The sequence below is a fragment of the Lycium barbarum genome, chromosome 6 (assembly GCF_019175385.1).
Source record: "Lycium barbarum isolate Lr01 chromosome 6, ASM1917538v2, whole genome shotgun sequence".
In the NCBI taxonomy this organism is placed as follows: Eukaryota; Viridiplantae; Streptophyta; class Magnoliopsida; order Solanales; family Solanaceae; genus Lycium; species Lycium barbarum.
This window is the reverse complement of record NC_083342.1, coordinates 1,019,101-1,085,036: the sequence shown is the minus strand read 5'-3', so window position 1 is coordinate 1,085,036 and position 65,936 is coordinate 1,019,101. Positions and strand designations below refer to the sequence as shown.

At 33.7% G+C, this 65,936-nt stretch overlaps 4 protein-coding genes across 5 annotated transcripts in view; all 4 read left to right on the top strand.

The window, feature by feature from the left end:
• The window catches only part of LOC132600382 (allene oxide synthase 2, chloroplastic-like), a 3,734-nt gene extending 3,347 nt beyond the window's left edge, over positions 1-387 (top strand). Inside the window, exon 3 of the mRNA XM_060313494.1 lies at positions 1-387. This exon is cut by the window's left edge and continues 245 nt beyond it. Within this exon, the coding sequence (XP_060169477.1) occupies positions 1-269 (269 nt within the window). The 3' untranslated portion in view covers positions 270-387.
• A 4,878-nt stretch (positions 388-5,265) lies between these two features.
• On the top strand, positions 5,266-12,089 carry LOC132600381 (ruBisCO large subunit-binding protein subunit alpha). Its single transcript, XM_060313492.1, has 8 exons — positions 5,266-5,450; positions 7,235-7,421; positions 8,041-8,162; positions 8,301-8,508; positions 8,603-8,748; positions 9,326-9,632; positions 10,318-10,769; positions 11,540-12,089. The coding sequence occupies exons 1-8, from the start codon at positions 5,394-5,396 to the stop codon at positions 11,825-11,827; spliced, it is 1,767 nt and encodes a 588-aa protein (XP_060169475.1). The 5' UTR covers positions 5,266-5,393; the 3' UTR covers positions 11,828-12,089.
• A 24,673-nt stretch (positions 12,090-36,762) lies between these two features.
• On the top strand, positions 36,763-43,939 carry LOC132600380 (P-loop NTPase domain-containing protein LPA1 homolog 2-like). 2 transcript variants are annotated; one of them, XM_060313490.1, is made up of 8 exons: positions 36,763-36,968; positions 38,362-38,548; positions 39,587-39,891; positions 40,791-40,872; positions 41,460-41,858; positions 41,957-42,697; positions 42,879-42,992; positions 43,268-43,939. In XM_060313490.1, the coding sequence occupies exons 2-8, from the start codon at positions 38,396-38,398 to the stop codon at positions 43,661-43,663; spliced, it is 2,190 nt and encodes a 729-aa protein (XP_060169473.1). In that variant the 5' UTR covers positions 36,763-36,968; positions 38,362-38,395; the 3' UTR covers positions 43,664-43,939. The 2 variants fall into 2 exon arrangements, with proteins under 2 accessions (XP_060169473.1, XP_060169474.1); XM_060313491.1 differs by having other exon boundaries at positions 36,763-36,979.
• A 2,690-nt stretch (positions 43,940-46,629) lies between these two features.
• Positions 46,630-47,178, top strand: LOC132600193 (agamous-like MADS-box protein AGL62). Its single transcript, XM_060313286.1, has one exon. It carries the CDS (start codon positions 46,630-46,632, stop codon positions 47,176-47,178), a length of 549 nt encoding a protein of 182 aa, XP_060169269.1.
• The last annotated feature ends 18,758 nt before the right edge of the window (positions 47,179-65,936 follow it).

The window sequence follows — 65,936 nt, the reverse complement described above, 5'->3', positions numbered from 1 at the left end:
AGATTTTTACCCGACCCGAAGAATTTGTACCCGATAGATTTGTTGGTGAAGAAGGGGAAAAATTATTGGAACATGTATTATGGTCTAACGGACCTGAAACGGAGAGTCCAACGGTGGAGAATAAACAGTGTGTTGGAAAGGATTTTGTTGTGTTAGTTTCAAGATTATTCGTAACGGAGTTTTTTCTCCGTTACGACACGTTGGATGTCGACGTTGGAACGTCCCCGTTGGGAGCTAAAATTACTGTAACTTCTCTAAAGAGAGTTTAAATTTCACTAATTGTTTCTAGTTTCTATTAAAGGGGTGAATTTTTATTTTTGTTTAGGTTGGTTTAAATGTAAATGTTTTTTCCCTTCCAAAATGAGTGTTCCTACTTGCATTTTTCGAGTTAACTTGTAGTAATCGACCAAAATGGAGACAAGTTTCTATCTTGCAAGAGATTTTTTTTTTTTTTTTTGGGTCATGTCCTCGAATTACATGCTTGTGACGAATACAATAGACAAAAGTATTTTGGTTGGGCAATGCTTTATTTAAGAGATATTACTTTACTTATTAAGAAGCACCGGTTGGTGCTCCTTTTTCGTTGTACTCCCCATAAAAAATAAAAAAAAATTAGGCCTCATATTAAACAGGCTCATAAAAAAATATTAAAAAAATGTGGGCTCCATATATATTAAATAATAATTAATATTAAAAAAAATTGTGGGCTCCATATATATTAAATAACAATTAATATTAAAAAAAATTGTGGACTCCATATTAAACACCATTGAGTATTAAAAAAAAGTGAAATCCACCACATCCAAACTCACGGGAAAAAAAAAGTGGATCCCATATTAAGCAATATTGAAAAAAAAAGGACCCTCACCCATAAAAAAAAAAAAAAAATTTGGGCCCCATATTAAATAGGCCCATAAAAAAAATGTGGGCCCCATATATATTAAACAACAACTAATATTAAAAAAAAAAATTGTGTGCTTCATATTAAACACCATCCAGTATTGAAAAAAAGAAGTGGAACCCATCACATCCAAACTCACGGGGAAAAAAAAGTGGACCTTATATTAACAAAATCAAGCTGAAAAAAAAAAGTGAATCCAAAAAAAAACAAAATTGTAAAAAAAAAAAAAATGTGGGCCCCATATATATTAAACAACAACTAATATTACAAAAAAAGTAGGTCTCATATTAAACACCATCCAGTATTAAAAAAAAAAAAAGTGGAACCCACCACATCCAAACTCACGAGAAAAAAAATGAACCACATATTAACAAAATCAAGTAATATTAAAAAAAAAAAAAGTGAATCCGATATTAAAAAAATAAACAATGTTAAAAAAAAATTGTGGGCCCCATATTAAACACCGTGCGTATTCGTATCAAACACTAATATAATAAAGTTTTAAATATGGAGCACAAACTGCAATGTTATATTAATCGTGTTTTGAACATAGTATCCCATATTGACAAAATCAAGCAATATATATATATAAAAAAATGAATCCCAAATTGTGAGCCCCATATTAAACACCATCCAGTATTAAAAAAAAAAAGTGGAACCCACCACATCCAAACTCACGAGAAAAAAAAAGTGAACCCTATATTAACAAAATCAAGCAATATTGAGAAAAAAAGTGAATCCCATATTTAAAAAACAAACAATGTTAAAAAAAAATGTGGGCCCCATATTAAACACCATGCGTATTCGTAGCAAACACTAATATAATAAAATTTTAAATACGGAGTATAAACTACAATGTTATATTAATCGTGTTTTGAACATAGTATCCCATATTAACAAAATCAAGTTGTTATGTTCACTAAAATAAATATACTTAAAATATTTATATTTTAAAATAAGATAGAATTTAATGCAAAAGACAACATGACAAGTAAAATGAGCTAAACCGAGAATATTTACCAAAAATTAAAAAATAGTATTTCTTAGTTTAAATAGAAAATCATTTTCTAGTTTGTTTCGTTTTAAACATGTAAAATTAATTTAATAATTTGAATTAGAATTATCCAAATCAAAATTTGATAAAATATAATAAGTATTTTACACCTTTAAATTAATCGAATTAAAATTGAAAGTATGCTTAAATATTGCTATTGTTTTATCTGAAAGAGAGGAAAATAGTTTCCTTTTAAACAAGTCTTCTCTTTTAAAAAATATTAATAAATTTGCCGATTTTGTATTCGTAGCAAACATTAATATAATAAAATTTTAGATACGGAGCACAAACTACAATGTTATATTAATCATGTTTTAAACATAATATATACTCTTTCTCTCTATATATATATATATAATGACTATTCAAATATAACTACATACACATAGATGCACTATAATCTAAAGTGTTGGCCCGTGCGCAGCACGGCATAGGTCATCTAGTTGAAATAATATGTCATGACCAAACATCAACTTATTAGTCAATTCAACTTAGCTTTGGAGATTTTTCGTTTTGTGCCTCATCCCATTGGGACGATAAATCGTTTTGATAGTGAGTAGCGGGAGAATTGAGCTCACAACTCTTTGACTACTCCAGTACCATACGCCGTTGTATAATCTACTCTGCTAAAAGATTAATCGGTTAGAGAGAACACATTTGGAAACAACCTCTCTATCCCCATAAAGATAAAGGATCCCCATTTTGATAGAGGTAAGGTCTGATTACATCTTATCCTCCTTAAATTCACTTGTGAGATTATATTGGTATGTTATTGTTGTTTGTTGTAGAGAACGCACTGTATATATTTTGTTTTCAACAAAAGTTGTGGTATAGGTTGTTCAACCTGGGATTCCTCCACAAAATTGCTGCTCAATATGGGTTATAGCCCAATGGGCTCTAGGATATCACTATCCAATATGGACCAATATATATGAACATAAAAGCAATTATTTAACTTTTTTTTACGCGGATTGTCCTTCATTTGGGGTGATCTTTAATTTTTTGGCCTTCAAATTGGTGGTCTTTAATTTTTGTTCTTCGCCTAATACCCTGAAGTTCTGAGTCTGATCCCCAACTCATTAAAAAAAAAAAAGGAATTTTCGCCAGGCAGATGTTTGGATTCGCACTCAAAACTCTGTCTTGCTAATTTTTTTAAAAGTTTCTAACTGAGCAAGGTTTGAATCCGAAATTAAGAAATTTTTATCGAAGGACAAAATTAAAGACCACACCAATAGAGGGACAAAAATTAAGACCAGCCCAGTGAAGCCAATCCTGCAAATTGCCCATTATTTAAACTTTAGCCCAAAACAGATGTGGTCCAAGGGAGTAGTAAATTGTGTGGAATCCAAATTGCTTTTAACTATCTAAAGTTCCAAATTCATCGCCCAAAGAGCACGAACCAATTCAATATGGGGCAAGTCCACACGATTGATAACTGTTATTTAAGCCGTAGTCTAAATATATAAATTTTAGTAAATTTAACTATCTTAGAATCAGCTTTAGATTAATAAAATTGAAGTTGATAAGTTTTGCATTTGGTGTTACAAAATTTCCGATGTTGAAGAATGAAAAAAAGTATTACATCGGTGGTTAATAAGATAGGTTGTCTCCTTATATGAACTTGAATAATTCTCTCCTCATAAGCTAGCTTTTAGGGTTGAGTTAGGTCCATGATCCATTTATTTACATCAAATATATACAGAACTTTCTACTTTTACTTTAGCCATAATATCAGATTCATGAGAGTAGCAATATCAAAATGAATAAAAACTAAGTACTTCTCAATGGAAAGATCTATAAGCTAATCTCCACTATTCCTTTAACTAAAGCAAGTTGACAAGTTTGTCTTTATATGCTTCTGGTTGAACTGATATCAATTTTTCATCCAAAATTCAATATCGCTTTTTTCTTTTTTTGAATCATTAAAATACAGGGACTTGTTAACAAACTAGAGAAAAAGATGAAAAAGAGGGGGGGGGGGGGGGGGGGGGGGACAAGGAGGAGGAGGAATGTTTTTATCTGAAATTTACCTATATTGGCTACAACAACAACAATATATTCACTGTGGTTCACAAGTGGGGTCTGAAAAGAATAAAGACGTATGCGCACCTTATATGTACTTTTATGGGGTAGAGACGATGTTTCCGGTAGACCTTCGGCTTGAAAGGAAAGGCAGTGATGTGACAACAAATATCAAAGTAAAAAACAAGGTACAAAGAGAAATACGGCAACAAAAATAGCACGATAAAACACATATGAGGTAATAGGTGGTAATACACAATGCAGAAACGAAACTACACGACTACTACCTAATACTACTGCTACGGAGACCACTAGGCTACCTTCTAACCCTCTACCCTAATTCTCAACCTCCACACCTTTCTATCCAGGGCGATCTCCACACCTTTCTATCTAGGGCGACCTCCACACCTTTCTATCTAGGATCATGTCAGTAAGCTGAAGTTGTGCCATGTCCTGTCTAATCACCTCCCCCAGCTCCTTTTCAACCTACTCTACATCTACTAACTCCTATTATAGCCAACCTCTCACACCTTCTCGCTGATGCATCCACACACTTCTTTTTCACATGCCCGAACCATCTTAGTCTTGCTTCTCTCATCTTCTCTGCCACAAGGGCCACTCCCACCTTATCCCGTATAACATTGTTCCTAATCATATCCCTTCTAGTATGCTCCACACATCCATTCGAGCATTCTCATCTCGACTACACTCATCTTCTGAACGTAAGTGTTCTTGACGGCCAACACTTTGCCCCATACAACAATGTTGGTCTAACCATCATTCTTTTAGCAAGTGTACAAAGACTAATCACAGTAGCACAAATATATTTACCGATATTGGCTACAAGTTAAAAACAACAATATACTCAATGTAATCCCACAAGTGGGAGCTAGCGAGTTAGTTCGTATGCAAATCTCACTCGACCTAGTGAAGATAGGAATACTGTTTCCAATAGACCCTCGACTCGAAGAAAGAATTGACTACGATTAAATAATACAATAACATACTAGTGTAACTTCACAAGCGGGGTCTCAAAAAGACAGTTTGTACACAACCCTTACCTCTACTAGTACCTAGTGAAAATAGAGAGACTGTTTTCAATCAATCCTCGACTCAAAGAAAGAATTGGCTACAAGTTAAAATAATAGGATGCAAATTGGCTAACAACTTGCAAACTTGTACCAAATAAGTCATCAACCCTTTGCTTTTCTCTCAACGGTTCTGGAAAGGAAAAGGATAGAATCTTCTGGAAACTCCTCAATAATAATACATCCAAAAAGAAATGCAAAATATTAAGCCCTAGTCCTCTCTTTGTATACTTCGCCTAAACTCTTCACACTATCTTCATTCCAAAACCCAATCCTCTTATCCACAAAAGAAAGAACAGACTCTTTCCATAGCATCTCTATTTTAGCAATGGCTTCTGCTAATGCTATCTCTACTGCTTCTATTATTCCTTCTCCTTCTAAACAGGTATACCTTTCTTTTGTATACCATTTCTTGATATGGGTATTTTTTTTAATTGAGTTCTAGTGTACTATTTATGTTGTTTGTGCCATTTCTCTTACAAATTACAATTCTTTGTACCATTTCTTGATATGGGTATTCTTTTATTTGAGTTCTTGTTTGCTATTATGTGTTGTTTGTGCCATTTCTTGATATGGGGTGTCTTGCTTTGAGCATTTCTCTTACAAATTACAATTCTTGATATGGGTGTTTTTTTTGTTTGAGTTCTAGTTTGCTATTATGTGTGCTTGTGATATTTCTTGATATGGGGTGTCTTGCTTTGAGCTTTTATGCTATTAATTATAATTCTTTATACCATTTCTTGATATGGGCCATTGTGTTTTGAGAATTTCTCTTACAAATTACAATTCTTTTTACCATCTGTTTATATGGGGTTTTTTTTTTTTTTTTGTTTTCTAGTTTGCTATTTTGTGTGTTGTTTGTGCTATTTCTTGATATGGGGTGTCTTGCTTTGAGCATTTCTCTTACAAATTACAATTCTTGATATGGGTGTTTTTTTTGTTTGAGTTCTAGTTTGCTATTATGTGTGCTTGTGATATTTCTTGATATGGGGTGTCTTGCTTTGAGCTTTTATGCTATTAATTATAATTCTTTATACCATTTCTTGATATGGGCCATTGTGTTTTGAGAATTTCTCTTACAAATTACAATTCTTTTTACCATCTGTTTATATGGGGTTTTTTTTTTTTTTGTTTTCTAGTTTGCTATTTTGTGTGTTGTTTGTGCTATTTCTTGATATGGGGTGTCTTGCTTTGAGCTTTTATGCTATTAATTATAACTCTTTATACCATTTCTTGATATGGGCCATTGTGTTTTGAGAATTTCTCTTACAAATTACAATTCTTTTTACCATCTGTTTATATGGGTTTTTTTTTGTTTTCTAGTTTGCTATTTTGTGTGTTGTTTGTGCTATTTCTTGATATGGAGTGTCTTGCTTTGAGCTTTTATGCTACAAATTACAATCTTTTGTTACATTTCTTGATATGGGTCATCCTGCTTTTAGTATTTATCTTACAAATTACAGTTCTTTTTACCATTTCTTGATATGGGTCTTTCTTATTTGAGTTTTAGTTCACTATGTGTTATTTGTGCCATTTCTTGATATAGGGTGTCTTGCTTTGAGCATTTCTCTTACAAATTGTAATTCTTTATATGGGTCTTTTTTGTTTGAGTTCTCGTTCAAAATTATGTGTGTTGTTTGTGCAATTGTGCTACTTCTTTATATGGGTCATGGTGCTTTTTGTATTTCATTACAATTAAGGTGTGTTTGGTATGAAGGATAATGTTTTTCATAGAAAATGTTTGTTGGAAAACAAGTGATTTCTTAGTTAATTTTTGGTGTTGGGTAAGTAAGCAAAAAGGTACTGACCCAAACATGGAATGTCACTTATGGAGCTTGTTTTCCTTGAGAAAATATTTTCCAAAAAATTTTTAACCAACCAAACATGGGATAATTGGAAAATATTTTCTGGAAAATGTTTCTGTCATACTAAACACACTCTTAGTGTGCTTTTTATGCCAATTCTTGATAAGGTTCATCTTATTTTGAGTCGCTTTTGCTACCATGTGTGTACACCACTCTTGAAAAGGGTCATCTTGTTTAAAGTTGCTAATATAGGAGGTTTTTGCACCATTGCTCGATGTGGGCCATTTTGATTTCAGTCTTTTATAGCTACTGTTTGCTGAATTTGGGATGCTTATTTGTTTATTTATTTGGCTGTTTGATGCAGGGGTCTTTGAAGAACAGGAGGGTCAACCAATTGCAGGGACAGAAATTTGGAAACAAAGGTGGCAAGAGCCGGTTTGTAGTAAAGGCCTGTGCTAAAGAAATTGCCTTTGACCAGAAGTCTAGGAGTGCCCTTCAGGCTGGTATTGACAAGCTTGCTGATGCTGTCGGTCTTACACTTGGTCCTAGGGGTATGTTTCTGCTGCCTCCTCATTGTCTTTTCAATATTTTGCAGCACATTTGGATGAAATTTTTGGGTTTTATTGCATATTTGAATCATTAAATGACCAATTATGAAATGAAGCAAATTGGTGGGTTGTAGCTTCCTTTGTATGTTTCGTTTATCTAATTCCCAGTTCTTAATTCTTAGAGCTAATGTAGATAAGATTGAGGCAGTTGCCAGCTGTGACAGAGTTAATGTAAAGGTGGTTGTTTTTTATATAAAGAAAACTTGTAGTGTAGCCCGTCAATTATCAAGTGTACTTGAAAGGAGTGGATGGAAAATAACATATTTTAATTAATATGAACATTTACTGATTAATTCTGGAGTATCTGTATGTGGAGTGTGATTGAACGCCCGATTAATGCTTAGCATTACTGTGATGTGTCTGAATTTCCTTGTCCCGAGTGGTACAATAGTTTCCTAGGTACAGGACATTAGCAAAACGTTTTGTAATGCTATACTTCTACGCTTCTGTTTCCGTTACGATGATTTCATGCTATGCCACGTTGATCTTCAATAACCAATCCACTTGTTTGAGTGAGGTTCTGAATGAATTGAATTCCTAAAAAGCTTTTACTTCCTTACAGGAAGGAATGTAGTGTTGGATGAATATGGCACCCCTAAGGTGGTTAACGATGGAGTGACAATTGCTAGAGCTATAGAGCTACCTGATGCTATGGAAAATGCTGGGGCCTCCCTCATCAGGGAGGTTAGTACTTCTCCGTCAATTTTGTTAGTTGAAGTCATAGTTATTTTGTCCGCTATATGATTCCTTTATGTACATTATGTGTTACATATTGTCGAACTTATCTTGTTTTATTTTCTTGATTTCAAATGCATACTTAAGGTTGCAAGCAAAACCAATGATTCAGCTGGTGATGGAACCACAACTGCATCTGTTCTTGCTCGGGAAATCATTAAACTCGGTTTGTTGAGTGTTACATCTGGTGCAAATCCAGTGTCTTTGAAGAGGGGCATTGACAAAACTGTACTGGGTTTGATTGAAGAGCTAGAAAAGAAGGCTAGACCTGTTAAAGGTCGTGATGACATCAAAGGTAATATTTTGATGCTTTTCTTTGAGAACTCTTATCCATGATTCACCTATGTGCCGTGCTGATTATTAGTCTTCTGAATTGTTTCTTCAACCAGCTATTGCTTCAATCTCTGCTGGAAACGATGAAAGTATTGGCACCATGATTGCTGATGCTATTGACAAAGTCGGTCCAGATGGGGTCTTATCCATCGAGTCATCCTCTTCCTTTGAGACTACTGTACATGTTGAAGAAGGAATGGAGGTTTGTATCTATATAGCGAATATCTTATACTCCCTCCGTTTTAATTTGTTTGCCTTACTTTCCTTTTTATTCTGTTCTAAATGCTTCTTTCATTCCAACATCCCACATGACATGTTTAAGACCACAAGATTAAAGGGTATTTTGGTACATTATAGATATCTTTAGTTTAAAACCATGAGATTCAAAAGTCTTCTTTACTTTCTTAAACTCCGTGCCAAGTCAAACTAAAGGGACCCGTTTGTCCATGATTTCAAATCATGATTTGTAATTCATTTCACTTTGCTTGTCTTAGTTTGATTTGGTAAGGAGTTTAGGAAAATAAAGATGACTTTTGATTGTTGTGATCTTAAATCAAAGATGTGTGTAATGTACCAAAATGCCTTTTGAATGTTGTGGACTTAAATTATACCATGCTTGGTGTAAGGAGTTACTAAATATATAAAATGGCATTCTTTTTTAAATAGACTGGAAAAGAAAGTAAGACAAAGAAGGTGAGGGGAGGGAGTATTCTCTGTGGTGTCTGTCTCTGCAGTTGGGCTCAATCTTTTGTTGACAATTTTTACTTTATTTATTGCAGATTGATAGAGGATATATTTCCCCACAATTTGTCACCAACCCTGAGAAGTTAATTGCTGAGTTTGAGAATGCTCGAGTCTTGGTTACGGATCAGAAGATCTCAGCTATCAAGGATATTATTCCCCTATTAGAAAAGACAACTCAATTACGTGCTCCTCTGCTGATTATTGCGGAGGATATCACCGGGGAAGCTCTGGCCACTCTTGTTGTGAACAAGTTGCGGGGTATACTGAATGTTGCTGCCATCAAAGCTCCTGGATTTGGTGAAAGGAGAAAGGCTCTTCTGCAAGATATTGCCATTGTGACAGGTTCTCAAACTCGCTTAAATTCAGCTCTCTCGTCAAACAAATTTGATGATAATATCTTCATAAAAAAAAATTGATGATAATACATAATAACAGAACTTTTATAAGCTTATTTAAGGAGTTTGACAATGTCTAAAAGTTTGACATAATAACAGTTTCCTTACAAAAGCTTCTTTAGCCAAAAGAAAAGTTGAAAGATAATTGGATTTTGGATTATTTTAAAACAACTATAATTGGTTTTGCCGTACAATTAAAAAATTGTTATGATTTTCCTGAATATCGTCATCTTTAGAAAGAAAAAATGGATGCTTGAAATGCAATTATGGTTGATATATGGCTTCGCTCGTTTCTAATTGGCGTCAATGTATTGTCGTCATATAAAACTGGGAAATTGTAGACTTGCTTGGTAATAATATTGTAAAAGTTGCTAATATCATGCTTGAGCTTGGTCTGGAAATAGGAATTCACTCTAAAAATGGGATGTTAGGGGAAACATTGTTATCCTGAGATACCGAGTCCAAAGTTTGTCATCCTGGCACTAGTTTAGCTGTTCTTTTTAAGCAGATACAATCATGGATACTGTGCACTGCACTTTCCTTTAGACAAATCATAATTTCAAGGATTATTTTCTGTCTCATCTATATAAGTCAGAAACATTTCCTTACCATAAGCTGTTGTATTAATTCAGGAGCCGAGTACCAGGCAGCTGATTTGGGCCTGCTCGTTGAGAATACCCCAGTTGAAGCACTTGGAATTGCCAGAAAGGTAACCATTACCAAGGACTCAACTACCATTATTGCTGATGCTGCATCAAAGGACGAGATACAGTCTAGGATTTCTCAGCTTAAAAAGGAGCTGTCCGAGACCGACTCGGTGTACGACACTGAGAAACTTGCTGAGAGAATTGCCAAGCTCTCTGGAGGTGTTGCCGTCATAAATGTTGGAGCTGCAACAGAGGCTGAGCTTGAGGACCGCAAGCTTCGTATTGAAGATGCAAAGAATGCAACCTTTGCTGCAATTGAAGAGGGAATTGTACCCGGTGGTGGCGCTGCTTTTGTTCATTTGTCAACTTGTGTCCCTGCCATTAAGGACAAGCTTGAGGATGCAGATGAAAAGTTGGGCGCTGACATCGTTCAGAAGGTAAAGAATGCTCAAATATTTATAAGTACTTCGTCTTATTTCTTTTTATTTTTTATGACAGTGTTTGACTCAACATAGAGTTCAACACACAACAACAACATACCCAGTGAGTCCCACAATGTGGGGTCTGGGGAGGATAGAGAGTACGCAGACCTTACCCCTACCTTAGGTAGGGAGGCTGTTTCCGGAAGACCCTCGGCTCAAGAAAAAGCATAGAATGATTCAACATAGAGTTCGAGAGACGGAAAATATTTTTGACACATACCAAGAGTACCCTTACAACTCTTTTGGTTTTAAAGATGCTATGACATTTTCATTGCTATTATGCCCCTCATTTGAGAGTAAATAGATAAGTGTCGGGCTTACGATAGTCTGACTTTTTAACGACTAAGCGACTACTAAACTCCCGTCCTTAAAGTTAAATGGGAAGCACAAATAGTTTTGGAAATATGGAAAGATGTATTTTCTGGGAATACACTTGAAACCAAGAATGCCGTGTGAAATGGGCTAGGGAAGTTTTTTTTTTTTTTTTTTAAATAACCGTGGTATTCGGTCAGCTTGCGCGTATCTTGATGAATTCTATGGGGTACTTGTTTCCGCCCTCCAACATAGAAACCAGGTAACTCTGTCCATCGAGGCGAGTAATTACATAGTGTTTTTACTGTATTTGAACCTGAAGACGGTCTTCAAATTCAAGAGTTTGTGCTGAAAAATATGTACTAAACATGACAATATTAATCCTTTGTTAATTTTCAATTTTTGTTTTGCAGGCATTAGTAGCCCCTGCAGCTTTGATAGCACAAAATGCTGGAATTGAAGGGGAAGTAGTTGTGGAGAAGGTTAAGGAAGCTGAATGGGAGATGGGATACAACGCGATGACAGACAAATATGAGAATCTTGTGGAAAATGGAGTCATTGATCCCGCCAAGGTGACAAGATGTGCATTGCAGAATTCAGCATCAGTTGCAGGAATGGTACTGACTACACAAGCCATAGTGGTTGACAAGCCAAAGCCTAAAACCGCCGCACCTGCTGCTCCACAAGGGCTTACAGTGTGATCACAATATAACAAACTTCGCTAGTAAATTTTGTTGGTGTTGAGATGAACATTGACGTGTAGGGCTGGCTTGTTCGGGAGAAAGGTTAGCGTAGAAGTAGATGAGTGCATTATTATTTTTAGCTGGCTTTTTCTGAAAGAGAACTTGTATTAAATGAATAATATTGCTGCTCTTTACATGAAGGCGAACGTTTATCCTCTGGAAAGGGATAAAAGCTTTAGTTATTGAAGTTCATTTTCTTTACACAAGTTCATTTTCTTGACACTGGGTGTGATGTTGTTCATTTTCTTTATGTACTTCATTATGTTTTGCTACTCTTTTTGTCTCTCAATAAAACCTACGAATAGTCAAGAACCTCAGTCTAGATAATGTGCTAGGAGCCTCATTTTAGGAGGATTGAGTCGAGCTGCTTCCTTGTTGGTAGTCCGACTTTCCGGTCCAACAATGGAGGAAAATAGCATTGATGAGCGAGGGCCTAACTTCTGTAACGCGTTGGTGAAAATTTAACTTTTGGTCCATGAAAGAAAGTTTGCTTCATTCACTTGAATTTTTAATATTTTTTTTTGTTTCTCATCAAGTGAATGACATCTTCTTTTGGAAATTTTAGTTATTGTTAGCATGATATTGGGAAATTTTATTGCTATTACTCAAACAAGCATGAAACGTATGCTTGCATATTTGTCCTTGGGCCGAGTCGGATATCGGATATGTAATTATTGGAATAATTGTTGGAGGTTCAAATGATGGATATTTTGTTTTTAGTTAAGTTGATGCATAGATGATCTACTTTCTATCGTTGATGTGACCATTTCTAGAAGATACGTCGTTGCGATTAGAAGCTGCAGAAAGTGAGACTATGATGCTTGTCAAAGATTGCAAACAGAGAGTTAATTGTTTTGGAATCAAATTATGTGAGAAATCGTATTAAAACCAAGAAATACAGAATTTTTCAGTTTGAGGAAGTCTTTGATATCCATGTAATCAGCATTTGCTCTAGATGAATTAGATTTTGCTTCAAGATAAACGGATACTCGTACAAACTTTATGTTTGCGTGGATCCTTAAAAATAACATGTACTTGAGTGTCATTTTTCTTATGTTTGTTTGTATCTCATCAATGATCTCTTATATTTTACGAACATGGAAATTCAAATTAGAAGGATTGTAGTTCAACTCGGTCAAACAGGCTATTAGTCTTGTATTCGGATATGAAGAATTTGATCAAGTTGGTATATTTTATCGATTGGATGTAAGAGGATTTGTGGTCAGCTACTTCCTTTCTATAGTTGGTAACAGGGGCGATTTTAGGTGCTACAATTGGGGCACGGGAACTCATAGTCTCTCCGTAAAATTAGGTATTTTAATGTATATATTTTTCTAAAATTAGTATAATATTATCTGCTGGAACTCATGTTACAAAAAGCTAAATGGTGCACTTGGTTGAAGATTGCGTTATTTACCTACAGGTTTAGAGATCAAGTATTACTTAATACATATTTTCCTTTTTTTTTTTTTTTTACTGGTAAACTTATCACTTATGTTCTAAAAATCTTAGATTCGCAACTGGCCGGTAGTCCAACTTTCCACTCTAACGGTAGAGGAAAATAGCGTAGGTTGCTTTAAGTATTGCTGATCGGGGGCCTAACGTTTGTAACACATTGTTGAAAATCCAATATTGGTCCATGAAAAATAGTCTTTCTTTTTGAGTTAAATCTGCGCAATAATGATCCACTTGTCATTGTTGATGTGACCATTTCTAGAAGATATGTCGTTATGTTTGTATGAATTCTTAAAAATAACGTGTACTTGAATTTCATTTTTCTTATGTTTGTTTGTATCTTAGTAGTGATTTCTTTTATTATAGTCATTCTCAATAACAACATTTTACTATAAAGATCAAGTTTTCTTTAGAATCAATTTTTATGTATGTTATATTATATGTTCTATATAACAATATTTCATGATAACTTTAAAAAAAATATTGAGACAATAAACGTCATTATAGAGAGATTTGACCGTATACAAAAATGGAAATTCAAAATGCAAGGTTGACCTATACAACCTCTAGTTGCAGATATTTTTCAATTCAACCATGTGGGGTTGATATTGAAAATTGTGGATTTGATGTTTCAACTCCAATCCTACCAGTTTGAAATTGGATATTGGAATTGCCCAACCTAATTTTGGACCTAAAGTTTGAAGTTTGAATGATTGTTATGGTGTCGGACTGTTAAGTGTGAAGTTAGGTTTGAGAGTTCCCAACTCCAAACCCGATACTCAAATTTGAAAACTTTCAGCTCAAATGTTTAAAGCTGAAAATTGTCAAACCTAACTTCACACAGTCTAAAGTTGACACTTCCATTCTTCCTAAATCTATGTCGTTGCTTAGAAAATACCATATTTGAAGTTTTTGTGTAATTGGTCAATTTGTAGAAAAAAAGAAAAACAAACATGAAAGTTTTAGTTCATGATAATAAATTGATTAAGGAAGCGTCACATCTTCTCAACTTAGAATTGAGCTATCAAATAGGACCAATGCTTGGAATGTTCCGGAATTCAGAATCATCATCCACAAGAAGGGGAGTCAACAAATTTTTGTCTAAAGTTTGTCAATATTGACTATAAATTAAATACTTTGAATTCTTTTACATATAACTTAGTTAAGGGAAAATGACCTAATAATACCTATTTAAGACTCTATATTACAAAACATAAGGATACTTTTTCTTATTTACAAAATATACCAACAAAATTACAAAGTATACTAGATTTGGGCTTAATGGAGTTTTTTTTTTTAAGGAAGAGAGTCTGATTTTAAATGTGGACTTAATAATTCTTGGATAGTTACCATTCAACTTCTTCATCTTTTTAAAAATATTTCTCTCTCTCTCTCTCTCTTTCTTTCTTTCTCTCTCCCTCCCTCTATGATAGACACCATTTTCATACATAAAATTCATCTTCTCTCCTAGTATAAATTTGCAAACCAATATTACAAAGTATTTTTGATTACTAACTTGTGTATTAATTGTATACAAAAATTGATTTGGATCGTTTTGAAATATATATGATCATTTTGTGTTTTGAAAATCTGTATAAATTATATAAACTATAGCTTTAGAAAATGTTAAAAACTAATATCTGTATGATATGTGTATGGAGTCTACTATATGTCATTTTTTAGATATATGCGGCACAATGTGTATGAAATGCGAACAAATTTGATATCAATTAGTCTTAAAAATGTTGAAAACTGATATATGTGTGAAATGTGGATGGAATTTGATTTGTATCAATCAGAAAACTTATTATACATATATACTTTCTCATAATCTATACATACATTGATCAGATTTTATACAATTTATATGTACTTTATCATAATCACAATATACATACAACTTTTATACATATTTCATACGTAGAAATTATAACGAATTTATATATTTATACAATTGCATACAAAAATTAATATATATTTATTTTCGGGTGTATGAACTTTGTATGGAATCTGGTTTGTATCAATTACAAGTTTATCATACATATTTTTCTCAAAATTTATACATACTTTGATTAGATTTTATACAATTTATATGTAATATCAAAATACACATACAATTTTTATACATATTTCATATATAAAAATTATAAGAATCTATACAGTTATACATATTGCATACGAAAATTATACATATATGTTTTTTGGTGTATGAACTTTGTACATAAGAATTATCGATTATAATGGACTTTTTGAATAAAAGTTGGAGAAAATTAGGTAACAATATCTCTTAATTTTAAATGGGGAGAGAAAAGTGAATGAAATAAGGGAGCAAAAGTTGGAGAAAATCAGGAACTATATTTCTAAATTTTGAATGGAGAAAAGTGGATAAAATATGTAAATTGATTCCTTACCTTATTTAATGTGTTTTATTTGCTTCTTTTTAATTTACCTAATTCGTATAGATTTTGTAACAAGTCTATTGATATGTTTTGTAAACTGAAAAATATCGTCATGTTCTGTAAATATACCTTCTCATGTACATATATATTTTTTGCCCTACATAACTTAAATGACACAAGTAAAATCTGCTATTTGGTGTGCAAATCCTACACTTGATCCATGATCTGCTAAAGCTTCTTATTTGAAATCCTTAATTTCTTTCCCTTGATTTATAGTGCGATGCACATAAGCTAACTAACCTCCTTATGATTTAACATATAAATAAAGAGCATGGGAACATTTACTTAAGTGATTTTTTTTTAGTCGTCACTATAAATTATAAAAAGCAAAGCTATTTTCATTTCAAAATATGAAGCAAATTCAAACTTTATGTTATAAAACTATATAATTGGAAATAAACAAGAGAAGCAAACTAATAACTTTATAGAAAGGAGGAAGAGATTGTATTTCACTTCTTGTTAATTTCTCTTAACAAATTGAGAACTTAACCATCTATTTATAGAGATGGTAAATCTCTTGATGAAGTCATCAATGACAACACCAAGAGTTAAAATCAAACTTGTGTTGCTTCATTTTCTTCATTTCATACATGCCACCAAATGTACATGTACCTACTCTTATTTAGGACATGTGGAAAACCTAGACTATATGGACATTCATATATATATATATATATATATATTTTATAACACTCCCCCTTGGATGTCCATTGATAGATAATATGCCTCGTTAAAACCTTACTAGAAAAAAACCCAGTGAGAAAAATTCTAGTGAAGGAAAAAGAGTACATATTTCTAATAATATACATTTTGGTTGCCTCATTAAAAACCTTACAAGAAAAACCCAGTGGGACGAAACCTTGTATGGAAAAAAGAGTACAACATGTATTAACTCCCCCTGATGAGAACTTCAGTCCAAATATTTGAGTCTTCGCTTTCCAATCTTGTGCACCATCTTCTCGAAAGTTGCGGTTGGTAGAGACTTGGTGAACAAATCAGCCATATTATCACTTGAACGAATTTGTTGCACGTTGATATCACTATTCTTTTGGAGCTCGTGTGTGAAGAACAACTTTGGTGAAATGTGCTTTGTCCTATCTCCTTTTATGAATCCTCCTTTCAATTGGGCAATGCATGCTGCATTATCTTCATATAAGATTGTAGGTATTTTATCACATTTCAAACCACACTTTTCTCGAATGAGATGTATCATTGACCTCAGCCACACAACTTCATGGCTCGCTTCATGAATAGCTATTATCTCAGCATGATTTGATGAGGTAGCCACAATAGACTGCTTTGTAGATCGCCAAGATATGGCAGCGCCCCCACAAATAAATACATAGCCTGTTTGAGATCTAGCTTTGTGTGGGTCAGATAAATTCCCTGCATCTGCATAACCAACAAGATTGGGACTGCAATTGCTAGAATAAAATAAGCCCAAATCGATAGTCCCCTTTAGATACCTCAATATGTGTTTAATTCCGTTCCAGTGTCTCCTTGTAGGATCACAACTATGTCTCGCTAACACATTAACTGAAAATGCTATGTCAGGCCTTGTGGTATTGGCAAGATACATTAGTGCACCAATTGCACTAAGATATGGTACTTCTGGACCAAGAATTTCCTCATTCTTTTCTTGAGGTCGGAACGGATCTTTATTCGCATCAAGTGATCGAACAACCATCAGAGTACTTAATGGATGTGCTTCATCCATATAAAATCGTTTCAACACTTTCTCTGTATAGGCAGATTGATGGACAAAAATCCCATTTGTCAAATGTTCAATTTGCAAACCAAGGCATAATTTTGTCTTTCCAAGATCTTTCATCTCAAATTCCTTCTTTAAATAATCAATTGCCTTTTTGAGCTCTGCAGGAGTTCCAATAAGGTTTATGTCGTCAACATATACAGGAAGTACAACAAACTCCGATATTACTTTCTTTATAAAAACACATGGGCAAATTGCATCATTTTTATAGCCTTCCTTTAACAAATATTCACTAAGGCGGTTATACCACATGCGCCTGGATTGCTTTAAACCATTAATAGATGACGTGCCTCGTTAAAACCTTATTAGGAAAAAACCCCATGGGAAAAAGTCCTAATGAAGGAAAAAAGAGTACACATATCTAGTAATACGCTTTGAGAGCTGCCTCATTAAAAACCTTGCCAGGAAAACCCAAATGGGACAAAACCTTGGTCAAGGGAAAAAGAGTACAGTGCGTATTTGCTCCCCCTGATTAAAGCATCACATAATTCTTGACGATGATGTGACAAATCTTGTATACCAACTTATCATATCTTGAGATTGACAGAGCTTTTATCAGATCTGTCAAATGATCATTTGACGAACTGGTTGGTGATCTGCATCTTCGTTTCTCAGATAGAGTTGCATCATCGCCGTATAATATTGTTGCAATCAGGACAAGTACATCATGACTTGCTTCATAATCTGTTGTTGTCTTTCTATGATTTGACTGTCATGACAATAATCCTTTATGGAAATAGATAACACATCTGGATTGAATTCTTAAGTCGATAAGATGAATACCCTGTATGTCCAAAACACTTGACAATATTGGTTAGGACAAATACATTCATGTTAGGGCTTTCATTTGCAATATGCAGTTGATCTATTTCAATAACTCCATGTTGGAGTAAATTATATCATGCCTGTAGTTATATCAAGATATATAAATGCATCAACTGCACAAATATATGGTACTTCAGGACCATTTCAATTTTCTCATTTCAACAGATATAATCAAGTGTTTTTGGAAACTCTTCAAGAGCTCCAATAATATTCAAGTCATCAACTTGCATAATAATATGAAAGGTTCTGATTATCATATAGAGACAAGGGTAAACATGATCTTATTTTTACCCTTCGTCAGTAAATATTCATTAAGGCGATTTCAGTACATCAGTCTTGATTCATTTAATCCATTTAAGGATTTTAAACAAGTTTCCCAAGAATTTGTATATGCTTCAGGCATTTTGAATCCTTCAGAAATTTTCATATAAATTTTGTCAAGTAAGCCATATAAGCTGTGACAACTTCCATCATTATAAATAATGTGACATGTTCTGATGTTTGGACTGCTGGCCCAATAAACATTACGTTTACCAAGATGCATCATTTTACTTGGTAATTATTTCCACATCAACATGCTTTAAGTGACGTAGAAATCAAATCCTCACAACCTTATACAATATTGCGCGCTATATTGTATCAAAATACTGTCGACAAGATATCATGTTGTATCGGTTCGCAATTCGACATAACTTACTGAGATCTCATCACTTCATTATTTTCAGGTACCTGAACCTCTCATAAGGTTTCATGAAGTGTTATGTCGACGGCTCTTCAAGAGCACTTTGCCTCCTTATTATGATCATTTGCTCCTCCTTTTTTTTCAAGGATTATTATATTTGGAACCGATTGGTCTACCATGCTCCATGCATGTTGTAGACTCTGTCCTTCAGGGACATTAGGAGCATTTTGCAGATGAAATATGAAATAGTTGGGTCAGCAATTGCTTCCAGCATTTGACTTGAATTATCTGAGGATCATACTGATGATAATTCACAACATATTTCTTAGCTGCTTATTCTCTCCCCTTTATTTTAGTGACATATGTCCCCATTTTCTTTGGGAAAATCCATCTGTGTGCATCATGGTATATCCATTAATCATGTACCGCACATCAAATGCTAAAAGATGGAAATATCTAGTTCCTGACCCTGAACCAAATATGAGGGGAGAATTTATCAAAATTTATTGATCTGAAGCACACAAGTGCTGTTGTATGCAATATATCATATCTCAGACCAACATCTGAAACTCTGTTCTCATAAGCAATGGTTTGGCTGTATTATGGAGGCATCTAATGCCAAACCAACTTAGATATAAACCAGCATTATCAAGATGATTGTCTTAATTACATATTCTGAAAATTGTGCTTCCAACTCAATCATTTTGAGCAAGCAACTTCGTAAATGACAAATTGCTAGTTGACAATAAACATACATGAGACCGTCTTATAGATGCATTTATTTAAGACATCACATTACAGGTGAAGGGGCCCACATTCACCTTTTATATTTTTCAGAATTTTGGGGATTCAGTCCCAACATTAGCTGGTGTAATCAACTTATCATGAGAACAAGCAACACAAACAAATTCTTGAAGAATCTTCTAGTTCTTCAATATGTTTTTAATACTCAATTAGCACATCAGATTTAAATCAGGACGATCAAAATGGTCTTGTCAACTGATAAAATTATATGTACCTGTAAACTTCAAGTTTACTATGACGAGTGCTATTTCTTTTAATAAACTTCTGGTTTACTATTGCATGAAATTGTATATCAATAAACTTCTGGTTTATCGTGGTATGTGATCTCATCATGCTCGGGTAACATTTCACTTGTGTATTTCTTACCCATAGTAACTTGAAGATATTTAATATTCCGATCATTTGTAGTCTCAATATGATAACCATTTTTATTGTTAGTAAACTTCAGGTCTACTACAGTGTTCCGATCGTACCAATTACGATCTACGATGAATGGTATTATCATATATAACATCTTCAAGAGACTTCAATTTATTTATCATAATCAGATATTATTTGGACATTGCTAGTGTCATGATACTTGTAAATAAATAATTAGCTCTTCTGGAGCCTTTGGTCATTAATTTCTATTACCAAATATTTCTTATCCCTCTTTTATCCCCTCACAAAAGCAAGTTATCGATTAGTTTACTTCTGGTACCATGAAAACAAATTTCTGAGTTTGGTACTTCTAGAGTAGATTTCTGAGTTTACTACTTCGGGAGTAAAGCATAGAATATTCAGAATATTACTTCTCAATTATTCTACTTCTTCTGGAGATGATTCGTATTATTTTCACAACCAAATGCACTTTCATATTTATAGGCTTTACTACATACTATTACATTCACTTCAGGGAATGAACACGTATTTGCAACATTTATCAAATTTTCTCATTCTTGAGGAATGAAATATAATCATTTGAACGTGCCTTAAGCATATCAAATAGTGATAGCTTATAACCTCTTTTAAGATACTGCTACTTCAGGAGCAAATTGAGCTATACATATGATGTAGAGATTTTTTTTCTTTCTAACACATCTTCAGTTGTAATCACAACAAAGCCAACAAAATATTACCACTTCCGATGGTTAATTTTCTTTCTTCAATTTCTGTCAGAGTGTAAGCTTGTATATGCTCATATTTATAATCAAGTTATAAATCCACAAAAAATAAACAAGGTAAAGACGTTACCTGATGAACGTGGCTAGATTATAAAAAGGATGTTTGATTTTTTTTTTCATCCTCATGTAAAATTCAAAGAATCTAGCTGGAACACATCCAACAATGAGCATGGCTCTAGTTTGCTGGAATGTTTGGTGCTATATTTCTTGTACCGGGCCATCCTTCTACCCAATTCTGACAAACTCATGCTGACGCATGGCAGGACTATATTTTGAGGAGTATCACCATGTCACCTGCAGATCACTAGCACAATACACACATCTTACACATAAGAATTAAATAGATACGTAACTGGGGGTGAAATTGTCCACCAATAAGGACCTTGACTCATCCTTATCAAAAGAGGCACCATTAGATATAAAATATAGAGAATATATTTCTCTCCAATCTCACGAGATTGTATCCAAATAAAACTGTACATGCATCACTAGACTAAAACACGTAATTATAATCATAGGTGATGGACATATTTATTCAAGCTCAAAGGAACCAAAGAGCATAAGTAATTAATACTTATCTTATAAATAGTAGAAGGATTTCATCATTGGCTGAATTTTGAGTTGCTTCGATCTTTCTAAAGCACATGACCAATATAGCAGAGTCTCGTGCTGATAACGTGTTATAAAATTATATAATTGGAAATAAACAAGAGAAGCAAACTAATAACTTTATAGAAAGGAGGGAGAGATTGTATTTCACTTCTTGTTAATTTCTCTTAACAAATTGAGAACTTAACCATCTATTTATAGAGATGGTAAATCTCTTGATGAAGTCATCAATGACAACACCAAGAGTTAAAATCAAACTTGTGTTGCTTCATTTTCTTCATTTCATACATGCCACCAAATGTACATGTACCTACTCTTATTTAGGACATGTGGAAAACCTAGACTATATGGACATTCATATATATATATTTTATAACACTTTAGATGTTGTGAGTTCTAATTGAAATGTATATCTAACTTTGTCTAATATTAATTTTCGGACATATTTGTAGAATTCGACCCAAAAACGTTATATTTTATTGAATGTGTGAACTCGTAACTAAATCCGCATTGGGATAGTCACACAATTTTTTTTTTTTTTTTTGGGTGCTTTAACACTTTATAGACGGCACTAGAAGTTAAAAAGATTTTGGAATCTACCTTTAAATTGCTATAGACCAAATGTTCGTTTAATTTAGTAATAATACAAAAGAAATAACTCATCGTCAATCACAATCTAATCTAGATTTTGTTTCTTTAATATATAATTATTTAATTTGAAGAAGTGACAGTATATGTGACTAATGAAAATCGGCATGTGGTCCCAAATGTTTTTATGTCTGGTTTTTCAGGGTATTTTTTTCATTAGATACATGTCCACTTCAAAATAAACCTAGAAAAAGAAATATAAAAAATCTTTAGTGGTAGTCCCATATTAAAGAACCATGGACCATTCATTAATTGATTTCTAAAGCAAATATTCCCACTGCATTTATTTCCTGCAATTTAATTCCGTCAGTATCAATCCTGTCGTTATATATATATATATATAGCACGATCCAAATTCAGAGATTAGACGTGGTCGACCCTCAATGTATTCTGGTGTATCACGCCCTTAAATTGGGGCAAGACGCAATTGACACCCAACTTGTATTAGCCCATCGAGTGAATCCTGCCGTTAGCTGTTTGAAAGTTCTTACTGAATTCTTATACATGTAGAAATATTGATGAAATCTGAAGTTCTTTAATCGTTTGAGAAGTTATATATCATGAGTCTCTAAGGACAGAAAGTTGAATATAAAATTATATTGTCTAAGGAGTATTCCTTGGGAACAATAACAATGCCAAAAAGCATGACATAAACTAATAAGAATTGGTTACCGTTGGAAAAAGTCAATGAAGCTCACCAATTAGAAATCTTTGCTTTAATAATTTCCAGTCCCAAATCAATTAATCTGAGTGCTAGCTGCACTAAAAGAGTAAAACACCCCTGATCAATATGAAACCAACTTGAATAATACACTAGTAACTACAATTGAACTTTAAATATCCAAAATACTTTGTAGTAATAAATACATTGTACAAATTTTATGCCATTAGCATTTTAAAAAGAAAATGCATTGATTCGTTGCTTTATTCACCAATATGCAGGCAGCGGTATCTATCAACTACACATATAGATGTGACTTCAATAAAGGAATATTGGAAACAGGAAAAAAGAGGGTATATATTAAGTGCCATTACATCGAGATAATTAAAATAAAATAAAGTAAAAGGTGCTTGTACTGATCAAATCACACTAGTAGCAAGAAAATGATATTTCCTTCAGCTGGGATTCAGTACCCTTTTCTTCTTATTATTATCGTAGAAAAAAGAATCCCTTAAATTTTCTTAAAAAAAGGATAACATTAAAACGCATCCCAAATTTTAAAATGAATTTTGTTTTCAAGAGTGTGAAGACATATATTCCATTGTTTTTCTAGCAGGATCTTCTTATTTAGCTAAGTTTCTTGCTCTTATTATTTCTTCATGTTCGAATTATCTCTCTCTAATTATTATTGTAATAAAAGAATCCTTTAAATTATTTAAAACAAAGAATTAAGAAAGGATAATAAGAAGCACATCCCAAATTTTAAAAAGAATTTGTTTTCAAGAGTGTGAAGGCGTATATTTTTTTTCTTGCATGATCTTTTAATTAAGCTAAGTTTCTTGCTCTTATTATTTCTTCACGTTCGATTTATCTCTCTCTAATTATTATTGTAATAAAAGAAGCCTTTAAATTATTTAAAACAAAGAATTAAGAAAGGATAATAAGAAACACGTCCCAAATTTTAAAAAGAATTTGTTTTCAAGAGTGTCTGGCGTATATTTATTTTTTCTTGCAAGATCTTTTAATTAAGCTAAGTTTCTTGCTCTTGTTATTTCTTCACGTTTGAATTATCTATCTTTTCTTGTTTTCATTGGTAATAATAAAATAATAATAATAATAATAATGATAATAATAATAATAATAATTATTATTATTATTATTATTATTGTTATTGTTGGCGTCGTCGTCGTTGTTGTGGAGGGAGGTAGAAGAGTTTCATTATTCTAAACTTACGTTTTTCAAATGTATATGTCCACATTATGATTCAAGATTCTCTCCTTTTGATTTTGGCAATTTAATTAGCTAAACATATATAGTATTTGATTGGATTTTCTTAGCTATTAAATTTTAGAATCTGTCACAAAAAAGAGGTCCAAAAGGAGTCCAATTAGAAGTCGTAAGCGGGCAATTTGCGCCGTTATTCGGGGGTGATTTTTTTTTTTTTTTTTTTAAAACTTTTGCCCCTCAAATTGGTGGTCTTTAATTTTTGTCCTTCGCTAAAACCCTTTGGTTCAAGCTTCAAACCTCCGCTCAATAAAAAATTAAAAAATAAAATAAAAAGATAGAGTTTAGATTAGCAAGACAGAATTTTGCAGGGCAAAACACTCCTTCAGGCAAAGTTTGCAGTCAAACTCTACCAAATCAAGCCGAGTTTGATTCAAAATTTGCCTAATCAGAAAGAGTTTGACTGCAAACTCTACTTAAGGCAGAGTTTTGTCTTCAGATATAAGGCAAAACTCTACCTTAAGGCAATTTTTTTTTCTCAGTTGGAATTTTGTATAACTCTGCCTTAAGGCCTAATTTTTGTTCGAATAGGCTTAATTTTGCTATGAAACTCTACGTTGCGATTTTTTTCCGGAATTCAAATCCCAAACCTCATGATATTAGTCGAAGGGCAAAAATTAAAGACCAGTAATTTGAGGGACAAAAATTAAATCAGTGCCTTTGAAGGGAATCCGCACAAAAATGCTTGTAAGGTACATAATATACTGTCCACTTATGGTTTTAGAGTATATTTTATAAAATTTAATTTAAAAATTATGTGGCTGCTGCTTCTGTAGAAATTGTCTATGACCATCGATAGATTATTAAGCCTTATTTATTGGTGGAGTCTTATGGGGGTAAAAATATTTTTAATCATTTTCCACTAGCCGTTACAAATATTAAAATTTCAATGGTCTTTCCGTCCAAAATAAAAATAAAAAAGAAGAAGGAGGTGTAGGAGGTTGTCATCATAATGCATAAATACTCCTTGTTCCATAAATTATCACATTCTCCTTTTGCACTTTCCTAAAAATCATAAATAAAAAGTACAGTTTACTAATTCACTTTTATCTCTCTTTAATAAATATGCACTCGAACTTTAAAGAACATTTAATATTAAAGACAAAATGTGATAAAATTCTTAATTTCATCTCAATTTTATTAAATGACAAGTATTTTGATTGCTTCCCATTGTAAAATTTGAAAACCATTAAATTCATTTTGAATCATAGGAGTATCTTTCATAGTCAAAAACAGCTGCTTAGACAGGGTTTGATATCAAGTCTAACTCCTAACTCTTTTTCTGAATCTGATTCTTTGAGAATTAATCCACAATTTTGACTTAAGCTGTCGTTTTTATTATTCTTAAATCGCTACATATTTTTCCAATTTTGCACTGAAAATGACATAAAATTAGCTTTATGGCTTCTAAATTAGGTGAAAAAGAACGATTGACAATCGATTTTGAACTGAATCAAGAGGCAGTTGAACAACTATCTCTTTTCCAATTATCATTTTTGCTTCCAACTTATAAAAGAACATATGCTTCTCTTTTTGACCTATTAGCAAGCTTGCAAGGATTTTATTTTTGGGGAAAAAACTTATTCAATCTAATATTCCCTCCGTACCAAAAAGATTATCTTACTTTCCTTATTAGTTTGTCTCAAAAAAATTGACATTTTTTATATTTAGAAATAATTTAACTTTGTGAGATGATTTACAGCCACACAAATATCTAAGGCTTGTTTTGGATCACACATTTCAAAAGTCTTCCTTTAATTCTTAAACTCTGTGCCAAGTAAAAGTAAGACAATCTTTTTGAGACGGATGAAGTAATTATTATGTCAAATCACATCACTTTATGAAGATTAAGTAATAAATTGAGATGAAAATTTGCTATAATTAACCATGATTAAATGATCGAATAATATGTAAAAGATAGTTCCCATGTAAATATATACGTGAATAGTTTTTTTCCTTATTTTGCTTATACGCATCTTCTCTTATGGTTTTTTTTTTTCCTTCCTTTCTTGAGGAGAATCAATTCCCGCCAAATCACGGGAGAGGAAGAGAATCCACCAATCTATATATAATATAAAGTTAGGTATAGACAAAGTGATGTGACACCTTTCTATGGCCACCATTGCTATTTATCTTTTTTGTCAATTTTTTGACATTTTTCTCTTATATTTCCATCAAAATATTTGCTGAAAAATAAAATCACTCTATCAATAATTCTATAATTGTACACATTCATTGCTCAATTAAATGGAAAAGGCATTTAAGAACAAATTAAGAACAACACATTAAGTTGTATGATGTTAGAAACCTAAAAAGTCATCTGCCAACTTACTCATGGACGTGGATGATTATGGTATCCATTCAATGTGGATAAACATGGTATCCCATTCAATGTGGATGAATGTGGTATTCATTTAATTTGATAACTGGTATCCTCTTATGCTATAACAGTTGCTTTACCCTCTCCATTTTTGGGCAAAAACTTCTTTATCAAGTTCATGTTATTTCCCCATGTGCTTGACAATCTCCAGTTCCGTTATCCTTTTTTTTTTTTTTTGGGTAGAGATCCTTTCATGCATTTATTCCTGTTTATCTACGTATTGTTTACGAATTTTTGTTACTCATTATTTTTTCTTTTTCATGAAAGCAATGATGAGGTAAATTCTCCGTTTTCCCCCTTTTTTTGCTGGAACTTTGAGAATATTTTTGTGATCATTGTATTATTTTAAATAGTCAGTTCTTTTTTCATTTCTTAGTAGACCTTTATTGATATGTTCTTGCTTTCAAATTATTTTGGTTTTTAGATATTGCCAGATATGATTTGGAAAGGTAACGAGGAGGTCTACGTTTTTTGGGATGCTCAGGGATTGTTTGCCATCAGGTTCTATAGTCGGATTTAAACATTTTTTAGTACGCACTTTCTTTATTCTACAGTAATGATCGAGATCGGTATTTTATAGTCAATTTCAAACATTTTCCGGACACTCCCTTTCGTTATTTTGTAGTTATAATTCTTTTACCTTTTTTATTATTTTGGATATTGAAATTTATAAGGTTCTCAAGTTAATACAAAATGAAAGGCTTTATTCATATGCAGTTTGAGAATTGGACCATATGTTTACACCAGATGAATTAGTTATTCTATTTAAACATACAATTTGGTATTTTAACTGTTTTTTTGTTTTCCTTTCATTTTATATTATGTACAATTTATTTTGCCGCAAGGTCTCGGCCTGTTGGATATGAAAAAAAAAAGTAGAATCCTTAAATGGTGAGAGATGAAGTATTTTTATTAGTTTTACACAATTATTTTTTAACAAGAATTTAATATTTTAACTTGAGTACATCTGTTAGTGATAACGATTACTCCTTAGACCAAATTGTTTATCCCCCTTTTCGCGAACTATTATTTTGATAGTTTTTTTTTCTTCTCGATTTCCCATTCTTTCACTCTACTTATGTTAAAAAATTCATAAATCATTGTTAGAAAAACTATAATTTCCTTGTATTAGAAACACCAAAGTTTTCCTGCACTAAGTAATAATACTTTGATATGTGCTGAAAATATATAATTTTCATTATAATAAAAAATTTAATATGTTATTACCATTCTTTGATGCGGCATGTGTTACCAATGTGATTAAAATGCGTCTATTATTGAAAATAGGGGCACTTGAAGCTATGGCTATACTAGGGAAGTTTCACCAAAAGGATTATTCATGATTGCTACTCTCCATAAAAAAGAAAGTGAAGCATTTTCGAAATAATCTTTTCACGACGAGTCCATTCTTCTTATTTTTCTGTTATTACAATTTCTCATCAATAGGTCATATCTAAGGTTGTTGTATGAGCAATAAAAAGCTTAAGGGTCTCCACATACAAATTGTTCTGCTCGACGCACTTTTAAATCTTATGTTCATGCTCATGATGATTGATAGTATATTTGCTTTCATTTCATATTAGATGAAGTAAATTGTAAATTTCAACGAAATCTTTTATGACCGCGCGAAGCGCGGACATATTCACTAGTATGATGAACTATAAGAGGCTCATCGTAGAAAATATGACACGATTGGAGAGTATGTTAGGGCTGGCCATAAATATCGAAAACCGAAAAATCGAACCGAACTGAACCGAAATTTCAACAAACCGAACTGAACCGAACTAGTCTGGTTCGGTGTTTGGTATCCATCGTCAAAAAACCAAAACCGAAATAGCCGAACCGAAGTTTGATAAAACCGAACCGAAAAACCGAACGCGCACCGAAATTTAATACATTACCCAAAAAAATGAAAATAGTCCAGGCCTATTAAGCTTAAAGCAAAAAAAATTCAATTGTAATAAGTCCTCTTTTGCATTTGTATCCCTAATTTCCACTTCAATTGAAAAAAAACAAATATCCTTAACAAAGAAAGGAAACTAGGATGTCTCTTTAGGATTAATGTATGTCTTTTATGTGTTTTCTTAATTATTCTTACGGTATGTATATAACACCTAGTAATCCTATGTCATGATTATAGTTTTCTATTCTTGTGTATCCTGTTTGTTTAATTTTGATTTCAATTTATCAGTTTTATGTTTTATTGCTTTTGAGAATATAAATTAGTGTCAATGGAATCGCTTCTAATATTATATTAAAAAACCGAATTGAAAAAACCGAAACCGAATCGAACCGAACTTTAAAAAAACCGAAACCGAAAGAATCGAACCGAACTAGTTAAGTTCGGTGTTTGGTGTCCACCTTTAAAAAATCGAATCCGAAATAGTCAAACCGAAGTTTGATAAAATCGAACTGAAAAACCGAACGCCCAACCCAGTATGTTTCGCGGCGTAAGATTCTCGATCAAATCGAGAAAGAGTGAGAACCGATAAAGACATTTGTTGTTTACCACTCATTTACGGAACCGTATGTTCTATGACTTTTAAAGGAGCTTTTGTGACGCACAAGATTCTTAAATCAACTAAACTATATTGTCCTTACTTTTAAAAAGAGCTTTTTTCGGCGCGTAAGATTCTAAAACAACTACAATGAGATCGGACAATTAGTATATTTTGTTCATCACCCATTTCACGGAAATGTATTCTGCCACGTGACAGCTGTTAGACATAAGAGTATAATTAATTTCATAGTATAACGGTAAGGGTATAATTGATCCTAAAGTATAACGAAGGGTATGAATGAACTATTTCCTAGAGTTCAGAGGTAATTTTGGCCCTTTTCCGTTTTATATATTACTCATTTCACGGAACTGTATTCTGCTTAATTTTAATTTATTTTTTTTGCTATGTAAGATTCTCAATCACAACTACAGTGAGATCCGTCAATACCAACCATCTCACAAAACCGTACTATGTTTAAATTAAGGATTTTTTAGTTTTCAAGACCTGATTTTTATATCTTTCCTGAAAAAATACTACTACTCACGATATTTTTCAGATAATTATCAAATTTCTAAATACTAATGTTTGAATAATTATCACACATTTGACTTCACTATGATGATTCTACTAATTGAACATAAAGAAAAAGTGAAAATTATCAAATATATATTGTGCCAAGGTAGTAATTAACAATTATTATAATTTGTTTGGAAAATAGTCGAGGCTGTTTCTCCTAGAAGATAATAAATTATTCCATAAAATACTTAAAAGGTTCATACAATAACTGTTGGAGTACATTTTATTATTAAAATATATTATTATCTCCCATATTTATTAGCCAGTGGCCATAAAAGCTAGAGTTATAGTCTTGACTTCCATAAGGCCAATACTCCATGATGATTGATGTCGAAGGTGGCTATCACTCACATTCGTCACCAACTCATGTTCTACTACATAATTAATATTCCACTTCTATCTAATTACTCTATGCATGAACTCATACAACTGTATATAGACGTGCTTCTTCCATGAGTTGGTACAAAAAATATTGCATCGTGTATGAGAAGTGTAGAACATACTGTGGTGTATAGAGAAGTTGTGAGTAATGAAAGAAAGAGTTAGATTCTAAGTTTCCAACTTATTCATTATAAAAAAGAGTAATTTTATGTTAAAGGAAGGTGTTCTTATGGGTGCAACTTTGTTCTTCAACTAGTCCGGAGTTGGTTAAATCACATGACATTGTCGGTCTGCTGTATCGTAGAGGGGACAGTCAAGATTATTATTGTTGGATTGATAAAGATTATGAGCCCGTTTGGATTGGCTTATAAGTTAGCTTATAAGCTATTTTCAGCTTTTTTGAGTGTTTGGCTGGCCAGCTTAAAGTCATTTTATGCTTAAAATAAGCTCAAAAAAATAATTGGACCCATTTGACTTAGTTTATCTAAAGCAGCTTATAAGCTGAAAACAGCTTATAAGCCAAAAAAAATAAGTTGGACTACCCCAACTTATTTTTTTCAGCTTATAAGCTGCAAACAGCTTTAAGCTGTAAGCCAATCCAAACGGGCTCTATATCACAATGAGTTTGAATCTCCTCAAAGAGAACCAAATATCCGCGCGTTAGCCAAAAGAATATTTATTTTTATTTTATTTACTTTATTTTTCATTTTCTTTTTATTTTTTTCAACTATAATTTATCAGTATGTTCACCAACGATAACTACTCTTTTTTTTTTTGTGGGGGAGGGGGGGGGGGGGGGGGGGGGGGGGGGGAGATAGCTAGAATTCAGAGTTTCGAAATTTTGAATATTTGACAGTACTTTAAATTGCGTGCCGGTGGTGAAGCCTGTTTTCTTAGATTCTTTATCTGTCGAGTAAATATAGAAAAAAGTTTTAATATAAAAAAATATAAATAATTGTTAACCTTGTGTAAAGCAAGATTATATAATTTATACAAAAAGATTGTTTGATTTTCTAGGTATTAATAGTATATACACTAGACTTAGCTCGGTTATACTGGAACAAATTAGTTTAAGGCTTTCGTTAAATTTCTCTTGGACTATTTACTGTGATTAGCCCCTATGTGTTCTCATGTTTCAAGAATATGCAATATTTATTCTTTATGGGATAAATAAAGTATTACATTTTGAATTTTTTTTAATATATATGTTTGTTTGTGCTTAATTAATAAATTTAACCTAATTTCAAATCAAACAAAAGGTTTGTGATTGTACAATACGCATATCTCATCGTAATAAAATGAAGTTAGCAAAGTATACTTTTAATAATATGAGGGGGGATCTATCAAAAAAGCTTCTTTATACCTCAAAGGTTAAAGTCTGGATACGTCCTATCCTTTCCAGGTTCCGCTTGTGGAAATTAGCTATTCGATATTTATACTACAACAATAACAACATAACTAACGGAATACCATAAAGTGGTGTCCGATGAAGATAGAGTGTATGCAGATCTTATCACTATCTTAGAGGTAGAAAGATTATTTCTAATAAACTTATCTGATATTTATACTGTGAAAGATAATAGTTACCAAATAAAATTAATTAAAATGTGCGCAAATTGACATGGATATTACGATTATCAATAAATAATTTCGGTATAACTTTGTCCGCAATGAAAAGAACCAATTCATGATGCCTTGTCCTTTGTTCTCGTTCATATTTTGTTCTCATTCATATTTTACGTTTTCCAAGGAGGGGTTATACCAAAAATTAAGTAACAACCCATGTCTCAACTTACTAATGAATACGACGTGATACATTATGATTTTATGTCTTGTTACTCCATTTCATGCACACGTTTTCGACACGACACAAGTAGTTACATATAATACGTTTCACTACTATATATAAAAGTTTGGACATATATGCATAACAAAAAATTGCTTATGTTTTGGAGCATTAGAATATAGTGTACTGTTTGTTTTGTTTTGCTTGAGCCATTGAAGTTGAGATTTCTCTAAAAGGTGAAAGGAAAAGAAAATATAGATTATTAGAATTGAGATACTTTACTCTTTTATTTCTTCTATAAAAGTGATATATATTTGATCAACTTGTGCATACGTTAGTTATTTTATTGACTAATTACCTTTTACGTGTACATGTAGTGTATTAATTTGCTCATCAAGATAGATATATTTTACTCTTTTGTTATTTTGTAGTACTTTTTTCCCTTTAATTTTGTGGTGATACTTGTTATCTTCGACGAAAAAGCATACAGCAATCAAGAAGAGACTTGGAATACTAAAAATTGTGATGTGATGGATAGGACATCACTTGTCAAGCAGTAGTAATTTGTAATAGTTGTTGATATATACTTATTATAAAATCTACAAAATAAAAATAACCAAATTGTTATTTTTTGTTGTGACACTTTTTTAAAATATTGTGTAGTATAAAAATCTCATTTCTTCGATGGGTCCTTTGGCAAATTGCGAATAAAAAAGACATGAATTAGTTGAGAAGTCGGTATATTAAAGCAACGTGAAGTGGAAAGCATTGAAGAATAATCAGTATCTAACTCTTTTTTGTCTTTGACGCCACTTTTTCCTTTCGTCGGTGTTTTTTTCTCTTTCTTAAGCATGTTAATTAGCGTGTAACGTTAATAATTAATTAATCATTATACTAAATTCCTCTTTTTTCTTTTTCTTAATCGACAGTGTTTGAATCAATTTTTGCGCATTTACAAAGCCGCATGTTGCCTTCTTGCTTATGCTAACAGAACTTATTGTGTGATCGACTATCAAAATTTAGACATATGAAAGGAAGTTACCAACTTTTATTGTCGCGATTCTTTCCTTTAAACTTCTTTTTCTTGATAATGCATTTACAATGTGTTTGGTATGAGAAAATATTTCCGTAAAAAAATATTGGCTTGAAAAATAGTAAGTGATTTATTGTTATTTTCTCATGTTTAATAAATATGTAACTTAATAAGCAAGCAAAAGATATTTAGTCACACGTGATGTGTAAATTTCAACTACTGAAGATGTCTATACAATCCCCTTTACATACATAGTCACACGTGTAATTTTTCTACTTATTAATAACTAGTGAATTCAATTAATTCTAAGAGAAACTAATTAATTAGTTAACGTCCTAACTATCCAGAAAGTGAAAAAACGGTGGGGAAGAGATAGAAAGAGAAAGAGAAAAAGAGAGATGCTTAATGGTAAAGGAAAAAATTAAAAGGAAATTATAAACACGAAAGAGAAAAAAAAAAAGACTAGTAGCTACTAAATTACTACGCTTTTGTCATTTTTTTTAATAATTGAATAATAATAATAATAATAGTACTTTTATTTAAAATTTATATTATCTGATTTAATTTGTAATTTATGTGATACTTTTTGTTTATCAAAAGTTAATTTAATTAACTTTTAAAGTTAAATTACGTTAAGTTAACTTACGAAAGGTATAGTTGCATTTTTCATCGAACTCGAAACACTTAATTAAAAATGATGAAGGAATAGCTAATAGACATCCGATTATTAATATATATTTAATAGAAAAGTACAAGTGGAGAAAAAGAAAACAAAATGAATAAAGAGGAAATTAAAATAAGATAATCCGTATAAAACCAAACAAAAATATGACGAGGAAATTGCTATGAACTACTACTATGAAATTTTATCTGTCCCACTGAACCCAAAAATTAAATAAAGATTAAACAACTTATTTGTCTTGGGACTTGTGTCCTTGACCGACATCTTCCTATGCCTAAACCGCCTTTGACCCAAAAATACAAAAATCAGATACGTAAATAGTTCCCAAGCCCATAAAGTTTTTCATATTAGGAGACAAGACCCAAAGTAGTCCCTTAACTTTAGACTTTGAATCAATATCATCGTATTCTTTTATTTGGAGCACTACTAGTCCTCCAATTGTTATATATATATATATATATATATATATATATATATATATATATATATATATATATATATATATATATATATATATATATATATATATAACTTAGAGCTTCAATATAAAATAAAAAAGAGATTCAGTCAAAATCTACCTGTTCCCGGAAAAGTCAATTCTTTCTACTTACACGACAAATCTGCTTTTACATTTTACAGTTATATTTCATATATCGTTGCATGTTTGCCAAATGAGAACAGAAAGCATACAAAGTTTTGATTTACTCTTTCTCTTCTGTTTTGAGAGTGAAACATGTTTTCACAAGGGCGACACGTCAGATTTTACAATTGAATGAAAGTTACATTTCTCAAATTTTACGTAGTTGAGACACTAATGATCTCCTAAATTAGGAAAAAATGATTTGTTTGAATAAAAATATGAAGGATTCGATTATCAAACCCTTTTATTTTGCTATAAAACTTTACACGTGGGCACGACTAATATGTTAACTTACGACTCAATTAAAGTCAAGGTTCTCCAATTTTACATAGGTGTAATACTAGTTACTTTATATAGACGATTTTCACTAACTTTTAAAGCTCTTAAATTAAGGCAGAAGATTTACAATGAGTTGAGGATCCATTATTTCTTTTTTGTTGGGAATCAAACATTGCCTTACACGTAGTCATTTTCACTAACTTTTAAGGCTCAATTAGTGTTAGAATTACAAGTTAATTAGAACACTATCAATAATCTTTCAAGTTATTAAAGAACAAAGATGATTCTAATTCCAAACTCAAACTTAAGGGACTATTTTTATATCTTTTCTCCTCGTATTTATTTTCAAGTCCTTTTTCATGTTTTACTTTTACTTTGTTTTCTTTTGCAATGTCTTTTTTGTTCTATCCTTAGTCCTCAAATTGACAATTATACCCCTAAAACCAAAGACAAAAGTTGTTGCTCATTTTCAGATCCACATTTGTCTTTTCTCATATTTACAAAATCCAATGCTTTTGTTCCTTCACACGTGTAAACGCCCACCTATCGGGTCTCCGGTATTAGACCCAACCCGAACCCAAGCCCATAAAATTGGCCAGTTTCTTATATTCCTTCCGTTACAATTTAGGTGACACTTTTTTTTTGGTTCGTTGAAAAATAGGATATGTTCCCTCCGTCTCACTTCAAATGTCTTATTTTTCTTTTTGATTTGTCCCAAACTAGTGCTTTCTTTTATATTTAGTAGGTTGACAATTCAAGCATCCTACATGATAAGTTTAAAATTACAAAATTAAAAGGACATTTTAGGACATTATATAAACCTTTAATTTAGAACCACAAGATTCAAACGTCTCTTTCTATCCAGTCAAATTAAGATATTTAAACTAAGACTGGGAGAGTACCTTTTTATATTTAGTACTCCCTCAGTTTCAATTTATTGTCTCACTTTCTCTTTTAATCTGTTTAGGAAAGAGTGTTTCTTTCCTTTTTCGACAACTCCTTAATTTTAACTTTCTACATGACATGTTTAAGACTACACAATTTAAAAATATTTTTTTGCTTTCTTAAATTCCGCTGTCAAGACAAAACTAGACAAACAAATTGAAACAAAAGATATTTAATAATAACTAAATTTTAAAATATCCGTTTTACACTTAATAAGGTCATTCATAGCAACAAAAGAAATCTACAGCTTATTTTAAATTACAAATTTCAAAAGTTTCATGTCCAAGCTTGGCCAAACACCTCACTTTTTTAAAAGAAACACTATTGAAAAAAAAAATCCTTTTGGGGAAAAATAAGTTTGGCCAAACAGGTTATAAGTGATAAATTATCTCTAGAACTTCCAAACTAAACAAGTAAAAATAGAAATCTATTTTTAATATAGATCACAAGTAAAAGTGGGCGGTGAAAGTAATAATTTAACTTTAAAATTTTCATTTACTTAATGAGATCACTTATGTGTTTTATAGCAACAAAAATGTAGTAAGTATAACTTAATTTTCCTATATTTCTTACTCCCTCCGTTAACTTTTATTTGTCCATTTTAGACTTTTCACGCTATTTAAGAAATAATAAATGAAGTGCATAATTTCTCAATGTGCCTATATTAATTAGTGCATATTTTCATTGGATTTGAAAAATAATTTAAACTAAATAATTAATACTATAGGTAAAACAGAAAAAATAAATTTGTCTTTTCTTGATATGCCAAAAGTGACAAGTAAAAGTGAAAATTTATTTTTAGAATACTGGATAAGTAAAAGTGAATGAAGAGACTTCGGTGCCGTTTGGCCATAAAAATTATTCACTTTTTTCCGGATTTTTTTTTCACTTTTTTTACTTTTGGGTGTTTGGCCATAAATATTTGGAATACAACTTGAAGTTGTATTCCGGAATACCAAAAACAAGAAAAATTTGTTTTTCAATTTTTTTTTTCACTTTTTACAACTACATTTCACCAAAAAATACAATTTCAAAAACTATGGCCAAACACAACTCCAACTTCAAAAATTTTAAAAAAAGTGAATTTATTTTTGATATCTATGGCCAAACGCGTACTTAATTTTCCTTTATTTCTTAAAATTTGTATCCAAACGCGTTCACATATACTGAGACGAAGAAATTACTAAAAATAGATACAAGGATGGACCCACTTGCTTCTGTTCCTTCCCACGTGTAAAAAACCCACTTTCCAGTTCACCTAAACCCGACCCGACCCGTAGAATGGACCCGGTTCCTTCCTACTATAAATAGAGAGACGGAAAAAGGTAACTGGTGCTTTGATATGCGTGTTAGAAAAATAGCATCAGCAAATGCAATAGACGTGTTGTTTTAATGGCGAGATCGCGTTGGAAATTCCTCTTTTCTTCTGCATTTGTGATATCATAACCCTAAACAATCACCGCCGCCACGTCACCACCGCCGCCATATATTCCGACGAAGCAACAACAACAACAACTCTGAATTGATCTTCGAAGGTTTAATTTCGTTATATCGTTATAATGTTGTGTGATTTTGTAGGTTTTTTTTTTGTTTGTTTGTTATTTTTATGGAATTGATGATCAATGTATGCATGTTTGATGAGACACTTTTCGGATTTCGAGAGAGAGTAAAAAAAAATCTTAATTTTGACAGTAAATGTGGACATAGAAGTTGTAAGTTGTAAATCACTATAATTAACAATGATAACTTCGGAATAGCATTTATTACAGTTATAACTGGCATTATTATATCGTTATAATGCTGTGTGATTTTTTTTTTTATCCTGCTATTTTTGGGAATTGATGATCTATGACGATTTAATATGCATGTTAATCGGATACTTGTCTGTCTCAATTTATTCAGATTTCGAGAGTCAAATAGTTTAATTTTGACTGCAAATTTGGACATAGAAACTTTTAAATTTTTTTAAAATAAAATTTATGTATAGTTCGGATTTTAGGAATCAAACTTCTTAATTTTGATGTAAATTCGGACATAGGGGCTTTAAACTTTTCAAAATAAAATTCATATATAGTTCGGATTTCGAGAGTCAAACTGCTTAATTTTGATCTAAATTCGGACATAGAAGCTTTAAAATTTTCAAAGTAAAATTCATATATAGTTCGGATTTCGAGAGTCAAACTTCTTAATTTTGACGGAAATTGGATCTTTAAGTTTTTAAAAATAAAATTCATATACAGTTCGGATTTCAAGAGTCAAACTTCTTAATTTTGTCGGAAATAGGAGCTTTAAGTTTTTTTAAAATAAAATTCATATACAGTTTGGATTTTGAGAGTTAAACTTTTAATTTTGATAGTAAATTCTGATATAGAAGTTTTAAGTTTTTAAAAATAACATTTATATATTTGGAAACTACGTTAGAAATACTATGAATCACAATAATTAACAACTCAAAATACTTCAAAGACATATGACAGTCAAAGATAAACTCGTTTGACTCTAAATGAGAAAGGTGCCACATAAATTGAGACTGAGGGAGTAGATTGTTAGTTTGCTCGGAGATTTGAGGTTTTTGTTGTCGTGATTGTTGTAGAAAATGGCTACATAGGTGACAAAGCTTTTCTATATTGTGGTAGTAGAGTAGACGATGTGGGATTTTGAAGATTTTTTTCTGTTGTTTTATGGTATTGATGATCGATGTATGCATGTTTAACTTATAGATTGTTTATTTGCTCGGAGATTTAAGGTTTTTTGTTGTTGTAGGAAATGGCTACATAGGTGACGAAGCTGTTGCATACAGTTGTAGTAGAGTAGACGATGTGTGATTTTGTAATTTTTTTTCGTTATTTTATGGACTTAGTGATCAATGTATGCATGTTTATCTTATAGATTGCATGTTTATCTTATAGATTGTTTATTTGCTTGTAGATTGCGGTTTTTGTTATTGTGATTGTTGTCGGGAATGGCTACAGAGGTAACAAAGCTGCTGTATATAGTGGTAATAGACGATGAGGAAGAGAAGAGAGAACAAGGGAAAGACTCTTTCAGATATACACGTTCTGTTCTGCAGAGTACTTTACAACTTATGGGATGTAAACCTCGACATGCGTTTAAGGTAAAAGAAAAAATTCTCGGTTTGATGATTTATATGTAAATGTGGCGTCTTTATGGTCCGTTACTGTCTTCTTTTATCTGCAACTGATTTCTAACGCCTGAATGTTTTTTCTCATGCTTATGTTTTGATTTGTATTTGGAAGTTTTTCCTTCTTACTGTTGAACATGCTCATCGATAATTGTTAGTACACAGTAATTGATCTATGATTACAATTTTTATTTAGTTCTGTGTGTTGCCAATATCTCACTGACCAGTTATAAAAAGAAATTCTTAACCTAAAAACACCTTCTGATTTAACCTAAAGATAGAACAAATATTTCTGGTCTATCTATTTTTTTCTTTTTCAAGGTTGAAGTTTGACAGTTAGGCTAATGACTATCTTTGTGAAGTCTGAGCGCCCCCCCCCCCCCCCCCCCCCCCCCCACACACACACACACAACCACCAAAAAAAAAAAATTGTGTTCTTTCAAGGAATGAAATTAATGCCTTCTTGATTTTTGCTCACGTGTGATGTGTTCTTTCCTAATTCTATGCTTGAGACAGTTTCATGTTAATTTTTTGCTATATTCCTCCATAAATGCTGCGAGGACACTCATTCTTGCCAATCCTTAAAAGCGGAATATTAAATGGGACTTACTTATCAAAAAAAAAAAAAAAATCTAAATGAGACTTAATTTTCCTTTTAGTCGATATAAAGAATCTGTATTTGTATCCTCCAATAATGCTGTTAGGTTAGCGTCGGATCCTCCAAAATTTGTGCATTTTTTGGAGATCGGACACGTGTGTGGCTGTTTTTTTGGAGGATCCGAGCAACATAAATTTTTTGTATCCTTCTTAAAGGACAATTGAGTCTCATCTGAGATTCTGCTTTTAATGATTGTCAAGAATGGTTTAAGCCTGCTGATGAGAGTTCACGTTCATAAGAATCCACCTAGCTGATGTTCTTTAGAGGATTTGTTTGCACTATGCCCTCCAAATTCGCCTAAGAGCATATATAGGCGTTTTTATTGCTGAATCCTTTTTTTCCTGCATGAACAGATTAGCAGGACAGTTTTTGACAAGATGAGAAGTGAATGCATGGGCGATAAGTTGCTCTCAGCAGATAGAGCACAATTGGGACAGGATAACTTTAAAGGACTTCATCATAAAGAGTCCACTACCTTTATCAATGGATTCTTGGATAAAGGGAACAATCAAAGTGAAAGCAAACCATTTGAGTTGTACAAAAGGCGCACGACAGTGATTGTCAAGAGAGAAACTTTTCTAGATGTAATTTGTGATGCTTTAACCGAATACAAGTATATGGGCCCCAACCAGAGGGCTGACTTAATTTTGGCTTGCAGGTGAGGTTCTGCTGTCTCTCTGTTAGTATTACTAGGTGCTTTTTGCTGTTTGTAACAACACACCACCCCCACCCCCTCAAAAAAAAAAAAAAAAAACCCCAACAACGCACCCCCCCCCCCCCCCCAAAACCCACCCCCAAATACACAAAAAATCACAGCTATTTATATGATGACATGGGAATTCTAGTTTTGTAGCCCGTCCTCTTTTCTGAGATTTGATCATTCTTTAGCCTAATCTTAAGAGAAGTTTTGCAGAAACCAGGGAGTTGTAAGAGAAGCAAAGTAGAAGTTTCCATTTAATGGTCTATATGGTTTCATGGCTAACTGATATAATTTATCTGCTGTTCAATTAGAGGACAACATGATGTATTTGTTGGTGAATCGAACAAGTATTATGAAATGAGTCTGCCAGTCTCATCAGCTGTCACTGATCAGGCTTTGCTAGCAGTTCCCCCCCTCCCCTTGAGATGAGTTTATGTCCTTATTAGTAAATATGTCACTGAAATGAAGGTTTTACCGTTACTCTATGTATTTACTAAGAAATGCATTAAAATCTCTCCACGGTAGAAATGTGCCCCTTCATTTACAAACTGTGGGAGTAATTGTTGCCTTTGGGGGTTTCCTCAATCATTTTCTAATCAAAATTCAATCAGCATGATTCTGGATTGTGTTAATCGAGTTTATGAACATCATTTGCCTTTATTTTCTGTTTCCTGTATTTGCGGACCTGTGGTTATGTATAGTTCAATGTCACTTGTTAAAGTAGGGGAATAATGGCCTTATCCATTTATCTGTGCATGATGATTGATATAGGAGGGTGATGATGTGCTCATCTGCTGATATTTTCTTCAGTGTACCTTGTTATGTATTTTCTTCACAGAGTTGTTGGTATGTTTCAGGATCCGAGAAAGAAAAGAATCTGTAACCGTGCTATTGTGTGGGACTAGTGGCTGTGGGAAATCTACCTTGTCTGCTTTGCTGGTATTGTCTCATAGCCTTGACTGTAGTACTAACCTCCTAATTTTGGCATGTCATGTACTCCCTCGGTCCCATTTATGTGACTCCATTTGAATTGATATTAATATGATGTATTTGCTATACAACTGGTAATTGAAATGATAGTTATATCTGTGGTTTTAAAAGAGAAAGTAGCAAAAAAGCAACAAAGCTTATGAGGCTTGAAGTGACAAGTGAAAAGTGAAACACCATGCATCTTTTTAAGTGAAGTGCATAAGCTTATGAAAAATTATAAATTCTGATTATCTTTGAAGTGAAGCGCATAATTTATGAAAATCAAAACAATACCAAACAGATATGATTTTAGTACTATGATAATCAAATTGCAAACAAAATAATTTATTGTAGCATCTGATATACAATAATGAACCTTAATATTTGAGAAAGCTCAATAAAATAACTAAGTACATATTTTTGGTGGATTGATGTCTAAACATTATAAATTAGGACATGAGGTGTGTATGATTGTCGTCTTTTAAAGTCCAGAAATGGAATTGCCATGTATATTGGGACATAAGGTGTATATGATTTCTTTCCAATTATCTTCACAGGGCAGCAGGTTGGGTATAACGACTGTGGTGTCCACCGACTCCATTCGACATATGATGAGGAGTTTTGTAGATGAAAAGCAAAGCCCTTTACTTTGGGCTTCAACCTACCATGCTGGAGAATATTTGGATCCAGTAGCTGTTTCTGAAGCAAGAACAAAGAAAAGGGCAAAGAAGTTAGCTGGAATTTCAACCCCACCAATACAAAAAGAAGGTGTAAAGTCTCCACCTGTGGGGATTTCAAGTGCTGTTGATTTGGTTAGTGCCAAAGAAATGGCAGTTGAAGGATATAAGGCACAGAGTGAGATGGTAATTGATAGTCTTGACAGGCTAATCACTGCATGGGAAGAGCGGAAAGAATCAGTCGTTGTGGAGGGTGTTCATTTGAGCCTCAATTTTGTGGTAATAATTAATTTCAAATATTTTATATTTTGCTTTTTACGTAGAGGCTTCTTTCCTATGGTGGTTAAGGTGGTTCCAATTTTTTTGTTTACCTGCAGATGGGATTAATGAAGAAGCACCCGTCAGTCATACCTTTTATGGTTTACATTGCAAATGAGGAAAAACATTTAGAAAGGTTTGCAGTACGTGCAAAGTACATGACTCTTGATCCTGCTAAAAACAAATATGTGAAATATATTCGGAACATCCGGACAATACAAGAATATCTCTGTAACAGAGCTGACAAGCATTTGGTGCCAAAAATTAACAACACAAATGTTGATAAAAGTGTGGCAGCCATTCATGCCACTGTCTTCGGCTGCTTACGGAGGCGTGAGGCAGGAGAGCAACTGTATGATCCAGTCAAAAATACCGTTCCCGTCATTGATGAGGAATACAGAAACCAGTGTGCTGCCAATTGTGTGAGCTCTAAGGGAATGTTTCAACTGATTCAAAGAAAAGGTTCTTCTAGGCACTTGATGGCTCTTCTGAATAATGATGGATCAGTAGCGAAAGCTTGGCCAGTGTACACATTGGGCAATGATGGCAAGCCTATTATGGATCATTCTATTCCGAGTGGAATAGGGACCCCTATGTATGGACCACTGCAGATTGGCAAGGCTGAACCTATTAATCTGCAATTTGGCCATTTCGGGATCAGTGCTTGGCCCAGTGATGTTGGTGGCACCAGTCATGCCAGTAGTGTTGATGAATCGAGAGGCGAGTTGACAGACAATGGCAGCAGGTACTATTCGTCTTGCTGCAGCTCACCAAGGTTGCCTGAAGGGCATGCAAAGGAGGTATGCCTAGTGCATAATGCACACTTTTCTTTGTCTCAGCCTTTGGTTGATGGAGTTTGGAGTTCATATATACATCGTTCATTATTATTTTTTTGAACAGTTGTCGTTCATTATTTATTTGTCTTTTCCACTTTGTTCCATTAGTTCTTTGATGAATTCCCATTTTTCACCATAATTACAGCTCAAAGAGGAACAATCAGTGCATGGTAGTGATGATGAAGAGGTTGATGAACCACTTGAAAGAGACAGTGATGAGGACCTTAGTGATGATGACTCCAAACAAGTTGATGAGGAGGTATGTAGGAATGATTTATATATTTTATGTCATTAGAATGCTGCCATATATCGCTGGCAGCATGTCATTTCTACATGAGGTCTTAATGAATTAAGATCACACATTTTCCTTTGTTAGTGAATATTCGACTATGTTCAAGTCCCCTTTCTTTGCTGAACCATTATACTTATCGTGCTAGTTGAAGCCCGTGTTTCACTGATTTTCAGCTAGCAACTGGGGATTTAACTCTCTTGTTTTTTGTTTAATAATCAACCTCTTTGATGCTATGCACACAGGAAGGCTCAGTGGATGAGGAATCTACTAAATCAGATGAGGAGTATGACGATCTTGCCATGCTAGATATTCAAGAAGATGGTTATATGACTGATATTAATGAAGAGACATACAATAAGTTGGAGTTGAGTAATAAGGTCGTTCCTGTTTCAGGGGACGAGCTAACTGAAGGTTTTGAGACGTACAGGAAGAGTATCGATCAATCTTTCAGAAGTAAGAGTGCTGTAATTTTGGAGCCACCTCTCGGGAGCTACACTTCTTTTCTCAAAGAGAAGAACGAGAAGAGAGTCCCAACTTCTGGCACCATTCGAGTAAAGAAACGTTCTAACAGCATTCCGACCCTGGGAAAGCATGGGCCATTTAATAATGGCTCCATCCTCCCGGAAGCATCTAGGTAATAGCGTAGTTTGGTTCTGTCGTTTTCTTTCGTGCTCTTGAGGTAGTTGAAGCATGGTTTCTCACCTCCTTTATGGCCTCTTTTCCCTAGTTTCCTGTCTTCGTTTTTAGCTCTGTGGTTAAACATTCGGAAAGAGGTATTACCTCTGTGTACAGAAAGTGCATCTGCGTAAGTTATGCCAGAGAATCCCTGTTTATTGTGTTGTTTACTTCGTCCAGTACGTTGAAAACACTTTGTGGAACTTACTTCACAATTCAAGAAAATATGTTACTAGTCATCATTGTGCAGTAATCAGTAGATTCCCAAGCTTACTATGGACACATTTTGAATGGCGCAACATTTCTTCCATGCTGACTTAGTAGTGATGTTCTAACTCAAATTTACATACAAATGGAATGGGCGAACAACCGAACTGTTAATTTTTTATATTAAGTTCCATTTATGACATGCCAAATGGCTCTCACAAGTTGAAAATGGAAATGCATGATCGCTTAACAGACAAAACAAGAACTATAAGAGTATTCGTCTCGATAACTTGAAATGGATGTTTTACTCTTTAACTCCTAGCAGCCATTAGTCCGTGATTTAGTTGATGACCCACACGCATCTTTTATATTTGTTACCTTCTAGGTTGTGAACTTCTATAAATATGGAAATTCAACCAAAAAACAACTAAATATAGCTTAATATCAGAATGGGTAAGTATGATCCTGTCACTAAATTGCTATTATACTCATTTGAGAAGCTTGATCAATTTCACCGTGTGAGATCAAGCAGGTCCAAACTGCGAAGATTTAATGTGGTTTGATCTTTTTCTAAATCGCAGTCGAAGTTTAGTACACCTGGCTTTCTTTTTGCTTTTTTATCAATTTCAACACAAAGATGGATGACAGTGCGTTTTTGATCAATATGAAAAAAGGGGTTCTCCCAATTTACTTGAAACTTAACTGTATACCTAGTTATTCTTACACTAGGATCAAATGCAAGTATGGAACTTTACATAAATAAAGCTGGATGTACTAGTAGTAATTTTTGGACTGGAACAAAGAATTTTAAATTTAGGGATGCCTAAGTGACTTGATTTAAATGGAGGGGTAAGGCTTTATGTTCCCTTCTAAATGTCTTCCACTTTTGGTTGTTAATATACTGGTTGGGATCTTGAGTATGATATTAAATTTTAAAAAGATAATTTGAGAATTACTACGGTATGACAATGTGTTGCATCAATTGTACCTGGTATTAGGAAAGCGAAAAAACAGAGTTGTTAGGAGTGCATAGTAATTTCTTGCATGTAATATTTCGCCTACATTAATTAGGATGCACTACTTGCTGTACATTTGACGAACTGACAGAGTTGAGTCTTTTTTAAACACTATACGAGCACCCTTTCGTCAACCACCACCACAACAATAATCCAATGTGATCCTATTATAAGTGAATTTTGGTGGAGAGTGGGATGCACACATACATACTCCTACCTTGTGAGCAGAGAGATTGCTTCCGATAAAGCCTCAATAATTTACAACCAAACAAATATTTAGGGATTGTTTTAGAACACAAGTTTCAAAAGTATTCCTTTATTTCTTAAACTCCACACCTAGTCAAACTATATCCCATAAAATGGAATGGATGGAGTATTATTTTTTGTATTAGCGATTCCAGTTTGAAGCAATTGACAAATTTAAAGAATACAATGGAATTTCACAAAATTAAAATAAATCGTATAGCTAATACAAGTCATCGGCTTAGCAAATTAAACTCTTAGTTTATTAGGAACCCCATGTATTAAGCTTATTGATCCCCTAAATATGTCTCTCACAAATAATGAATTGAACCTACTGCTAATTCTTCAAGTCGAGGAATAAATCTTTATGTCTATTATATTTCTCATTTGTTTGATTTTAGAAATTTAATGCGAAAGTTCTATAAAATGTTCAACATACAAATGTCTACGAATATAAAAAAAGAAACATCAATTAAAAAGATTAAAAACCTAAACAAATTATTTCGACATGACATAGATCATACAATTACGCACAAGACTTCAAGCAAATCATGCAAAGACGGTAGGGATGAATTCCATTAAAGTGCTTTCAAGTCGTAAATTGAGATAGATGATATCGAGAGAATGAGATATTTTCTCTTATATGTTTTATTGACAGATTTTCTGGCTTGAATTTCAATGGTTAGTCGACTTTGAATATCAGGTTGCTAAAAAAGATACAAAATTTACTATATCATTTTAGAGATTAATTACAATGTATCACATTAAGTGCACGAGAACGTTTAAGGGGTTTATACATGTGTAATTGTGTTAGAGTTTAGGTTTTTCTATCACGACATTCTTTCACTTATTGTAAGTTATGATTAGGTTTTACAAGTTTTTAAATGCTATGGAACACGCACTAATTACATTAAGATTTTAAATTGAAGTGCTTAATTTTATTCATACGGTAATATGAGTTAGACAATACATATTTTCACATTATTAAAGGTTATAGTAGGGGATCTTCTACTAAGCATGACAACAAAAGGAAATATATATATATTCAAACAAGAGCAAATCTAGAAAATAAACAAATCCAATAGGAAAAATATTTATATCTCAGAAATTAACATCATTTTACATATGAACTTACTAAAAGATATGCTATAAAAGAATGGCGTAGCAAAAACTTTGTCAACAAATCAAATAACATAACTCTAATTAAGAAAAAAAATGTAATGTGTAATTATAATCTTTACAGATTGGCATTGACTATACAAAAAAAAGGAAACTCATCAATCAATATTATGATTTTGGTTCAAATCCATCTGAAAAAGGAATTAACATTAATTTTTTACTCTCTTTTTATTTGAGTTCATTTCCATCAAATAATTCGATGATTTTACCCCTATAAATACACTCTTGGTGTTGAGACCCAACATCACATTTTCTTATTAATTCTCAAATTACAGTTTTTAGCCATGAGAAAGCCTAATGGTCGCAAAAGAGTTGAGATGGCAAAGATGCAAAAGAAGAGCAACTTAGAGGTAACTTTTTCTAAACGTCGTGTTGGTCTCTTTAAGAAGGCAACTGAACTTGCTATCCTATGCGAAGCTAAAATTGCCACTGTGATTTTTTCTCCTAGCAACAAAATTTACACATTTGGTCACCCTTCTGTCATTTCTATTGTGGATAAGTTCCTTGGACTAAATCTTGACGAGCCTACTTATCACAATGGTACAGTTGGTGAGGTAATTAATCAGTTAAACCAGACGGAGGACAGACTTAAAGACGAGAAAAGACATGGAGAAACACTTCAAACAACGGGGGGGAAAGCTCCAGTACTTGAAGAACTCAACTATTTCCAACTTCAAGAACTGAGCGAGGCCCTGGAAGCCAAACAAAAGGAAGTTGAAAGAATGGCCAACCAACAAAAGGAGAATGGTATTGTCTTCCCCTATAGAACACTTGGAGCTGCATTGGCTCTTTCATCTGGTTCTGAGGCTGGACCATCTGGACCTCGGGACTAGATTTTTCTCATTTGAAAAAAAAAAGACCCCAAGACCCAACTTATAGACCAATATGGTCAAACTATTTATTTTTCTTGTCAACTCTTTTCCCTAGAACTTGTGTGTTTGTTTCTAGCTTTGTGGTTAAACGTTGGAAAAGAGGTACTATCTCTATGTAGAGAAAGGGTACCTGCATAAATTATGCTAGAGAATGTCTGTTTTTTGTGTGTTGTTTACTTTGTCAGTACGTTCAAACATGTCTTAGAACTTCTTTTCGTCTATCAATTTAAGAAAATATGTTACTTGTCATTATTGTGCACTAATTAGTAGACTCCAAGGTTATAATGGATAGATTTTGGACGGCGTAATGTTACTTCCATATCGACGTGGTTTCAACATTTTAAATCAAATTTAAATACAAACGGAATGCACCAACAACCGAATCCTTAATTTTTCATATTAATTAGTTTCATTTATGACATGTCCAGTGGCTCTTACAAGTCGAAAAAATGAAAATGCATGATTGCTTAACCAACGAAACAAGAACTAAAATAGGATTATTCGACTCGACTACTTGAAATGGATGTTTTACTCTTAACCCCTGACAGCCATTAGACCGTGATTAATTGTTGACTCAACATGTCTTTGTTATTTTATACCTTCAAGGGTTGTATTGTTGAATATTAATCTTGTTTATTGAAATGGAACCCTATAGATATGGGAAATCAAGTAAAAATAACCAAATAGAGCTTAATATAAAAAAATGTAAGTATGATCCTGCGGCTATGATACTGCAGAGCAATTCTTTATTTGAGAAGCTTTTATCAATTTCTACCCGTTGTTGATCAAATTATGGATTCAAATTGTGGAAATAACTTCTTATAAAAAAATTATAAAGTGAGACTGTGTGCGTAAGATTCCAATGTGGACTTTTTCTTTTCTAGATCGCGGGCAGAGCCGAAGTTTAGTACACCTGACTTTCATATTACTCTTTCATCAATTTCAATACAAACATGGATGGTTGTGTGTACTTGCACGATATGAAACAAGGAGTTCCTCTTCCAATTATTTTAAAAGCTTAAATGTATACATAGGTATTCTTATACTAGGATCAAATGTAAGTATGGAATTTACATAGATAAGGTTGTATGTACTATTAGTAATTTTTGGACTAGATATAAAAAATTTAAAGTTAGGGATGCCTAATTTACTTAATGTAGATGGAGGGATAAGACACTATGTCCCCTTCCACGTGTCTTTCTCCTTTTGGCTGCTTATAATATACAGGTTCGGATCATGTTTAAACCCCTATCGACTTTTATTATTAATAGAACTTCAAAAAGGAAAATAAAAATACAAGGAGGAGCAAAACTTTATCTTACTTCAATCACAAAACATTGTTATTATTGTTATTATTTTCGTATTGGTTTGAGCGATTCAAGTCTGAACTCTGAAGCAATTGACAAATTTCAAGAATACACTGCAATGTCACAAAATTTAAATAGATAGTATAGCTAATACACGTCATCGTCTTAGTAAATGATCAAACTCTTACTTTATCAAGAACCACATGTATTAAGCTTACTAGTCCCCTAAATATGTCTCTTGCAAAGAATAATTTTAACTTACTGCTAATTTTTCAAGTGGAGGAATAAATTTCTATGTGTATATTGTTTTACGTGTATAAGTTGTTGATGTTAGAGATTTGATGTGAAAGTTCTATATACTGTTCAACATACAGATATGTCTATGGATAATAATATTAATTAAAAAAAAAACATCAATGAGAACGGTTCGAAACCTAAACAAATTAATTCTACATTGTAGGGTGGATCTCGAAAGATATGAAAGATCTCTCTCCAAGCCATACATACGACTTTCATTGAGTATGACTTTCCGTAGAATTCTATATGTATCTATGAGTTCGAGTATGGAATTCTGTTTACTCAGTTTAAATTGAGTATCCGTTTCCCTCCCTTTCCTGCTAGGATTGGAAATCCTGTATTTTAAATATCCATACGATTGAGTCCTTGGGTCTCCGAAATAGTGTAAAATGAAGTGCTTCGAATCATTGCTATTTGACTCGGACCTATTCTAAACAAGTCGAGGTATTTCAAATTGTTTGTTGACACGGACAAAGTCAGGGAAAACCTCTAAAATTATTTTAATATTGAACCTTGGACATATAAGAATTCCGAAGCGAATCTCTTTAGAAAGAAGATCTTTTATCTCATGGTAGCCTACTCGAGTCCCCTTACGAAACTGTTACACATTTATACACCCGCTCAGAAGAAGCTCATGCAAAGAAGGTAGGGATGAGTTTCATTAAAGCACTTCCAAGTCGCAAAGTTATGAATATGCCTATCCTAACCGCGAAATCATTACCCGATGCCCTGGTTTGGGAACACGCTCCATACAATCCTATTGCAATCTAGAGTTCCCGCTTTTGAGTTCAACCCTAGATTCGTAGATAGTAGCATTTAATTGGCGATCAACCAATCAAATAATTAATATTAGGATTTGAACAAAAAAAAAAAAAAAAACTGTACCATAAGTTAAATAAATTAAATTTACATCCAAAACTCAACATTTATGGAGTTGCCACAAACCTAGAATAAACAAACTATAGATTATAGAACTAACGAGAAGAGAAAGGAACATGTTGTTGGGGGTGCAGTCAATATGGGCGGACATGGGAGAAGATAAGTTGGAACACATATAAGTTTTCTACCAACTATGCTATGATAACTACTTTTGAACAGATTTAGTGATATTTTTTTTTTGATGAAGAGATTTAGTGATATTTTTTATACTATTAAATAAATGAAGCATGGATTACTAAACTTAATTGTAGTATAATCACTGTTTACTGTTGAGGAATTGATCAGTATTAGTATACTGTAATTTAGTGGATAAAAATGGTAAAATTCTTACATCAGTTTTTTCAGATTGGCTTTTTAGTGTAACTAATGTACTAGTGCAATTTGATGGACATATTAGTGGGCTATGTTTTATTTTAATTTTGGTTTTAAACTGATCAAAATGGTGGTGGTATTCTTGTTGATGTGCACCATATATGTACAGAATTAAGCAGTAGACTAATTAATATAGCATATATTTGCTTTAGAGCAATCACTCAAGGGCTTACTTGTTTTCATTTTTGATATATCCTCCAACATATGTTCCAGTGATATCATCCTATCATTGACTTCTAACAATGTTATAAACTCCTCCTGATCAGTCTAGAAGTTTTAAAAACTTGAAACATCTTGATAAAGTTCTCTTCTTCAAGACAGAAATTAATAATAATAGGGAGTGATCATAGCTATATCTAGCAAGATGCAGGATAGTTTGACATGATGGTAAGCGCTTGATCCTAACAGGTTGTTCTACAGGTAAAAATCATCTAACCCTCATTAGCAAAAAATGATACAAGCCAAAGTAGATTCCCAAAACAATCAATTTTTTTTGCTACTATTAGCAAAGCAACCGTGCATATCAGTATATTTGTTTTGGCCTCCTTTACAAAGGGTTCTTGAATGGCTATAAGAGAAAGTTTGTACTGTTTGATTTAGAATTTCAGTCCTTCAGTAGCCACTTGAGACTTCATGTCCCTAATGTTCTAGTTGAATGTACTCATCATGAAAAGTGGATGATGTAGATGTTTGTGATTTCTTCTTTTCTCATGATAATAGGTGATTCTATATTCATTCTCTTTGTCTTGTTCTTCTTAAATCCTCTAGGGGAAAGACCTCCCTGCATACATCTGATATCAATTTCTTTCTGTATATCATCTAGTTCTCCACTATTGTAACCATTGCATTTCATCTACAATGGTAATATTTGTGTAACCGTTCTTTGATCGTATCATTGTAGTGGATTATTAAGCATTTTGTAGACAACCTATACATGATTCAGTCTCGCCTTATCAATTTCTTTGGGTAAATAAAATTACAGTAAATTACAGTAAAAAAATAAAATGAATGAATAAACAAATATTCAAACTGAGGCACGGATATCTCGCTCTTTTAAAGGAAATTCAAGTCCACTGTGGTATAAACTTCACCGGTCCAGCACTAATTCTCTCGACTTTTCCCCTCCAGGATATAACAGCCCGTCAATATCGTGTGACTCAAACAACTCCGGACTAGTTAAAGAGTCCAAAGCTCCACCATAAAAACACCTTCCTTCAACATAAAATTACTCTATTTTGTAGTGTATAAGTTGAAGACTTAGAATTGTTTTTTCTCAACTCCAACCTCATTACACGCTACAATATTTTTCATACTTTTTTCTCACACACCATTAATAGAAGGAAGAAACACCACTATTTATATGTGTAGAGTTCTTCCATAGATTAAATATGAGAGTTGTGAGATATTAACTGAGGTAGAACATGGGGTTGTGGTTACAAGATTTAATTCTTAGTGGGGTATTTAGTAGGACGAATTACACCACCACTTTCTTGTGAATTTATGACCACTGACATGACAAGAAATAATGCTTTAATATTAAAATGCAAACTCCAACAATTTCTACGCAAACTTTAGCCATGCTTGACACCTTGACCTAGTTCTTCCTTTAGCAGCAACATCCATGGCCATCAGAAATTCCAATGGGGCTTAGAATTTGTTTGATATGATGTTAGGTATATGAAAGAGGATTTTTTGTAATAGAATGGATACCATCGTTAAGGGGCTATCTTCTTCAGGGGTGAAATCCGGTGAACATCTTTTTAGTCACATGGGCTGACTCTTGATCTCAATGACATGCCAAAAGTATATGTTAGTATTAAAGTACTCCTCCCCATTATAGACATCAATAAACACATTCTTGTTATCACAGACTCCAAACTGTTACTGAACCTTAGCTTTAAGAGGAATCGATTTCTTGATAGTAGCTCAGATTGGTTCAATTTGAGGTCATGTCTTTAGAAATCTGTCCACAATTGTGTATTTACACTCCTCTGCCATAAAACCATAGCTGGTCTGACGTTACAATGTACGGAGGGCCTTTTTTTTTTTTTTTTGGTTAAATTGACAAAAGTTGCATTAAATTCATTTTACTATGTTCAGACCTTATATTAAATCTTGAACAACTTGTTGGCATACTCTTCATTGATAATAGTTCCTCCCTAGCTCCTCCCTTTTTACTCATCCAAACCCTAGTTCCGCCTTTGGCCTCGAGAAATAAGACTCACTAGCTAGCGTGTCTCGATAACATCACCATCCTACCATCTAGAATTCTTTTTTGGAATTATTTTAAAAAACTTGTATATATGTGTTTGTATACAATGTACCTCACTACTTTTGTAGCAAGATGTGTGACTTCACAAAATTGTCATAGTACTATAATGCAATGGGCAAGTGTATGGCTGAAAAAAGTAGTTCGTATACACGAATATCAAATGACTTTAGACATAACGGATTCAATTTGATACTATCTGTACTGCAAAATCTCCTAAAAATGAAGTTATTGGATTTGTCATCTCTTCTTCATGGACCACAAACCCATTTAAATGGACAGCCAATAGTACTACTACTGCAATGACAGTGTAAATATTTTCTCATACTATCAGTTAATTTTGACCTGTTATAGAAGATTGCGTCTCATTTTTTAAAAATTAACAATTACTACTTGTATAGAGAATTATCTGACTGTAATTACATCTTACGTGAGTCGATAATATAAAAAAAAATTATACTATCAATGCGTAAAACTAATTATACTCCCAAGATATATGTGGATGTGAGTGAAGAAAAATTATATAAAAAGCAAAGGCAAGAAGAAAATATCATCTCTTTGAGAACTTAGATCAGCCTTAAATTCTCAAGTGTCAAGTCCCTTTTCTTGTATAGAACAACATGCGACGTGGCTAACCTCTCTCCATGCATGTAAAAAGTACTCCCTCTGTCCCATAAGTGTCGCCTTAGTAAAAAAAAATTGTCCCGTTATAAGTGTTATCTTAGAAAACTAAGATATAAATTAGCTAATTATTTCCAATTCTACCCTTAGACAAAAATTGACAAGTTAAAATAACATCTAAATGATGATTGGTAAAGCAACATAATAACTTGGAATTGTTGGAATCTCAATGTCAAAGGATTATTACTTGTGCATGCTCTAATCAAGAGGAAAAAATACTTTGTTTTTATTATATAGGAGTAATTTAATAAACTTTACATTACATTATTGGTTTCTTAATATGCGTGTTTTTGGCTAAAGTGACACTTATTATGAGACATAGCTAGATGGAGTAATACATAAAGAAAAGAAAGGACAAGCATAACTAAAAGCACACGAATTTTCAACAGATATTTTTGGGAGAGGGCTGTTGGAAATTGGCTCGTGTGAAGCTTTTCAACGAATATTCCTAAAAATTTATGTTTGGAAATTCTCGTGTTTTTAGTACTAGTAAAGAAAGAAGGAAATTAGTGCTATAGCTTTATTACACCACAAGTTCAACCTAGTGGATTGATGAATCAGATTTTGTGTTGAGAAAAATGGAGTTTTTATGCAAATGATAGATATTAGACAAAGCGGGAGAAGTACTCTTAAGTGTGATGGAAGAATTTTGCATAATATCAAAAGCAAGATCTAGTTTTATATTCTCTATAAAAAAAAAAAGACATGTATAAAGTGGGAAAACAATTGTAAAATCAGTGAATCAGTTTCATAAAATTGGGGTGATTTTAATTGAAAGGTATGATGTGATTGCCAATGAAGGACAATTACACGTCACTCAACAAGTGACTTGATTAATACAGGTTTGATGGAGAATCTAATTAATACGACACTTTACTTTGTAAAGAGCTGTTAATAGATTAAGGCCCCGTTTGAATATGATTTGAAATTATGGTTTGAAATTATATTTGGACATATAATTTGAACATTTTAAGTTGTATTTTTTTCTTATAGACATAAAAACACCATAAATTGTGAAAACTATCAAAACATTCTTAATTCTTATATAATCTTACCAAATGAACAAATCATAGTTTATAACACAATTAGTACACTACTAGAATACCTTTCTAAAAAATGCAACATTAATTAATCAAACTTTAGTTCAATAAAAACGAAAATTTAACATGAATAGTAATGTAACTACTCTTTAATATAATCTTCCCACATAAATTAAAGGTTGGTAGACATAAATAAAGGTTGGTGGAAGTTAATGAGATTGGTAAATATTGAATGGAGATTGGTAAATATTGAATGGGGGTAATTGGAGCTCAATTGGTGAAAGTCGTTTCCTTCGGGAGAACGAAAGGCCTGAGGTCACGGGTTCGAAGTGCGGCAGCGCGTAGCGAATTGTTGTGATTTCACTGCTACAATACCTGAGTATGTCATGTCATGCAGATCATGTTCATGGGGTCAGTATGGTTAGCGCCCAGCTGTACCCAAGGGTTCACAGTATGGTTAGCGCCCAGCTGTGGGTCCTCACAAAAAAGGCGACTTGTGTTTGAGGATCCGCAGGTGTAACCCATGCATGCTGCGGGTTGCCCTCCATGACTTGCTCATGTACACTGCATTATTGTGGCAGTGAAATCACACCAGTTCGCTGCGCCCTGCAGAGCTTCGAACCCGTGACCTCAGGCCCTTTGTCCTCCCGAAGGAAGCGCCTCTTACCAGTTGAGCTGTCACGCCCCGAACCATGGCCTGGACGTAACACGGCACTCGGTGCCTGACTGCATGTGACCGAGCGAACCACATGGCTTGCTGAACTATCATGAGGCATACATGAGCGGAAATATAACGTGAATGCATGATGAGCCTTTATAAAACGTAATAAGTCATAATACTTAATAAAAACACTTGTTTAAACATGAGTGCGGAAATAACATGAATGAGCCAAAAATGGCTATACGACTCCGAATGTCTGACATAACATAACTGACTTGTCTAGTCTATGAAACCTCTATCATGATCCGACTGGAAAACATACTTACTGGGACAAGGCCCCCAGCATACCTTAGATGCATAATTAATCATAAAACAAAAGTTGACTAAACCCCGAATGAGATGGGGCTCACCAATAAGCTGATACGAATGTTGTCCTACTGAGCAGATATGTCGTCCTGTGTATCAGTACCTGCATCGTGAAATGCAGGCCCCCGGGCAATAAAAAGGGGACGTCAGCACATTGAATGTACTGGTATGTAAAACAACTGAAAGAAATAACATGGGACATAAAATAACATGATAAGAACTGAAACTGAAAAGCTGGACATGAACATGAGTGCATACATATACATATAAAACATGGTAAAAATATCATAAGTAGGGAGAGCAATAACTTATAACCGATCCATGGTCTGGTGCTTGCGTCCCGCCAGCAGAACACTCAGTCCTTGCCAGGGAACATGAGATTTAATAAAGTATGAAAGGATCCAGTCATTATGAGAGATCGTCCGGGACATGGGTGGAGCGATCCTCATCCTACGGTGGCTACGTAGTTTCAGGCTATCTGAAGCCCTCCTCGGTAATTAATGCAACTCCCAAACATGAACATGTAAAATAGTGGCACTTGCTGCCCATGGTTATCATGAATCGTAACTTGCTTGTACATGGTATTCATGATCATAACTTGCTTGTACATGGTTTTCATGAATCATAACTTGCTTGTACATGATTTTCATAAATCATAACTTGCTTGTACATGGTTTTCATAAATCATAACTTTCTTGTACATGGTTTTCATAAATCATAACTTGCTTGTACATGGTTTTCATAAATCATAACTTGCTTGTACATGGTTTTCATAAATCATAACTTGTAAATATAGTTTCATAAGATAACTTGTCATAGTCTTGCAAAACATGTTTTTGATGCATGAGTAATAACAATAGTTCATAATCATATATATATATATACTTGACTTGAAAACATGCTTGTAACTTGCTGGATGAAATCATAAAGTTTCATATAAACATAATGAGAACACATGAGGAAGAATTCATGATTCATGGATTTAGCTAGGATTCCTAATAACCGTAATGGAAGATTAGGAATACAACAACGAATATAGATACAAAATTCATGTACATAAATACTTAAATACGGGCTACCAATATGTTGGATTTAGTGCCCTAAGATTTGAACTTCATGGATATCAAGGAAACGAAGCATGGGGAAGAACATAGAGATTCCCTCATGTGGATGGAAGTTCTACATACCTTAGTTGTTCCAAAACTTGAATTAAAGACTTGGATTTTGAAGAAGATTTCCTAAATCTTGATTCTTGAATCTTGAGATGGGTTTTCTTGAAAACCCTAGATTAGGAATGATTATTTCTTGTTTAGATTACAAGGATATATGTTAGAATTGAGTTGGAATAATTGGAATGGACTTACCTTGGTGTTCTTGATGTTGGAGGAGAGTAGGAGGTCGTTCTAGGGTTTGAGGGAGTGAAAAATAATGAGTTGAACTGATATGGACGAATATATAGTGTTCTGGAACATTGCAGTTTACGTCCAGCAAAATACTGGCCGTATTTCAGTTTACGGGCACTGTTCATGGCCGTATACTGCAATACGGTCCGTATTCTGCCATTTGGACTGCACTGCATCGCTTCGGTAAAATGGCCATAACTGTTTGTACAGATGTCCGTTTGACCCCCGTAAGATACCGTTGGAAAGGTATTTCAATGCTCTACAACTTTCATCAAGGAAGTTTTCCCAAATTCCAAACACGTTTTGAAATACGGGCCGTAAAGTGAAATACGGTCCGTATTTAACCATATGACCTCAAAATGTCAAATTCCAGAATGTTCAGAAATTCTTGGTTTCAGTTTACGGGCACTGTTCATGGTCGTAAATTGAAATACGACCACTGTTCATGGGCGTAAACCACCATATCACAACTGAACGGAAAAATTTCAATTCTCACATTCTTTATCTGATGTTCTAAGTCTAGGATCGTGGTCAAAACTTTCGTTAAAAGTACGGGGTGGTATAAAACCATGGTTTCAAATCATGGTTCCAAACGTATGTCCAAACGCTGGTTTGAAACCATGGGTTGGCCAAACGCCTACTAAGATGATTTAGTTACTAGAAAATAAAAAATGACTTATCCAAAAATACTTTTTTTTTATTAGCCATCACCATGATTGTGATCTCATTGGTGTGAGGGGTTAGGCTTTGACCCCTACCATGTCCATTAATCACAAAAAATTACATATGTTAAAGGGGGACATGGACCAAACCTCTAACCAAAGTAGTATTTACTAACTAGAGAATGAAGGATTAGCCTATACAATATCCCTCACTATACACTAATATACATTAACTTACAAAGAAGTTACTCTTCTCAAAACTTCTTCTCATGATAGGGAATTGCCACTTATCTAGTTGAACTAAACCTTTCACCTCTTGAGGAAGATGTTGACAAGAGGACCAAAAAATTTTGTTTCGGCTCTTAGAGGCCATTTTAGTAAAAAAAAAAATCTGCTGCCATGTTTGCTTCCCTGAGACAGTGATCAATACTGATTGAACACTTTCCAATTTGACTATTGATATCTTAAATAAGCCTCTTCAGGTTGAGATTCTCTGTTGAGTTGTTATGTAACATATTAACAATAGACAGGGAATCCATTTCTAATGTGAAGCAGTCGATTCCTTTTTGCAGACACCACTGCACAGCAAACTTGGCTGCAGCTGCTTCTGTTTGCATATTGTTTCTGCATTGTATCTCTCATAATCCCTCCAATTCCAGATTGTCCTTGGTAGAAACTCCCATCCACATTCACCTTATATTTTCCATTATCTGGTTTCTGCCAGATGACCTGTTGAATATTCACTTTGGGTTGAAGGCTTTCTATACATTGACACATTTCTGGCCATTTTTCATTAATTGTAACAGCTGGATAAACATATTTCAGAGCAGCCAAACAGTCCATATAATTTGGTATTCCATCTTGTTATGGTACATTTTATTTTGATCACCAAATTTACAAGCAGTCCATTGCTTCTAGAGTTCCCAACTTATAAAAATTGGCATTACTTGTTTCACCATCTTGTGAATATTGTTGTTGGTTTTTATCCTCCACCAATTGTTGAAGATTCTTCTTATCTGTCCTGGTTGGTGTATGATTCCCATAGAAGCCCCAAAAAACTTCCATATATGCATAGCTGCCTCTCCCTGTGTAAAAGTGTGTTGTAGCGAATTTGTCACCGGGTTCCTGGAACATAAACAATTAGCATTAGTAGTTATACCAAATCTAATAATAGTTTCCCTGAAGGAAAGTTTTCCTTGACATAGTCTCCATGCTAGGAAGGATATTTTAAATGGAACAGCCTTATGCCAAACATTGTTCAAGAAATCCCTTTATGGTTGACACTTCTAGTCAAGTTCCAAGCAGTTTTATTGGAGTAGTGACCATCTTCAGAGATGTTCCAAGTAGCTTCATCCTCTTGATCAAGTGGTCCAATTTGAATGTGCATAATACTTTGAACAATATGCATTGGAAGGATACATGAAAGAACTCTTGCATCCCATTTCCTGTCCACCATGAAATCTTTAACTTTAAGATTAGATAAGAGTCCATCTAATTGCATATTAGGGATCATTGCCAGGGGACCATGGTCTATCCATATATCCCACCAGAAATTGCTATCACCACTGTTGATATGCCATTTGATGTGAACTTCAGCTTTGCTTCTTGCCCAAACCAAACTTTTCCATTCTTGTGAGTTCCCAGGAATCCATTTTTTTTGTGCAATATGCTTGTTGGAGCAATACTTGCTCTTCATGTAATCTGCCCACAGGGAGTGCTTAGTTCTCAATCTCCACCACCTTTTAATTGCAAGATTTTCAGAGATATCCATTAGGATTCTTGTTATGCCCCGTACTGTCGCATATTCAGAAAATTCGAAATAATTACGATTTGTAAGAAATAAGGTCATGTGTTGATTTAAATTTATATATGTGGGCTTCATGAAAAATATAGGTGTGGAAATACGGAGGAAGGCCAAGGGCAAAATTGGAATTTGTGAAAATTAGTTTCGGGAATTACAAACAAGAACAATAACCAATTGGGCTAAAAAAAAAATGAAAAATGAGGCCCAACCTTGAGAGGGGTGGCCGGCCAACATGGTGGCCCAAGCCCATGTCTTTGTTAATTCTTCCATCTGCTAAATTAATAAGGGGATCATATTATATATACACACTTATCCCTTAGAAACTTCAAGAAAACAAAGGAAAAGAACAAAGCAAAAGAAGAGCAAAAATTGAAGGGCATTCGGCCCAGCCCTCACAAAATCACCTCTCAAAATCTTGATCCAAAAATAATTTTCTTGTGGTATTTCCACTAATTCAAGGGTCCTCTACAACTTGGTATAATTATTTCGGAAGATAGCCCACTGGTTTAGTCGTTTGGATAACTTGGTGGAGTGAAGAAGCTTGGAGAAAAAGGTAAGAATTCATTCCATGTTATTATGTTATGAAGGTTTATTTGTGTTGTAGTATATGGAAATGAGTAGAATTCATGAAAATATGGAAGTTTGCAAAGTGGATATATATATGTGTATGTGTGGCCGTGTGAGTGCATTGTTGTGTAGATGATATGAGTTGAATTTTATGTTGTGTTTTAGTTGTGGTTGTGGTTGTGGTGAAATTTATATTGGAAATGAAAGTTGAATTAATTTGATGGAAGTTGGAAAAAAGGGGAGGTAGTCGTGTGGTATGTGGAAGTGGGAATGGAAATGGATTAATGTTGTTTAATATGTTAATTGTGTTGTTGTGATCCTTGCATTGTAGATGTAGGAAAAATGGTGTAAGTTTGCCTTGAAATGGAATGAAAGAACTTATGTCGTATTCTTATGATTTTATGACATTATGGAAATTAAGATGTTAGGGTGCAAATTATAATGATTGTGGAAAGTTGCGTATTTTGTATATCATGTGTATATCTTGTGTATATATATTGCGAAAATGTTATGAAATGCTTCCGAATGGTATTGTAATGATCTTGACTAGTAACGAATGTGAGTATGACGGTATTGAATTGAACATATGAAGTCGGAATGGAAGTTATTGTGTTGTGTTGGAAAGTAGGCTAGTTGTGCTATATTGTGTTTTGTTGTGATTATTGATGTTGTTGTTGGGTTGTTGTTGATCGTTTTGAGCCGAGTTGAATCTCGGGGGTGTCATATTTATAGGGGAGATGCTGCCGAAATTTCGGTAGGCAAATACTAAACCAAAGTTGGAATTTTGAATCTCATGAATAGTAAATGGTAAAAGTGACCATTTGCAGATTTTTGACGAAACGGGATTGGAGCTTCGGCGATCATTAAAGGCAAGAAAGGTATGTAAAGCTACCCTATTCCTTCTTTTGGCATGTCTTAGTAATACTAGGTCGATATCTGAGCCCCGGAGGCAATTCTACTCATGGAAACCCGATTTAAAAATTGAGTACTATTCATTCAATTGAATTGAACCATAAGGCTCACATTTGGTCGAAAAGTGATGTAATGTCCGAAACTTTTGTAAATGTAATCTAGTTGCCTCGAAACTTCCATGGATGTTTCCATAGACCCCAAATGTCCGTTATTCATGTCCGCCACCTCGACTTGACCCGAGGTGGGCCCGCTAACCCCGAGATCCTTTTCTTTGCTTTATTAGGCCCTTTTTGTATAATTTCGGTAAGGAATCTTTGTTTATGAATTTGGCTATTATCAAATAACGTCTTGATTGCCACAATATTCTAAACTATATTTTGGGTCCACTATTCCCGAATCCCTTCCTATTGTTCGACTTGACTTAGTCCTATACGATAATTAAAGAAAACTCTTGGTTACCGTTCCGACTACTAAATAGTGGTATTCTAACCATTCCATGTTTGTTGTGAATTGTACGCCTTCTTTGGCATAAGGTCTCCGCTACGAACATTCCGGTATAAGCGTTTTGATATAAATCTTCCGACATACGTAGTTTGATGTAAATATTCCGACATAAGCATTCGCGTATAAATATTTTGATACGAATATTTTGACATAAGTATCTTGGTATAAATATTTGAATATGACTCTTCTGATACGAGTATTTGACACAATTACTCCGATATAAGTATTCTGGCATACAATGCATTACGTGAAAGATCCGCTATGAACACTCTGATAATACGTTCGATCATTTCATTGAGTCTTGATTATGTGCATCAGTTTCTCACTACTCTGCTCGTGCATGTGCTATGATCTCTTTCACCGAGTCCCGAGCCGGGTATGTTATTGTGCACTTTCTACTGCATTGTTTACCGAGTCCCTCACTAGAGGGCCGGGTACGGTATGTATATGTATATCTGATGATGATGTGGTGATGTGGTGATGTGATGACGGGCTATGGCGGCCAGGAAGGCATCTGATGATTCCATTCACCGAGTCCCTCACTAGAGGGCCGGGTACGGTATTTATTTATATATATATATATATATGTGTGTGCATGCATATGATATGATCTGCTTATATTACCGAGTCCCGTAATGGGCCGGGTACGGTTTATGATATTGGCATATAATTATATATGTTCATGCATATGATTATGATGTACTTATACCTATCATGTTCATACTCACATCTTCGATTTCTGGTCAGACTTGTTTACTACACTTCCTGCTTTACATACTCAGTACATATTTTGTACTGACCCCTGTTCTTCGGGGGCTGCGTTTTCATGCCGCGCAGGTACAGACGACAGGTTCGTTGATCCGCCCGCTTAGGATTTTATTCTGCTGTTTTGGAGCGCTCTTTTATCCGGAGCCTACATCTTGGTACAGTCTTCTGTTATTGTATATATGTACGCTATTCAGGGGTACGACGGGGCCCTGTCCCGTCTTATGATTCTGTTTTGTTCTGTAGAGGTCTGTAGACACACATGTGGGTTCTGTATATGCTTTTGGGTTGTTATGATCTGTGATGGCCTCATCGGCTTCCACGTGCTATATCTGTGCATATGCGATATCTAGTAACGCTAATTGAGCCTTATGCTGATATATTCTGCTAGTATGCTAGTTTGGATTATTGGGTACGTGTGAGTGTCCAGCACGGACACTAGTCATGGCCTACGGGGTTGGGTCGTGACAATTCTCATACCTATGCCACCTTCCTCCTTTGTACGACACAAATTAGACCAGGAACTCCAATGGTGCTTCCTTCTCGTGATGGAAGATCCCCAAAAGAATCTTGCCATATGTTTCTCAATCATTTTCAAAGTCCCTTTTGGAGGGTTCATTGCTGATAAAGTATAAGTTGGCAAGGATTGGGGAACACTTTTAATCAAAACAGGCTTTCCTCCATATGATAACATTTTGCCTTGCCATCCATTTAATCTCTTCACCACTTTTGTCACCATGCCATCAAAGTATTCAACCTTCTTCCTTCCAGAGTATAAGGGACATCCAAGATAAGTGAAAGGAAAAGACTTATCCATATATCCTAAGCATTGTCTCAGCCTGTTGATTCTATATGGATTGGTTTTTGCTCCCACAAAGAATAAACTCTTATCCTCATTGACTTTTTCACCTGAAGCCTTCTCATATTTGCATATTTTCCTCTTAATAAAATTAACAGATCTAGAATTACCGCTAGAAAAGATTACAATGTCATCTGCATACGCCAGATGATTAATCTTTGGCCCTTTCAAATGCATAGAAAAAGGTATGAACCTGTTATCACTGTGCAAATTGTTTAAAGATCTTGACAAAACTTTTGCTGCTAGGATGAAAAGTGCTGGAGATATGGGGTCTCCCTGTTTTAAGCCTTGTGAGGATCGGAAAAAACCATGTCTTGCACCATTGATCAATACAGAATACCACACATTGGAGATTGTATTCTTGATAAAGTCGATCCATTTTGAACTGAAACCAAATCTGTATAGAACCTTTAAAAGAAAGGACCACGAGAGCCTGTCGTATGCCTTTGCCATGTCAAGCTTATTACAATATTACCTCCCTGATTAGGCTTTGAGATATCATTGATAATCTCTTGGGTCAACATGACATTTTCTGTGATCAATCTACCAGCAACAAAACCACTATGATTTTTTTAAACAAGCTTATCAAGAAGAGGGTTCAGTCTTGAAACAAGTATCTTAGAAATTATCTTGTTAGATACATTTCTTAAGCTGATAGGTCTGAAATCATTGAAGGATGCAGGGGAGTCTACTTTAGGAATAAGTGCCAGACATATATGAGTATAGAACTTAGTAAGCCCTTTTCCCTTAAAGAATTCCATCACAAAGGCAATGACTTCCTTCTTAATGATATTCCAACACTGTTGATAGAACATCCCATTGAAACCATCTGGGCCAGTACAGCTTTCAGTGCTGATACTAAAAACTACACCCTTAATCTCCTCTTCATCAGGCATTTTGATAAGGTTTTGATTTTTCTCCGGGCTAATAATAGAAGGAATGAAATTAAGCACATTATTACCCTTAACAGGCTGATTCAAATTGAAGAAGTTTTTATAGTGTCTAACAGCAACATCTGCTATCTCTTCCTTCCCTTGTAACCAAGTTCCCCTATGATTTTTGATAGAGAGAATCTACATCTTCCTTCTTCTTTCTCTTAAGAGACTATGAAAGTATTTTGAATTGTAATCTCCTTCTTTAAACCAAGTAGTCTTGGTTTTCTGTCTAAGGAGATTATCCTGCATTCCCAACCATTTTACATACTCAGCATGGCCTTTGTTGAGCTCCTCTCTGTGTTGTCCATTGTTATTTTGCAAATCCATATCCTCTGCAATAAGCATCTTAGCTTCCCAGTTGCCAACATCTTCATGAATATCCCCAATGTTCTCTTTGGACCATTGGCTAAGTCTAGCACTCAAAGTCTTCGACTTACTTTGCAGAATCCACATGGGATTCCCTTAGACAGTGGTATCCCAACTTTGTTGAACTACCTCCTGAAAATCATGTTGTTTGGACCCAAAATTCAAAAATCTGAAGTATTTGATATGCTGTTGTTGATCCGTGTGGGATTTCATTAACAAAGGTCTATGATCAGAGCCAGTTCTGGCTAGATAATTGACTTCATTATGATTAAAAAATTGAGCCCATTGATCATTAATCATAATTCTATCCAGTGTCTTCCATATCCTCTTACTAGGTCTTCTATTATTACACCAAGTGAAGTTGAGACCACTATAACCAAGGTCCACAAGACCACAACTTCCATAGTGCTAATAAAATCTAAACTTTTATTAGCCCTGTAATGTTTACCTCCTATTTTTTCAGCAGGGTCCATGATAACATTAAAGTCACCCCCAGTGCACCAAGGGCCATCTATAGTATTGTTTATGTTATCAATGTTGTCCCAAAGATCTCTCCTTTCTATAGCAGTGCATTTTGCATAAACAGCAGTAATATAGGAGTCTGAGTCATCATTGTTATCCTTCATTTTGAGAGTGATATGTTGTTCATTATCCTCCACCAATTCAGTATGATCCATGTAATTCCAAAAACACCAAATTTTCCCATTAGAGTTGGAAACACAGTGCTGGTACCCAAGGAACTTCTTGTAACCTTTTATTTTGCTCTTATCGACAAAAGGTTCAAATATAGCAATAAAAACCAGTTTGTTGATTCTAGCAAGTAGTTTGAGTCTGTGAATAGCTTTTTTGGATCTCACCCCCCTAATATTCCAAAATAGAGTATTAATCATTGGAAATTAGTAGGTGTAGATTTTTGTGTACTATTCTTAGTTTTGAAAGTATGAATAGCCTTGTCATTGTCTTTTTTTCCTCCTTTTTGGTTTCTGCTTCCCCCTTTTGGAGTATCCTTCTTACCCTTCTCATGATCCTCCTTGTTGAGTTCTTGATCATTGGTATCAACCTTCTGTTTCCTTGTTTTACTTCTTTGCCTACTTCTACTTCTTCTACTGTTGTTCTCCTCACTGTTTTGGTTTTGCTCGTTGTTACTACTATGTGTCCTGTATTGTAGAGATTGTTGCTCATCCCTCTCTTGATTTTCACCTTGGGTCTATTCAGTTTGGTCATCCTGTTCGCAATTTAACTCCACAAAAAGATCAATGGACTTCATATTGTTGCTTTCCATTGGTAGGATATCAGTAGTTTCACCCCCTTCTTCACTCTTTCTGTTGCTCTGCACTTCCTCATTGTTGTTGTTTTTTAGTTCATCCTCCCCTTCTTCCTTGTTATCCTGTTCAGTTGGTTCTCCACTATCAGCACCTTTTTCATGTTTCTTTTGTTCTTGCTCTTTTTTTCCATCTTTTTTGCTATTCTTTTGACTATCTTTCTCATAGTTGTCACCTTTAGTAGCTTGATTTTCCATAACATTCTTCTCCCCTTCCGCATGTGTGCCTACCTCCTCATCTATAGTCTTCCTTTTTTTTCTGGCAATATTCTGTGGCAATGCAGCTGACAGCAGCACAACATTTTTCTTTTTTGGCATTCTTTTTTATTTGTACTTCTTCTTTTTTGTTCCTTTTTTCATGTTCCTTCTTTGTTGTGTTGTACCAGCTGTAAACTGTATCTTTTTCTCCTGCTGATTCGCCTCTTCTTTGTTCTCACTCTCTTGATGTTGATCATTGTCTTTTGCCTGTTTCTTTCCCGCAGAATTTTCACCTTTCTCTTCATTCTCACCTTTGTTTCCATTTCCCTTCTCTTTCTCCTTCTCCTTTGTTCCCTTTTCGTTTGTTTCAGTTTTCTCAAAATTTGGATTCCCATACACCTCTTTTTCTTCGTTTTCTTTTGCTCCACCCTCCTACATTGTAGGATAGAATGCCCCAGGATCTTACAGTTTGTGTAAAATTTAGGGGGGTT

Coding starts and splice junctions, on each gene's coding strand:
- LOC132600381 (XM_060313492.1), top strand. CDS start 5,394: ATGGCTTCTGCTAATGCTATCTCTACTGCTTCTATTATTCCTTCTCCT. Junction 8,163..8,300: donor GGGCCTCCCTCATCAGGGAG/GTTAGTACTTCT, acceptor TGCATACTTAAG/GTTGCAAGCAAAACCAATGA. Junction 8,749..9,325: donor ATGTTGAAGAAGGAATGGAG/GTTTGTATCTAT, acceptor TATTTATTGCAG/ATTGATAGAGGATATATTTC.
- LOC132600380 (XM_060313490.1), top strand. CDS start 38,396: ATGGCTACAGAGGTAACAAAGCTGCTGTATATAGTGGTAATAGACGAT. Junction 42,698..42,878: donor CTGAAGGGCATGCAAAGGAG/GTATGCCTAGTG, acceptor CCATAATTACAG/CTCAAAGAGGAACAATCAGT. Junction 42,993..43,267: donor CCAAACAAGTTGATGAGGAG/GTATGTAGGAAT, acceptor CTATGCACACAG/GAAGGCTCAGTGGATGAGGA.
- LOC132600193 (XM_060313286.1), top strand. CDS start 46,630: ATGAGAAAGCCTAATGGTCGCAAAAGAGTTGAGATGGCAAAGATGCAA.